General features: G+C 36.1%; 2 protein-coding genes across 2 annotated transcripts; both read right to left on the bottom strand.

Moving 5' to 3' along the window:
• Positions 1–13,644: 13,644 nt before the first annotated feature.
• LOC105060399 (disease resistance protein RGA2) lies at positions 13,645–18,173 on the bottom strand. The gene is given in 5 exon segments (XM_073262069.1): positions 13,645–14,217; positions 14,220–15,392; positions 15,395–15,826; positions 15,829–17,367; positions 17,370–18,173. Coding segments are annotated over 5 exon segments (3,714 nt in total). The 5' UTR covers positions 17,818–18,173; the 3' UTR covers positions 13,645–14,095.
• Positions 18,174–29,724: 11,551 nt separating this feature from the next.
• LOC105060401 (pentatricopeptide repeat-containing protein At5g13270, chloroplastic) lies at positions 29,725–34,377 on the bottom strand. Its single transcript, XM_029260535.2, is given in 4 exon segments — positions 29,725–30,419; positions 30,503–30,673; positions 31,792–34,262; positions 34,265–34,377. Coding segments are annotated over 2 exon segments (2,313 nt in total). The 5' UTR covers positions 34,359–34,377; the 3' UTR covers positions 29,725–30,419; positions 30,503–30,673; positions 31,792–32,043.
• Between the last annotated feature and the right edge of the window lie 28,941 nt (positions 34,378–63,318).

Raw genomic sequence — 63,318 nt, 5'->3', positions numbered from 1 at the left:
AGTCGGCTCATCCAAACTCTTAATCGACTAATCTTAAATGCTGAGTTGGCTAAGTAAAACTCTGAAATGGCTCAGAAATATATATAATTTTTTTTATATTTTATCTATTCTATCTGTCTGAGGCTAGATCGACTTATATATTTTTTTAGTTGGCTAATTTGATGATTTGATCGACTAACTAATTTTTTAGATTGACTCAGAAAACTTGAAAACTTTTATTACTTTCTATATTCTTCTGCCTTTAAGACTGAGTCGACCTATCCCATTCTTATGAGTCGGCTAAGCTTTTATCTTGGTCGGCTATGTTGCTTTCATGGTCGGCTTAGGATAATCTCTAAATCTTCAATCTTCTATCTTCACTCTGAGTTTGAGATTGAGTGGGCTATCATATAGGTAAGTTAGCTATGATCCTATCTCAATCAACTTAGATAAAAATTTGATTGACTAAGAAAAATTATCTGAATTTCATATATTTCTATTTTTTCTCTTGAACTGAGATTGGACTGGATAAACTTCTTTTTTGATCAACTCAAAGGTGTGCCATGTGGGAAAATTCAGTGCAGGGGTAAAATGGTGATTTTAAAACTTTTTCAAAATTATTATTTTATAGCAAAAATTATTAATTAATCTAATTAATTAATATGAATTTATCCTACACTAGGATCTAAATATGATATATAGCATGCATTCATTTAAATTTGAATTTCAAATTTGAATAGTAAATACTTTACTGTAATGTGTTTAGAACACAATACCTTTGTGTGGGTAGTAGATCGCCGCAATCTGATCACCGTCGGAAGAGTCTGATCATCGTGATATAGCCACATAGTGTGTCTGGCCTCTGCAGATCGTCCACACGAAGCTCTCAGTCTGATCGACTCCTCACGAGTACTAGCTCGTTGTGGAGCCCTTTTGACGGTCGATGCTGATCGAACTCTTTCGATCGATGTCTGTCGATTCTTTGGATACTTCGAATCATCAACAGACATGCTTGAGAGGATGTTGAAGATCTCTCTGAGATTTTGTAGGCTCACGACACTCGTAGCTCACCTTCTCATTTCCCGAACCTCAGGCTAAAACTCTAGGAAACTCACCGGAAACCTTGCATCCACTTTTCTTTCTTTTCTTTCTTTTTCTCTTGGAAGGATATGGACTTTCTTCTCACACACAAGACTTCCTCACGCCCCAAAATTTTTCTCCAAAAATTTCTTCTTCCACACCCCACTCTTCTCCTCCTTTTATAACAACGTCAAACGTCTTATCCAAAAGAAAGGATAAAGATGAGTAATTACACATTTGAATTCAAATCAAATTTTGAATTCAAATGGACACCAACTCATCTCTTATCCACTAAAGGTGTGAGGCATGGCTTAAATTGTGCATGGAGTGAATTCATGAGAAATATTTTTCTCATGTAATAAATGGGGCGTTAAAAAAGGGATAAGGCGCAAAGATTGATTGCCCATTCAAATTCAAATTTTATTTTGAATTTGAATGGCCAACCAATCATCCTTATCCATTCATTTGGTACATTAAAGTGGGGCATGGAGAGGGCTTGGCGTGAAGAAAAAATTTATTAGAAGTTTCTTCTCATGAATTCAAATGGGTGCAATGGAAGTGAGGTGGCGCATGGAGATTGGGTCAAGGTGGTTTCATTATTTAAACCAACCTAATTGAACCAAATAAGTTAGGTCCAATTAGACTAATTTAAATCCAACTTAATTAGGCTTAATTAGGCTCAATAAAATCCTAATCAAATCAGAAATTGACTAAGCCCAACCCCTGATCAAATTAGAGACCAAACCATCTCGACGATTAGGTCAACTCTTAACTTAATCGGGTCAAACCCAACTAAATCCAATTCAATTGGCCTTGATCTAAAAATAATTACTCAATCAAATTGAGTTAATTAGTGATCAAATCACTAATAAAATTTTTCATAAATATTGAGTCCAAATCCGATGGGTAATCGGGTATCAGAATTCATCGATATGTAACCTTGATCGAAAAGTCCCAACCAGTGGGACTCTTGACCCTGGTACCCATAATGTGTGGAACTCATGATCAGAGAATCCTGATTCTCGATCATTAAGTTTCAAACATATAGGATTTTATACCAGCCATCAGATCAGATAGGAACCTCTAATGTGTGTGACCCCACAGGTTCGAACCTAAGCCGGTAGCACAGGAATAAATTTCTGTACTAATCGAAGTGACCATCTAGTAATGGTACCCGACGTCTGGATAGGTCAAAGAGTCGCAATCACAACACTCAGAACCTACATGAATATGGTTACTGTATAATTTATCTTTTTGACCCCTGTGTTTAGGACGACTCAGGGTTAAACTGTCAACCCTGATCAGATCATCCGAATCGTGCTCAACTCAAATAGTCCTGTGACTCCTCACAAGGACTACCCTGACCAAGATTTTGCTAAATTGAAATACGACTGTACACATCTCCTAAACTGGAGTGGTCAATCCCATCTTGACACACGCACCGACAAGTCAAGTACTTGACTACACCCAGTAGCCTTCCGTCACTGAATTAGAAATTCAGGTAGTCCAGTGCCTAAGTGCAGTGAGTTGCTTGCAAGTCACCGTGGCGGTCTCAGGTCGGAGGGATATTTATACCCATATTCCATCGGAGCAAATCTTGACAGTAGAAATAGCTCCGGAGTCAGTCACATTCAATGCAGATGTACCCTTACATCTCACCTGTATGCCATACCAGTGTCTCCACACTCATTGGTTAAGAGGACAACCAACCTATATGGCACACAACGATCTATGCTTGATAAACGTTGTTATCCTTGGTAACAACGTATCATTTGGTCGTAAACAGATTTAAGGACTAAACGATAAATCCTCCTTTGTCGAGTCTAAATAGTCCTAAGGACTTCACCACAACATAGGAGTTCATTAGAAGATGAAATATTTTGTGATGAAAAAATATCAAAATAATTTTTATTAATTCATAATTCATGTACATATACAAAAATGAGCACAACCATCAACAGACTGATGATTGGCTTTGGGACACTATTCCCAACATACCATGCATATAAAAAATAATCTTTTCTATTTTTAAGTATCTTTCTTTGTTCAAATATATTCTAGACCAGACTTGCCATCTCAAACTTTACTTTTGAATAGATAGACTTGTTGAGAAGTCTTTCTAAGTTAGATTTTTTTTATTAAATTTCTTTTATGCTGAACTCAATATCTTTACTTTCAAAATTTTAAACTTTGAATTTAGGAATATAAAATCACTTAAATTTGAAAAGACTTTTTCTTGGATAAAATCAACCATTGAGTATTATAAAAAATTCTATAATCACTCTCAAAAGCATCATTAATAACCATAATTTATACTCAAACCATTTTGACATCATCAAAATTAATTTCAAGGCTAACAATCTCCCCCTTTGATAAGTTGCTTCTAATTTTTTAATTCAAAAGACATAATCTTATAACAATATAAACCTTTGTCAGTTATAAATGATATTTTTCCTTATCTTTAGGATGCATTCATATCTAATTAATTATAACCTGAGAGTGCATCTTTAAAGCTTAGGAGCTGATGTCCTGAGGTAGCGTCGATAAGCTAATAAATCCTCGACAATAGAAAGCTATCTTTCGAACAAGATTTGTTTAGACAAGTGAAGTTAATACAAATTCTCCAATGGCCAAGATTTCTTGATGAGGACAACATTCACCAACCAATCAGGATAGTTAGCTTCTTTAATAAAATTACCATGTAGGAGCTTATCTAGTTCTTCATCAATTATTTACTATCTTTCAAAAGCAAAACTTCTCTTCTTCTATCTCATAAGTTGGTAGATCAACACTTAGTTTGTGAATAATTATAGTAGGATCTATTTCTGACATATTCGAGACTGACCAGTAAAAATATTAAAATTTTTTTGGAGAAAATAAATAAGCTCTCTTTTAATTGATTCATTCAAGTATGAACCAATTTGAATAGTTCGATATTAGCTATCATCCTTCAATAAAATTAAAGTATGTTTTTCAGCTGATTCTCCTTATTATTCTTTCTGCTCATCCCAAACATCTAATCCTTCAATTAGTAGTCTCAATTGGCTTAGATCTTCTCTTAAGAGTAGCCGTATAGCATTATCGAGTTGTCATTTGCTTACCCCAACCTTCCCCAACACCATTGTTTGCAGAGAACCACATATAGGATGATAAGTTCATACAATAATTTAAATTGCATTCAAATCAAGCTAACCTAAGATGGCATTATATGTTGATGAAACTTTAATCATTAGAAAATCTAATATTATCATTACTTGATGAGGCTCATGCCCAACAAGAACCAGTAGAGATATTATCTGATACCGACTTTCCTAAAAAATCGATCAGTAGCACATTTATTCTTCTTAATCGATCTTCTAGAATATTCATTTTATTAAACGCATCATGAAAAATGATACAATCTGAACTTTCATTGGCTATCAATATTTTTTTCGCATCATAATTTGTCATAGTAAAAGATATTACAACCATATCTTTGTTTGAAGTATGTACTCCCTCTAAGTCATCATCGAAGAAAGCTATAACTTTCTTAATTTTTAATTTTTTAGGGCACAGTCTTTCTTGCTCAGATTGTTTGAGCATAAGCTTTTTTTGCTGATGAAGTTGACCTCTCAGTTGTAGGACCTCTTGATATAGTATTAGTTACTCCAGTAGTAGGTTGGTTATCATTTTGGTGCTCAGATACCTTTCGATCTTGGTGATCATTTTTTTTACCTCATTGGTCATATACATCCCGACAAAGATGTCCTTACCAAATAAGGACTTCAATCTCATTTTTTAACTATAAATATTCCTCAGTATCATGATCATAATTTTCATTAAATTTATAATGTTTATTTAGTTCTCTTCCACTTACTAGAGCTTTCATCTTTTGTGGCCATTTTAAATATTCTTTGCCTTTTATTTCCATCAAGATTTGTGCTCCAGAGGTATTCAGAGGAGATATACCTTTCAAATTTATGAGACGGACTTCTTTATTACCAAAAATATATATCCTTCATTTGGTCTTTGTTTTCTTTGGAGTTCTCTTTTTTCTTCTTGAGACCTCTTTCTTTTTTCAAATTTATCTTTGTTTGCCTCTCAACAAGCTCCCATTGCTTTCTCAACATTGACATATTTATTAGCTTGAAAAATGAGTTGGGCCAAATCTTTTGAAATTTTTTTTCTAAAGAAAAGAGAAATTGAGAAAATTTGAGGTCATTATTCAATATAGTCATTAAAATTGAATGATTAAGTTATGAATATCCAGCATCACTATATCGAATCTACAGATATACTCTCTAAGAGATTCTTTCATTTTTTTTTTAAACTACAAATAAATTTTTTGACCATCTTCTTTGCTTTCTATTGCTAACAAAATGAGCTACAGGTTATTGACTGAATTGTTAAAAGAAATGAATCGAACCTAGTCAGAGATTAGAATACCACAGCCAAGTTAATCTTCTTAAGATCGCAGAAAATGCTTAGCATAATATAGCATCAATCATTCCTTGAAGCATCACAAGTGCTTTAAAGCTTTCCAAATGATACAGAGAATCTGAGCTTACATCATATGTTTCTAACTATGGTATCTTTAATTTTTAGTGAAGCTCTTCCTCCATATTTTTTTGAAATGAATGGAGGCTCATTGGTAATATTGAGATCATCCCCAATCGACTTTCAATTTTTTGCTTCTCAAAGCTTCAATTCTTTGATTCATTTCTTTAAATTTTTGATCATGGTCAACTTCTTTTCAAGAAATTTGTTAAGATCATCCTTGAGATGATTCTCTTAAGGTTGAACCTTCTTTAGAGCAAGACTTCAAGTGATCATATCTTAAATTTTCTCATAAATTTTGGAAACATGGATGATGACTTTGTTAAGCTATACCTTCTTGATGATTTAGTTCGTTCTCTTGCTCTTGATTAGTCTGTTGAAAATTTTTGATGGCATTTTCTAAGAGCCTTAACCTATTGAATGAGTAAATTAAATTGCTCAAGATCTAAAGTAGATACTGGTTGAGCATTTTGTATCCATAGAATTTTTTATGAATTTTGTCGGAATACATCAAATTCTGGACAACCTTCTTGATGTACATTGGTATTAGCATCCTATAAGGTCTTTCGCAATTTCATGATCATTCACTCTTTCTCTTTCTAAAATCTCCAATAGAAGGTTGGCCCTTTCTCCAGTACTAATTTATCATCGTTAATATTTAAATTGATTCAAGCAATGACGGGAGACACTTGGATTAGCCTTAATGAATTTGTAGAGAACTTTGAGATAGATTATCATAAACTTGATCTGATAGCATCCGCTCTTCCTACAATAGGAAAAAAATCTACTTACCAGAGAATATTTGATGAAGGATCATCCAATGCTTATATCAAATAGAGATCTTAAGAATCAAAAGGAATCTAAAAGAGATAAAAGTGAACAAGAGAGGAGATAGTTTGAGTATTTATCCCTATTCTTTGGCTTACCCCTCACAGACTACTAGAGTGGTCATATTTATTGACAAAGTTTGATAGAAGCTATAATGGATTGCTGACTTTCTATTTCATCAATTGCAAGATGATTTCTTTCTATTAATTAGGTCAAAATATATCGACTTTCTATTAGGTCAATTAGAAGATGCCAACTTTCAGTTAAGTCAGTTGGAGTATAATAGGTTCCAGCTATATTTATCATATTTCTAGAAGAAGTAAAGTATATGATAATTCTATGATCTAATATGGCCAGAGATTATCTGATGGACATGCGGTATATTTTTTATTAGTCAATTCTAGTTAGGTCATAAAAAGTATATTTTTTTTTCTAACTTTTGTATTGTTTTGTGCTTTGCATGTGCTTCGCATATGATTCATAATTAATTTTTATATTTTATTCTATTTCAATAATACTTTTAGTATTAAATTTTGTCTTTGAGTTTTGGTGGAGAGGTAATCTTGGAATTATGGTTATTTTGATTTCAGACCTTGTACATCTCTCTATTTTACTAGGTAGACCAAGCAATTTATCATGAGATTGATTGGATCAATTATTTGATTGGATACTTGGATGATTAAAAACTAGATTATTATGATTTATTCATATTATAGAATATATTAAAATATTATTATTTTTGTTCTATATTTTTGTGGTTATACATATGAGATAATGATCATAGATAAGTAAGACCTGTGAGGTATAAGCTCAGAGCTCTACTTGGTAGTTAATTATTTCATTATTTTTTTTATCAAATCTAACATGGCTTTTTTGCACATTCATTTATCTATTTTTTGAATTATACGTTAATGCTGTTGATCTATAGTTGTTAGAGGTTAAAATGACATGATCCTCTAATTCTTTAGCTTTCGATTATTTTTTTAATCTATTCCAAAGCTATTATATATGACAGTTTTAATTGGATAATGATTTCGATCCAACTCTTCTATAAATATTAAATTTTTATTAGAAAATTATACTTGAATTTGATTATTGTCTTTTGAAGTTTTATTGAATATTTTCTTTTGATATTAATACATTTGATTTAATCCATCTGAAATTAGTATATAATCTCTATCTGAAGGGGTTGATAGAGAAAAGTCAAGTCCAATTGTATAGAATGATAATTCAAGGATATCTAATATCAAAAGAAAAAGAAAGTTGGCCTTAAGGGTTGACGTTGCTTGAAGCAATATTTCAGTTGTTAGATTTCTTTTGGTCCGATCGTGTAAACAATGAATATATGACACTTATCTCCATAAACTTATTTATGCAAGCATGGACTTTCTTGTTTTAGCTTACTCAAACTTGCATGCATTTGACATCAATGGAGTTATATAATAATCTAATTACTCTTCTTCTACGTGTTGGTAAATTTATATAAATTTTATTGGATTAATATAATTTTGTTCTTCACGTTGTCATTTGAACTTATGGTGCAATATATTTGCCATACACGAACAAAGTATAAAGAATCTATGTACAAATAAATTTTGTTTCCTAACATATGTTTGTGCCATCAAGCTATATATTAATTTCTTGTATAATATTATCAAAACATGGATTAGAGTCCTCCATGTGCATGGTACCTGAATTCTCCCAATATTATTGTTTAAATACTTCATATCCTTATAATAGAAAATTACTATCATTGAGAACATGGCGATTATTTATCGGTTGAGAATAATTATGGGACCTCATCCAATTCAACCTACTCCGATTCAAAGAAAAAAAGTTCAGCAAGTAGTGCTTGGGTCGACTGTAGAGTTGTCGTTGAAGGTAAGCTCCACCATTGGATTTTTCCTATGGTTAGCAGGATAGGAGCATAAGATTATAGTTTTTAATAAAGCTGGAATTGGATCAGATACGAATAGGATCAGTATATTTATATTCATGTTTATTTTATTTGATGAATATATATGCAGATATATATATTAATCAGATATAATAATTCATATCCATATTTATTTTAAATTGATATAGATACAAATTGGATATTGAAAATATAGATATTAATATAGATCTAAGTTAGATAAAATCAAAGATATTTCTAAGAGGATAGTAAATTAAGTTAATAGCATGTTAACATTTATATATTTTTTTAAAAATTTATGGGTATTATGTAAAATATAAATAGAGTTATAAACAGAATTAGATATTTGAATATCGATTAGATAATTATCTATCTATATCTATGTCTATTTTTATCTAACAGAAATGGATATAGATATTAGTTAAAACTCAAATTTCTATCCATATACAGATAGATTTTGATACAAAAATGGATTCAAATGATCGGTCCACTTTCATGCCTACTTTTTAGAGCTCCATATCACTATTAATACATATATATCAAAATGATGCCCAAGCACACCTTTTTGCTCCATTTCTAGTGCCTCTTAGAATTTCCAACAAGGACTACTTATAACTTTATCTCTTAGAGCAGAGGAACATAAAATCATTAATAAATTTTATGCTAAGAGATTATGTAGGTTGTTAGTCTTTATGCTTGATAATCCTAAGGGCGTAGAAAGTTTTCAATCATCTCTTTGTTTTATTTCATAAAAATAAAAATATTTATCATTGATTTCATGAAAAATATACTTTATGTTTTAAAATTTTTGTCTATATTTTTCAACATATTTAAATGACAAGCTATAATGGATACATCTACATTAATTATAAGGTGCGTATTTTAGGAAAAATACTTTCTAAACTCACTTTTGATGCTATCTACTCTCATGCCATGTTCATAACACACAGGTGGTTAGATGATATTGATAACATGGCTGCTTAATAAAAAACTAATACTTCCACTGAATGCCCTTTCTTCTAAATGCAAGAAAATCTAAATGCTATAAATTTGTCATTGCATTCAGCTTTAGCTAGTAATGATAGCCCTTCCATGAAATTCAATAAGGTTTTTATAATATAATGCTGGAAAGATGGTATATAGTACAAGGATGATGTAGCTCATCTCTAGATAGCATTGAAGGGCTATTTATGATATGTTCAGGAGGGAGCCAATCAGTTGACTGGATATGGTATGGATTTAGAGATTTGAGGTACATCTGGGAGTTAGCCTATTTGTATAGAAGGTAGCCTGGAGTCGCCTTCCAACTAGGGTGGTGTTGAGAGATAGCAACATGGACTTTTAGCCCACTGGCCCCTATTAAGGGATGGGTGATGAGATGGTGGGGTACATTTTATTCTGGTGCCTAGCTGTCATTTGCTTCTAATGGCTTATCGGATTTTATTCGATGGCTGCCCAGTCAGTGCATCTGATGTAGGGCTTCTTCGATACCCTAGGGCAAAGTGAGTATGGAGACTTCTAGAATGTTAGAGATCAAAACTATTTATATTGTCTACCACATTTGGCTCAGTGAGAACACTTTAATTTTTTTGAGTTGAAGACATAACTAGTGAGCTTCATTCTAGAGAAAGTCTTGAGATAGGTTGCTGAGATTATTCATCTATCATCGACTACATTGGCCTTGTCGGACTCGAATACTTGAGACTCCCTCTTTGCTCATGGAGCATCCTAATTGATCTTTATTACCTAGGAGTCCCCATCACCGAGTCTCTTTAAGGTGAACTTTGATGGCAGCATTTATGATTACAATAGTGGAGTTGGGTTTGTGATTCGAAAATTTAACTGCAAGTCAGTCGCTACTAGTAGCAGTCATCCTTTTGATACTACTTTTTTGAAGTTGAGTTACGCATAGATTGGGTGGGTAATTTGTATGCGAGGTGACTGCCTTATCATTGAGGAGGACTCAACCATAGTGGTAGTTTGGATCTAGGGCAAATGATAGCTGTTGCCACACACCCGCTCATCCACCACATTTGGAGACTACTACAAGGGTGTAATGCCTTCGATGTTGGGCATGTATATCATGAGCTAAATAGGGTAGTCGATTAAGTCACCTTCTATATTGCTAACCACCCTGAAGATGTACTATGGATCGATATGGGGGCGGCTCCGATGTCTTTTCGTGATATTTTGTTATTTGACCTTTTTGGTTGTAATTATGCTAGATATATATAAGTCCTCTATTTCATCAAAAAAAAAAAAAGATAACCCTTCAATATTTTTTGGAGATTAGCTATGCTGTCCTCATATTGTGTACCATCTTCCCCTCATTATATTGTAAAAGCCTTATTAAATTTCACAGCCTCACAAATTTAAAACTTTGAGTAGTTAATAAAGAAGTTCACGGGCCAAAAGTTTCGGTGCATTTGTCAATTTACATAAGCAATAAAAAAATAATCATCAATTGAAAGATTATAATGATCCATTTTTCTTCGCAATATCCATCGTTTAAGCCTACTAGTAGTGAAATTTCAACAAAATAGCCCCAAATTCATGATGCAGTGGCATTCAACAAAAATGTTGATGAAGCTTGAGTTAACATTATGAATTTGAAAATATGGAATTTTGACCCAATTAACCTTAAAAGTTAGTTGCCATGTTTCATTTTAATCTACTTTTATTTTTCGGTTAAACTTGGTAAATTTTGATCCTTGTCTTTGACATAGCACAAGCATCAATGTTGGAAAGGAGGGATAAAGTAGAGGAAATTTTTTGAAAAAGAAAATATGCTCTGGCATGCTAACTAAAATGTATTGCATTAAAGGCACCGACTTTTCCTATATTATAGATAGAAGAGGGTCACTGGATTTGTAGTTATCAGGACATAATTAAAAAAAATTAATAAAAACTATTTAAAAGTTTTAACCATATTATTTAAGTTTTATTAATTCAAAATTTTAGAATAGTTTGAGCAGAGAACTCCAAAGTTGATTGGGTTAGTTTTTTTTCTGATTCAAAAATTATTGACCATTAGGACTCTAGCATTTCAAATGGTTTAAAATGAAGAGTCTTTGGTCATCCCTTTTTGTAACTGAACCACCATTATAAAATGATAAATTCAAATTTAATTACCACCATTTTAGAATGACAACATTAAAATTTAATCCAAACTCTTCATCTTTATCGCTGGAGCTATATTCATATTTAAAATGATGTTTTGAATTAAGATTGTGACCCTCTTAAAACTAGAGAAATCTTGTTTATCTTATGTATTTTTAATTTTATTCACAAATGAATAAAGGGGGTATGAGAAGATCTCGCTAGAAATGTTTAGATCGACCGATTAATGGCATATGTGATTGTTCAAGTTGAAAATCTCAGACATTTATCTTCAGAAAAAGGATAAGGGAAAAAGGAGGCCAAGCTAGCTTCGCGTTCATGTTGACCTGTGCCATCAATTAAACCAAGGGGCAGAGATTATTGAGGGGATGGACGAACAATGTTTTGGCCCACCTTGAAAGTTGGTCCACAATGAATGTGCCTAAAGATGCCTTGCATCCAAGCCATTTTGAGAAATCATCACAGGATATTTAGAATTACAAATAACCACCAAGTCACAAACCTGCAATTTTTGCCAAACTTCTCTAAGCTTGTAGTAGCTCACCTATGCACCGAGAACCCAAGTATGTTGAAGTTTAGTATAGTTAATTTTGGGCCTCCGTTCTTCACAGTTGCTTTCCTTGGTTTATACATCAATATATGCTTGAACCTCTTTGGTTTTCTTTCATATCTTATGGCTCAAGTTTGTGATGCTTGGACTAGTCTGCCACCACGTCGCTAAGGATGGCATGTGGTTTTGCCATGCCTACCATTTTTAGCTGTAAGCGAAGCTTCTCCACAAGGCCAGAGGTCTGTTTCTAGGCGAGTTCTTTCTCGCACTTCATTTCAATATCTATATGATTTACAAGCATGGGTAGATGCAATATTTACTATAGAGCAAAGAGTAATTTATAGATTTCCATAATTTTTTTAACCTACGAGATGATAGAGAGGGATTTCACCCTTTTTTTTGTTTGCAAAATATTGGTTAATACTTGTAGTCCATTATTTTGTTTCCTGCTGCATAAAACGAAGAATGAGAATAACATTCTATAGTAGATTACAGAAAAACTTATTCAAGATATCATTTTCATAAGAACATTAGATGTGTCATTTTCATCTAAGTACACAGGTGACACTGCGAAGTGCTATACAACAGTGAATAACCACCATCAAGAGATGGATGGCTATCAAATAAGGAGCATATATTATGTCATACATGATGTGCGTTGCTTGATGATGGTCCATCTCCTGATGGTGGACATCCAAAGATGCACAACACTCTTTGGTGCATAGGCCATATAATCGATGATCCTGATTATTTTCATCCATGTTTTCTATATGTGTTTGTGGATATTTTGTTCTGTGTCTTATCATTCTACTGGATCAATACATGATATCTCTTGCATGGGCTCCTTGAATTGCTTGATTTTAGCTCCTTCATGAGTTGAGCAAGATGTTGAAGACCTCCATATGGTGTCTGCTGTCCACGACCTCTATGCCCACATTGACTCTAGAATTATGATTGGGGGAGATGATGAGAAGATATGGACGACGTCGCCCTTCTTTGTGTTGAGGTAGGTAAGACTAATGGTGAAATTGACAAAGCAAGATCGATAGAAGGTGAGAGAGTAAATTAATGAAGCCAACGATGGCGACATGGTCAGGATGGACAATATTGTTGTGGAAGAGGTTGACGACCATGGAGAGGTTTGGATTGGCAAGCAAGTTGATGAGTCAAGTGAAAAAAGTTGGGGTCATAGCATGACATGGTCATTGGTGGCCAGAGAGGAGAACAAAAAAAAAAATCTAAGTCGTTGTGTAAGGAACTCATCATATAAATATTATAAAATAATTATAATTTTGAAAGAAATATTTAAATTAAGATTATATTAAATCACGATCTAATTGGACATATTATTATTCGTGCCCAACTTGAATTCATTTTAGATATTTTTTTTAGAATCTGTATCTACCTCATATTCTAATCGAGCTGGATAAAACCATCCCCATTCGGATTGAGTTAGATAGGATATCCAACGGACCAGCCAAAATTATCATCTCCAAGTAAGAGGCCAAATTAATGGTTACTTGAACTATTGTTGTCGTTGTTTTTGGGAGAGAGGAGGGCTAAGCCTACCATGGATATTATTATGTTTATTAATATATACCACATGATAGATACAGTGCATGACAAGTATCAATTTCATCAATAAAAATGCATACTTTCTGGGATGATACATTCTCACACGCTCCTGCTGTAAGTCATCAGTCTACACATACATTTACACATCCACTGGAGTTCATCATAAATACAAACAATCATCATATATAAATATAAAAGAGTAATGGTCATCTGTTCGCACAAAAATATACTCCACGCACATATTCGGACAGATTGGTGCGATGCTGAGAATTAGTGCGAGGTAGCTGAATACTGTATGGCCAAGACTAAGAGGGGAGGAACTTTTGTGTCCATGGTGGACGGAGACCCTGAAACATTTCCCAGTAAATACCTTTTTTTAAAAAAAATACTTTCCAGTAAATAAAGGCATTCTCCAGTGCACTAAATAATGCAATTTTCCCTTGAAAAAAAAAAAAAAAAAGGAAATAGAACGGTAACAAGGGCGGTGTGATGGCTTGTACCTGTCAAGTAGGCTATGAAATCACATTGTGCGATTTTATCATCATTTCCTTGTGTTTTTGCAATTGCTCTGTCAACACCGGATGACAATTTCTGAAAACTAAATCTGTTAGGGACGAAGGCAGGCCCTTCTCTGCAGCGAGCGGATCTTAGGGCAATTTGATATCGACAAAAATTGGAGGGTGGAAAGGCTATGCGACTCTGTTGGCAGGGACTGAAGATTGATGCAGTTTACAAGGTATAGTCGTCTGAGAGATTTGAGGCTATGCAACCACAGTTGCTCCTCTCCAGTGAAGAATGTGAGTTTCGGGGACCTATTGATACTGAGTCGTTCAAGAGAGGGCAGGGTAATTGTGGAGAACAACACTTTGACCAGGGCCGTTTCGTCGATGCATAGGAAGCGAAGATGTGCCAAACCCTCGCCCTGCTCTTCCTCATTTGCCGAAACCGTGAGCCGAGGACATCCACTTATGTTCAAATGTTTAAGAGATTTGAGAGATCGTAAGTCCCCTACTGACCTCAGTTCTCTGCAGTCCGAAATAGTCAAAGTACTGAGAGCTATCATGTGACCGAGCACTTCTCCTGGAAGAGATGTTATGTGTGGGCAGCTGACCAAATGCAAGCTGGTTAGAGAGGTGAGGTTATGCAGGCAGCCGGGTAGTGACTCATCTAGATGACCGCATGAAGAAGCCAGTTTAAGATATCGGAAAGAAGAGGGAAGGATCAGTGGCACTGGGGATGGGAGCAAGGGACAGTTTGTGATGTCCAAGAACTCGAGGGAGAGGAAGTCTTTAAACCTTTCCATTGGCAACCGCACAACCTTTTCACAGCCAACGATTCTCAATCTCTTGATAGCCGGAAGGTGGTGCAACGACAGCCACTGTTCCAGATTTCCCACGTTTGGACACCTGATGATATGCATTACAGAAATTGAAGAGGTCCTGCTGCTGCTTCTGCTTCTGCTGTGCTGTTTCATCCTGCTATCATTAGTAGAACCATGGTCTCCATCCCATGATTCTGGGAGCATATTTATTCCCACATTCTTTAGGTGCAATTCTGTAAGCGAGGGAGGGAGGTTGGCTAAACCCTTTAGCTTGGGGCAATCCTTGATATGGAGCTTAAGCAGGTGAGGAAACAGTTGGATACCTTCTATTCTGAACCATTCTTCCCATTCCAGCATGTTTGAAATCTTCAGCTCTTCCAGCAATGGGAATACTTTGACCTCTGTAGAGCCATAGAATTCATGACCAACTCGTTTCACCGCATGCATATTTTTGATGTGTAGAATCTTGAGGAATGGAAATCGTCCAGAGAGGGAAGTTGCTCCCAGCTTTGGATATTTTCTAGCCAAATTTCTTTCAAACTTCTAAGCGATTGTGTCTCCAGCCAACTTGGAAATCTGACACCACCATAGTTTCTGATTTCCAGCCTTCGGAGATTGGAATGTGGTTTGAGGCCTTCGAGTACGTCATCATCGTTCCCTGAGCTCTTCCATTCCAACTCCAATTCATCAAGGTAGTGTTTGTTGTTCAGCTTAGCCTCACTGGCCTCTTCCTTGCTCTCAATGTTCTCAAGATTTTTAATGCAAAGTTTTCCACGAAGCTGCATCATGTCTTTTAATTCTTCAATCTTGTGTCCTCTTTGCTTTAGAACTTTAAAAACCGGCAACCCTTGGAGAGATGTTAGCTTCCTGATACTGGCCAACTTACAAATTGTCTCCTCATCTGCTTTAAGCTGCCTCAAGTTATTAAGCTGGTAATGCATGTAGGGAAATTCTCAATCGGGCAGGAGGATATGTTTAACACCTGAAGATTGTAAAGGTTACACAGTGACTCAGGCAAACCTCGAATACCGCTGAAAGAGACATCAAGGTACCGGAGATGTTTTAAGTTGCCAATACTTTCAGGCAACTCTTTGATCCCACAGTTCCTTAATTGCAACACACGGATCTTTGTTGACACTGAGAACAAGCAATTAAGCACAGAATCAAAGTTTGTATCATACAAATTGGTGAAGAACACAAGGGTGCGTAGATTTTTATAATTGCCAAAGTCCATTAGCTTACTCAGCTGCAGATTCTTAGTATCTATTGACAGGTGTCTGAGCCTACTGGGAATTTCCTGCCACTTGCCATCTGCTATTCTTAGATGTTCGTCAGCTGAGATAGATTGTACCAGATCGTGTATCAAATCATGCATCACATATATATCCTCCAATAAATAATGCTGAAAGAAAGATCTGCTAAGTAAATCATGGAAGTACCCACTCCCTACCTCTTCAATCCGCATATTTCCTTGAGGTACAATGAAGCCTTGTGCCATCCAGAGTTGGACTAGCACATCCTTTTTGTACAAGTAACCTTTAGGAAATATAGAACAATATGTAATACACTGCTTCAGGTATGCAGGCAGGTACTGATAGCTCAAGTGCAGGACTGGTATGATATCATCTTCACGTTGTTTTAGTTCCCATATCTCACTGTTCATGATGGTTCTCCAGTGCCTCTCATCCAAGTCCAAATTCAATAGGTCTCCTAACGTCTTTGCTGCAAGTGGCGATCCCTTCAGCCTGTCAGCGATCTTCTTGCCAATAGCTTCCAACTCAGGATGTTCTTTGGGGTTGTGAGAACCAAATGCATGTCTACTGAAAAATTCCCAACAGGGATCATTTGCTAAACCCTCTAAGAAGACCGCCTCCAATGTGCCCGTCATCTCTGCAACCTTGTGAGATCTAGTTGTTACCAAGATCTTACTTCCCTCCAGCCCGGACCTTAATGGCGCACAGAGGCAATCCCATTTGTTGCTGTCATCGTTCCAAATGTCATCAAGGATGAGCAGGAATCTCTTTGACATTATGTTCTCCTTGAGGATCTCTTGAAGACAATTCAAATTTTGGTCATCACACGGTATATCCCTGCTAACAGACTTTATTATCTCTTTAGTTAGCCTTTTCACATCATAATTATCAGACACGCAAACCCAAATCTTGGAATCAAAATGACCATGCACCTTCGGATCATTGTAAATGAGCTGAGCAAGAGTAGTTTTTCCGATCCCTCCCATACCGACCACTGGCAAAACAGAAATACCATCTTTCTTTAGTCTCTTCGAACCAACACGGACAAGATCATCGCTGAGTTCGGTTGCATCACTCGACTTCAACAGCAGTTTAATCACCCTTTCTTTTTCTTTTTCTCGACCAATCACTTCGGGTTCAGTTAAGAATGAGCTCGTCTCACGTCTCACCGAGCTCTCATATTTCCCCCCTTCATCATCTAAATCGAGAGTCTAATGACTCTTTCCATATCATCAGCAATGCTATCTAACCTCCCCCTAACCTCGCTCACTCTATCCACAGTATCACCATCACGATTGAACAAAGTTCTGGCAAGAGCAAGAGAAGAAGAGAGGACGTTACCTTCCCGATTCTTTCGGCTTTCATGAACCTTTTGCTGCAGGACTTGGTATTTGAATTCATCCAGCAAGACTTCGGCATCGTAGGCGGCGTCTTTGAGTTCCGGGATGATCTGGGCAAGGTAGACGTCTTTGGTGCCCCTCTTCTCCGCTCTGGTAAGGATGAAGCGTGTCCGTAGCAGAGTAGTCTGTAGCCTCCTGAGCTCATCCTGAAGTCCCGAGTGCCGCCCGAACTGCTGGATGGCATCGGAGCTCACCTGGCCGACCAAGTTGTCCAGCACGGCGGAGGCGATGGATCCTCCAACTGATAGCAGCGCCTCCATATCGATCGGTGGACGTAAGCCCCTCCTACAGAAGATAGAGATGGATTCCCCTAGGGAATAGGCTTTCCAGGGATGGCTGGTGTGCTTGGTCTTACATTGAGTAATGGATATTTTATCTTCATTTGGTGAGGATGTCCGAAGGGAAGTAACCGGGAAAGCTCGCCATACAGAAATTCTATTATTAAAGGAAGCAGCTGGGAAGCCTCAGTGACAGAGATACAAGTTTCTGTAGCCATGTTGTTGTCCGTAAGGAAGTTCATATTATAAATTTTGCTTGCATCCAGTGGCAAATGACGACTTGCATTTTTGCTGCCCCCAGCGTCAACCGGCCACTTGGAGAAGTTACTCGAGAGCTTCCGGTAGGCTTCGCAACGGACAGATCGCTGATGACGGTTAATATACGCCTTTTGTCCTTCTTATTTGTCTATTTTCTCCTCCCTTATTCTCGTCTACACGTTCGGACCGGCCGTGATGGGCATTGGATCGGACCGTGCCAAGCACGACTCTATCCACACCCATCGGGTCTGAATAAATGAGCCATATCTGATATAGTTCGTTACTAAACGGGCCGTGCCCTTAGCATCAAGCACCAGCCGATATAGCCTAGACCTGATGGGTGGCGAGCCATGTCTGGCACGGAACGGCCATGCTAGGCACGATCTATTTCTAGCCATTATGGGCCATGCCAGGCATGACCTATTTCGGTCCGTTACCAATATGGGTGCGGACGCAGTGGTCAGAGGAGAGTGGAGGGGGTTCCAGGGGGAGGGAGGCGGCTTTGGTGCAAATGGATGCTGAAGCCCGAGGGGAAGGGAGGGAGGATGGTGGTTGTGCGGAGCCAGAGGTGGACGGCAGATGCGGTGCGGATGGCGGTGGGGCGGAGCCGCGGCGGATGCTGCACGGATAGCCACAGCGAGTGCCTTGCGAGGGGAGAGGGAGGGAAGGGTGGAAAGGGTTTCGAGGGGATAGTTTTGATGCGGACAAACACGAGGCCCGAGGGGAGGGGAGGGAGAGTGGTGGTCGCGTGGAGCCGGAGGCAGACGGCGGGGTGCGGTGCGGATGGCAGTGGAGTGGGGTCGCGACGGGTGCAGCACGGATGACCGCCCCCTCTGAACCCCCTCCGCCCTCCCCTGGCCTGCGCCTGCACCCCACGCTAGCACCCCACACCCCATGGCATGGCCCATTTCATGGGGTCATGCCAGCCCAGGCCCTTATAGGCCGTGTCTGGCTCATGGGTCGTGCCAGCCCAGGCCCTTATAGGCCGTGCCGAGCCTGGGCCACGGGCCAAAAAATTCCAGCTTAGCCCTGCCCCCTTCTTATGGGCCGTGCCAGGCACGGCACTGCACTGTAGCTGACGGGCCGTATTAGACACGGTCCATCTCGTGCCGTGCAAGGCCATGTCATGGGCGGCCCGTTGCCCGTCTCTACTTTATTTCAACTGCAATAAAATATAGGAAGTGAATATAATTTAACAATTGAGCATATTGGCTGATATAATATCAAAAAACCTCATGACAAAGTGATGGATAAATTAGCTGCAAGCATACAAAACAAGTCCCCGACCGGGATGGATCCAACGAAAATTCTCCGACGCTCCAGTCAGAAACCTGAAACAGATAGAAAAAAGTATGTATGAGAGTTTGTATATCTTGGGGGTCTCGTGATTACTTCCATTTATAGAGGCGAGAGCCGTGGGAGAGAGGAGTGGTCAAAGACTTTTAGTCATACTTTTGAAATTTTTATTCTAATTTCTATGGGTTTGGCAGGTGGCGCCACCTTATTTGGTACATGGCCAACTGCTTCCATTAATGACCACAATCAGAGCCACTGGGACATGATGGTTGATATGACTTTATCCTATCCATGGCCAGCCGTTTTCCTTGATGGCCATGATTTGAATACCTGGATTTGGAGATTTGATGTGAGCTTTCTCTGGGCATGACCAGCCACTTTCTTTAATAGCTTGATTTGAAAGAGCCATATGAGGGCTTCCTATTGATCTTGCTGGGCATGGCAACCGAAGATGAGAATGGCGGAAGTGTGGTATGGAGGCCCACCATATATGTTGTTGGGGATGAGAGTAGGAGGTGGATGATTAGGTCACAACCGCTGATGACGGTTAATATATGCCTTTTGTCCTTCTTATTTATCTATTTTCTCTCCCTTATTCTCGTCTACACGTTTAATTTAGTGACGGATATTGGACCAGACTGTGATGGGCATTGGATCGGACCGGGCCATGCCTGGTTCATGATGGGCATTGGACTGGGCCGTGCCAAGCACGGCCCTATCCAGACCCATCGGGTCTGAGTAAACGGGCCATATCTGATATAGTTCGTTACTAAACGGATCATGCCTGACATGGCACGATTAGCATCAGGCACCAGCCCGATATAGCCCTAGACCTGATGGGTGGCGGGCCGTGCCTGATATGGAATGGACCGTGCCAGGCATGATCTATTTCTAGTCGTTATGGGCCATGCAAGGCATGGCCCATTTCGGTTCGTTACGAACGTGGGGTGCGGACGCAGTGGCCAGGAGAGAGCGGAGGGGGTTCCGGGGGGAGGGGGGCGGCTTTGGCGCAGATGGATGCTGAAGCCCGAGGGGAAGGGAGGGAGGGTGGTGGTTGTGCGGAGCCAAAGGTGGATGGTAGATGCGGCGTGGATGGCGGTGGGGCGGGGCCGTGGCGGATGCGGCACGGATAGCCGCAGTGAGTGCCTTGCGAGGGGAGAGGGAGGGAAGGGTGGAGAGGGTTCCTACGGGGCAGCTTTGATGCGGACAAACACGAGGCCCGAGGGGAGGGGAGGGAGGGTGGTGGTTGCGTGGAGCCGGAGGCGGACGGCAGGGTGCGGTGCGGATGGCAGTGGATTGGGGCCGCAACGGATGCAGCATGGACGATCGCCCCCTCTGAACCCCCTCCGTCCTCCCTTGGCTTGCGCCTGCACCCCACACTAGCACCCCACACCCCATGGCATGGCCCATTTCATGGGGTCATGCCAGCCCAGGCCCTTATGGGTCGTGTCTGGCTCATGAGTCGTGCCAGCCTAGGCCCTTATGGGCCATGCCGAGCCTGAGCCGCACCCTTCTTATGGGCCGTGCCAGGCATAGTACTGTACTGTAGCTGACGGACCGTGTCTGACGGGCCGTGTCTGACATGGCCCGTCTCGTGCCGTACAAAGCCGTGTCATGGGCGGCCCAGCCCGTTGCCCGTCTCTACTTTAATTTCAACTGCAATAAAATATAGGAAGTGAATATAATTTAACAATTGAGCATATTGGCTGATATAATATCAAAAAACCTCGTGACAAAGTGGTGGATAAATTAGCTGCAAGTATACAAAACAAGTCCCGACCGGGATGGGTCCAACGAAAATTCTCCGACGCTCCAGACAGAAATCTGAAACAGATAGAAAAAAGTATGCTTGAGAGTTTGTATATCTTGGGGGTCTCGTGATTACTTCCATTTATAGAGACGAGAGCTGTGGGAGAGAGGAGTGGTCAAAGACTTTTTAGTCATACTTTTGAAATTTTTATTCTAATTTCTATGGGTTTGGCAGGTGGTGTCACCTTATCTGGTACATGGCCAACTGCTTCCATTAATGACCACAATCAGAGCTGCTGGGAGATGATGGTTGATATGACTTTATCCTATCCATGGCCAGTCGTTTTCCTTGATGGCCATGATTTGAATACCTGGGTTTGGAGATTTGATGTGAGCTTTCTCTGGGCATGACCAGCCACTTTCTTTAATAGCTTGATTTGAAAGGGCCATATGAGGGCTTCCTATTGATCTTGCTGGGCATGGCAACCGAAGATGAGAGTGGCGGAAGTGTGGTATGGAGGCTCACCATATATGTTGTTGGGGATGAGAGTAGGAGGTGGATGATTAGTCACAACCGACGTGGGGGTCGGCACCCTCTATGGATTGGTGCTTGACATCCAGATGTTGTATTGATGATACATGCAATGGCAGCCATGTAGATTGGCAGTCTGATGCGTCTGAAAAGAGGTCAGCTACCAAAGTTAGGGTCTGTGGCCCAAGTGAGGGATGATGGCCGATGTATAGGTCGGCCACGATCAAGGCTCGATCATGTCTTTAGGTCAGATGCCAGGGGTCTACCCATAACAACCTTCTTATGCTTGCAACACCACAGCACAAATCCCCCTACCACCACACCACCACCAAAGTCCATGCCAGCAACTTGAAGTTGGAGGGGCTAGGTCGAGAAGTGGGCATCTTTGTACGTGGGCCTTTGGTTTCCTACATTTGCTAAGATGAGAAAGCCTTTGCGCACCACATGCAGTGTAATAAAATTAACATGGAGTACACTACCTAATCACATTGGAGCACGTAGCTATTGCTTTCCAACGTACATTTAATATCTGTAGTTCTATTTTTTCATTTGAAATTTTGAATGACAAAAATACCCTTTATATTTTGAAAAAATTACGATATTTTGTGGTTATATTATGATATGCTGTAGTGAAATAATTCCTACACATAGGATGTCATAATTTTTCTTTCAGAAGTCATAAAGAGGAAGAATATTTTTATTATTAAAAGTTTATAAAATTTTTAAATAACAAAAATGCCCCTCCCTTCCTTATGACATCTTATGGTCAAATTATGAATAAGAAGTCATAATTTGACCGTAGGATGTTATAATATGGCCATAGAATGATATAATTTTTTAAAAGAAGAGGAGTATTTTTATTATTTAAAATTTTAAATAAAAAAATGAAACTACAGACATTAAATATGTATTGAAAATGATGGATATATGGCCCAATCAGATGGAGCGGTATAATTTTTTTTTTACACCAAATATTGTGTATAAAGAATTACTTTTATTAGGATATGTTAGACATCCAGTACTTTTTAATTTGTCTTCTATCATAGAAGGTTGCATCTTTGCTTGTGGGCCTTTGGTTTGCTTTTGAGGTTGAGTGATACCGATACCACCTTTAAGAAAGTGAGATACTTTATGTTTTCTTATCATGAAATATATAAATTTTATTCTAGATATGAAAAGTGAGATTGCATCTCTTCTCATTTTGGCATCATCTATTTCCAAGTGATTGACAAGGTGTAATGTTCCTACTAGCTGTATAGACTAAATAGAGCCATAATCACCATGATAGTGAAGTCCACATCTAAGTTTGCAGGATATTAGATTGTGTTTGGTAGCTGGTAATCTATCCAGATTGCTGGCGATTTAAAAGAGCTCTACTAGATTATCATGTTTGGTATGCTTTTTGGGTTGGTAATTCAGATTACCAAATAATCTAGATTACCTCGTATGAGGTAATCTGGATTACCAAAAGAAGAAGTGACTATCCAGATTACCTTCCATGAGATAATCTTATAATAAATTTTTTTGACGAAACTGTCTTCCTCCCCTCTCCCCCTCCTCGTGCGATGCCACCTCTGCCTCCCCCCAACCCCCCAACTCCTTCTCCGACGGTCGCTGCCGCCTTCGTGGCCCTTGTCAAAAGCAGCGCGACGGACGGCTGAGGGGCAGTGGCCAAGGTTAGTGGGGGCGGCCGGAGAGTGATGGCAGGGGGTGCGGGCGGTCGGAGGGCTGAGAAGGGGTGATAGTGCGACGGGCGGCTGGGGGGTTGGGTTGTGGTGGCCAAGGTAGCGTGGGCGACTGGGGAGTCGAGGAGGGATGGCAGTGCGAGGGGCGGCTAGGGGGCCAAGGTGCGGTGGCCAGGGTAGCACGGGCTGTTGAGGTGCGATGCCGGAGGCACGACGGTCGGGGGGGCAGGGGGAAGGGTGGTTAGGGCGTGGGGTGCGAGGGAAGGAGAAGGAAAAAGAATAAAAAAAATTAAAAATAATAATTTTTATAAAATAATCATAATAAGTATTTAAAAATAATAATTTTTTTCATATAATAATTTTTATCATTAAAAAATTAAATAAATAGTTTAAAAATGTTAAACTAATAATTTAATTTAAGGATATTTTGAAATTTGATGTTAAATTATCAGTAATATGAATGTCATATCAAACATGTCAATCAAAATTTTCAATAATTTTTCTACAACATTATTTGTGTGTACCAAATATAGTAATCAACATTACTGACAATCTATCCAGATTGCAGATAATTCAGATTATTAGATAATCCAAATTATTACTACTTGGCCATGCACCAAATGCAACTTTTAAGGCTATGCATACCTTGCAATCTTAAAGATGATAATGGGATTTAGATTTGTATGTCAGCTCTTCCCCGGGAACCTATGTGCGATAAATATTATTAGGATATATTAACAAGCAGAACCTGTGTTCTGCAAAGTTGAACCCTCAAACTTTATACTAATGCTGGAATCCTCAAAGTTGATGTTTCCTTCCAAGTATCCTGTCTAGCACGATTAATTGACGGTGTCTTATCTTGGAATTTCACCAAGTCGATCTGCATTCTAGACTTCCTATACTTTTTCGGATAAAGGCCTTTTAGGGAACTCCTTCAGATAATGACAGATAAGAAATAGTGTTAGGGAATTAGGTCACTTTCAGAATGCTATCTTATGTTCTTAGTCTGATACAAGCTAAAGGCACTTCTGATGTAAATGAGATAATTTCTGATGTCTCTTCTGGTTTGAATGTTCAGCCAAGCAATGGAATGGAATGGCCTCACATGTGTAGGACCAGGGTTTGCAGGAAAAAAATAAAAAAAAAAAAAAAAAATAAAAATATATATATATATATATATATATATATATATATATATATATATATATATGGGCATTTCATGGATCCAATCAAATGGGACTGTGGTTCTTATAAGCTAGGAAAGATGACGCATCCTGAACTGAAATGCATCTTCAGTCTAGACATCATTGGAACAAAGGAAAATCCAAATGATCCAATGCACACATTTCTCTGTGTCACGGCAAAAGGAACTATCGTTAAGGTAATTCAGTGAATAGATCTTGTTTGTTGGTTGTCTTTCTAGGTAGGATACAACTAGTGGTCTGAGCTTCATGGGGATATTTACCCATAAAAACGGTACATTCAGCAAGATTTAGGCCTCCACCCTGCTCGATTAGATAGTCCAAGAATCTAGAAAAATGAGATATGAGTTTGATTTAGATGATTTGCAAGAATCTTAAGACATTGGATCTCATTCTTATGATAAGACATAATGATGAAATTACGCCGATAAATAGAATACTTGGAACCTTGAAAAATGAGATCAAAATAGTGAAACCCTAAAGTTTGAAAATCTTTGATAAGAAAATTAAAAGATAATTTTCTTTTTAGGGGAAAGAATGTAATACTCCATTCTTGTGGGGCTAACAGAGAACTCGGTCTGATCCATTTGACCACACTAGATAGCTGAGCTAAAAAAAAAAAAGTGCCTCACATTTTCTTCTTCATTCTTCTCTTGAACATAGTCCAACATCATCATAGTTTTTGCTGGAATCAATTGCCAGAGCATTGTCAGAAAAAGGTAGGGAGCCTCACATTTTCTAATATATCTTTCTCCCCATCTTCTTAGCCTAAGATCTTGGAATCCGATTGGATGAATCACCGAAATTTATCAGGAAAAGAATGCTCTACTGCTTTCCCCACTTCGTGGATTGCTGGCCTTATTTATTCTACGTTCCTTTTGCTGGACGTCTTTGCTGTTCGTGTTTGTTATCGAGAGGTCGTCGAGAGCCTAAGTCTATCCTCTACATTGACCACTAGTCGAAGCTAGAGCCCCAGCCGCTAGCAAGTGGACTGGGATTTAGCCTTGGTCAAACAAAGGGCCCCTTGTTTGGTACTATTTTTGGATTGTTTCTTATGCCTTTTCCTGTTGGTGGCCATCATCATCACCATCATTCATAGTAGGCCAATCATCGGTCCTCTAATCGATGGTCACTGTTGGGCCTATGAGGTCTCCCCTATTTTAGAAAAGGGTGAGCTTAAGCTCCCTTATTTCGCCAAGAAAACAAGGGGAAAAAAAAAGAATAAATGAAAAAAAATGGAAGAAAAAGAAGAAAGAAAGAGGGAAAAGAAAAAAGATTAGGAAAGTTTGGAAAGTTTTTTCCTCTCTCTTCTCATCTTCTCTTTTTTCTCTATCTTTCCCTACTTCCTCTCTCTAGTCTCTTTGTAATTTTATCTATACAAAATTTCTCTCTCTAGTTTGTTTCTCTCCCTATTGTCTCTAGTATTTGTTGAATCTAGCAAAGAGCTCTCCTTAATGATCTTGGTCGACTTTAGTTAATGGTCCTGACATATAGTCATCAAGCAGGATGCCATTCCTCCACCCTGTCCCTTGCCAAACTATTAGATTTTGGCCATCCTGGATTGCTATAGAGCTACTTGTACTAATGAAGTTGTTTTGATTGGACTAATTTGGGCTATTGGACACTGTCGCTTGGTCAGCCCTACTTTACGCTCTTAGTTTCTCTCTCTTCTTCTCTATCATTCTCTCTACTTGATCTATAAACCTAGTTAAGGGTTCTGAGCCTTACTGCTTTGAATCTAAGTTAATCTTAATAGAGGGACTTTAAACCATCATATTGGTCGGACAGCATCTCCACACCATCTGAGTCTTTAACAAGTATCTCAAGATCTAGTCTTTATTAATCTTTATCAAGTTCTTATATCTTAAGTAATTCTAATTAGATGAAGTTACTTGATCAAATTGACCTCTGATTGTCGAAAGGTATGTTAACCTCTACTTTAGCTCTTATCAAACAATATTAGATTTGGTCACTCACGATTGCTATAGAGCTAGTTGTACTCTAATTTTATTTTGATCAAATAAAGTTATAATGGTTAGACCCATCTAGACCATTGAATGTGACTAGCTATTGACCTTGTCTTTCTATAGTTATCCGTATCCTTTCTAATTACTAGACTCGATATATATGGTGGTATAATAATCTTGATGAGAAGATATACAACAGTGGGATAATACGATACAATCTATTAATTAAAGATTTTGAAAAAAATTAAAATTATTTGGATATTATTGGAGTACATATGAAGTAAGTAGTATTTCATTTTTTCTAGATTTATCGTTACATTATATAATTATTATATTAATATATTTTGAATCGTATAATTCATGATTTATGAAATTGATGAAAGGTGTATGATTATTAAATATATTTTATTTTTGAAATATTATAATGATGCATGATGATAAATACCGATATAGTTTGATTTGATTTTCATACATCATGATTATATGTATTTTTATCAAATTAAGATATAAAACTGCATGATGATTTGAACTCCCAATCTGACTATATGATGGACCCCACTAATGGGAGTTAATATGATAATACTTGATTAGTCGCAAATGTTTATATCGCAAGAAGATACATGATATAGTACAAATAAATATACAGTCCTGAAAGATTTTGCTATAAGATGATGCATAACACATCAGAAGAAGACATGTAGTATCATGACCTTTCCATAGGAATAATATGGTCATAGGTCACGATTAATGAGATGAATTTGATGTTTTGAAAAAAATTGGATTCATTAATAAAATTTGAATTTTAAGAAAGATTGAATTTGGCATGCATAATGCTTTAATAATATTGCAAATTGAGATTTGATTTCGAATTCACAAATTCTATATACTTATTTTTTATAATTAATTATTAAATTTATTTCTTCATCAATTCATCTAAGTGTTCACTGCTTACTGAGGTGTCTTAATATTTTTACATATCTTGGAAGCTAAAGTAATATTAGAATATATTTCACGAACTGAAGGATTAAAAGCAGGACTTCAATAGCTTATTTTAGATTGCAAATTTTATTGAAATTTGATGTAAAATTTCTAAATATAGGTGGATTTTGTGAGATGCTCGAATTTAGATCTTAGTTAGCTACATTTAGATTTTATTTGTTGATTAGTTATTTCGTTATTTCCTTTATGATATCATGATAAGTTACCTTATATATTTATAATGAGAGTTTTCATATGAGTATGTGATGGTTGTTGCAACCTGTAGCTCACGATCTTGGGTTGGGAATGTGAGACTTGGTACCATTCTATTTTTGCAATAAGAAGTTGCTAAAACGGATATCACTTCTTGCCCACATGTTTTCTCTCACATGTAATTTTTTCATTGTTGGCTATTAATAAGATTTCTCCAAGCATGCGTTACCCTGTTCTTGCAGCCTTACGAATAACAGGTAGAACATGTTTGCATTTCCTCCAAATACTACCACTTTTCCACCAAATGGTAATATATTATCCATTATATCTAGCATAGTACAATCTAGTGCTTCAATTGCAAGCTTTTTGACATGGTGCTTTGTCCCGTATAATCAACTTAACTACTTGTATCATGAGATATTTTAAATCTTAATGTTCCATGCGACCTCTAGGAAGTATGGCTGCTACAACACCACATGTTGCTGTGAAATTGCGATTGACGTATGAGCTCTGACAAGAGCAAGAAATGAACGATAAAGAAAAGTTTTGCCCAGACGCCGCTTAGTCCATCAATAACAAGTGGCAATTCTTTCCAGATTGTCCTGAAAACAACCTGTTGATCATTATCTAAAAGGTTGCATTCTTGAATGTCTTCGATTGATATCATAAAAACCATCTCATCAAGTATCACCTTAGATAAGCTAGATGCATTACTCTCCCGAACCAATAGTACAGGTAGGTCATAACTTGCCAAATCCTTTCCCATGCCATCAAGAAAATGCTCAATATCCATTAAGGTAGGAAGTCTGTTCTTCAGGGGTTAAAATTTCACACTTGGTAAAATCCTCAGGCATTGGATTTAAAAATTCTTCCCACAGGTTTTTAACATCAAGAAGTTCACAGTAAGTCAATGTACCACCAAAAATCTGGATAAAACAAATAGCCTTTTGATATGACACGGCTTCTTCGAGACCAAAAATCATTGCATTGTGATCACTTTCGAGCAATCCATGCTCCTGGGCATATTCAATACAGGATAATGAATATTATCAATGTTAATAAGTAGTCTAATGATGTTGGACCTTTGATATGATTAAGAAGCAACCTTAAGTAATATCTTTCACCTTGAGATGGATTCTCTTTCACCATCCTTTTCCTCTTTGTTATAATAAGCTTTACTCCACACATAATGTTCAGGAAACTGTTTTTAAAGATATTTTTGGGCATTAGCATCAATAACAATCATTCTTTTTTCGGTAACTATCAATTACATTCATTCCGAAGAACTTGGTTAACATAGTCCGAGTACGATGATCATCAGCCAAAAGCTGCTTCAAGTCCTTGTTTTTCCAATAAGTAACCAATTGTTTATTTGGCCAATGTGTTGCAAAGTCTTTACTGATGGACATATTTCATTCAAATTGAACTAATATACTCTTCACATGGCCTCTGGTGGGGACACCTATCTGGCATCTTGAGAATCTTTTACCTCATCAGTTTGTTGTGCGCCTACGTTCATAGTAAATACAAAGCAACTCCATCATGTCTTTTGTGTGTGTGTACTTGTTCAGCTACTTGACAGCTATTATACAGGAGAATATCTCCACGTTTATATGACAATTGTAATATTTAAGCAAGGGTTGTAAGGTACCACCTATTAATTATCCAAAAATTGTTTTTGTACTTCTACTTATCATGCATAATTATTTCTTCTACGGTAAATTGGACATGAATTGTTACCTTGCATGATTGTTCACAGTATGACTTGAGATAATGAAATTTATGATAATCTTTCACAATAGAAGGAGAAGTCATTAGCATGTTTCTGCATGGCCCGTGCATCATATTCTTAACAACAAGCCAATGAAGTATGGATCAACTTCAAGGTCTAGTATTTCAGCACATACAATGTCATCATAAGAGTCTGCGTAATTATTTGTCAGGATGATAAGAAAGCGGGCATATGGAAGTCCTCTCTTTTTCGAAAATTCAATCACATGAGCATGTGCTTAGACTTGTTCAAAAATTTGATCCTTGAAAAGTTTTTTATTTAAATCCTCAACTTTGCTTTGAACACAGCTGCTACTAGGTCTGACCTGTTAAATACTTTTTCCCAAAGTTTCAGATGGGATGTTATGTCCTCCCACACTCAGGGTTACATGTGATAGTTCGGAATATATCTGTTTTTCAAAATGGTGCAACAAAGCCATTGCTCAAACAACGTTGACACGCATCCCAAGGACCACCAAATTTTCTCACTGTTCTCACCAGCATTCACGCTATCCAAGTTTCCTTGATAAAGTTCTGCTAGAATTTTATCTTGGTTCAAGTAAAAGTAGTTTAGCCTTGCTGTCTCAATCTTAATATACACATCTATAATAAATTGTTGCAGTGATCTACCACTGCAACAACCTGTATCTTTGAGTTGTCTCGTATTTGTAGCATGTAATACATGTTACCTGTTTGCTTTTCAGATTGGGACTATGTACAAAAACAAATCATAATAAATTATTATATAAGAAAAATAAACATTATTAATTCTATATCACACAAATGAAAATATTACTGAAAATTAGTTTTGGCAGTATTATTTACCTTGCTCCATATGCAAAAGTGATCAAATTCTTCTTCATTATTGACATGTGAAATTTGATACAAAGATTACCCTTGAATCTTGGTATGTTCTTATGCCAACCATTTTCTCCTGGAGCAAATAATAATGCGCATTGAAATGGATCATAACAACCAAAAAACATTATTGCACTATGTATGTATGTTCTATTTTACCATGACGAATTATGCCGCATGAATATCTTCCTTCAAGATTATTGCCCTTAACCCATATTGCCGCAACTTGAGATGCTGTTCGAGAATTATATACTTGTTGTTCCAATCCACAATCTTTGTGAATTACATATTCGTTCCATGACAAGAAACTCCTTAAGTTCCTTAGAAATACTGCATATGGATTGAAGGAGAGTACAGTAATAAGATTCTTGATCATGGATTCAATGCGACACACTGGAGTTGACTTTTAACCTGATTTTCAGTATCATGCAATTGAAGAAATCTAGATTGATTATCAGTTGGGTATAAAGTTGGCATATAATGATGCACTTGTCCTTGAACCTTAAAGGTGTACATTCCATCATTCATGTTGCAGATTCTTATCCATGTTGGTGCCCATAGATGTAAATGCGAAGACGCTATTGTATCTGTGTATAGATTCATGAAATTCATTTGATTGCACCAAGTCAGTAGTGTACAAAATAAACAGCTATTCAGGCATAAGATTTATAGACAAAACTACCTCTCTGTTTAGCCTAAAAGGTCTAAGAAGATGTGAAGCATAATCCTAGATAAAACCTTAAGGGCAAAGTACAATCTACAAAGCTAACTCTAAAATGTTGGCAAGACTTGTTTATATTTTTGTTTATACACGGGGAATGGCTTGGATTGTAAAAGAAGACACGTCTCGATTAACATCCAACTACTGTTAATAGATAAATAATTCAGAATTCAGCAATTAAATAATATGAGATTAGTACTCAGCAACTACTGTTAATATAAATAGATATATATATTAACTACTGTTAATATATATATCTGATGATCCTCTAGAAATGCCTGCTTGTAATAATTGATTGAGTCCAAATAGCACACAGCACAACTTATTGAAGATAAAAACAGAAATTACAAGGAGCTTAATTGGCACTTATCCTTATTTAAATTATTAATCGCATCATATTATTTTCATTACATAATGAAATAGATTGGGCTCTGCCCAATTCTTTTCTCAAAACGGAAAAGAAAAAAAGAATCACATCATGTTATATTATAATGAGGACCAACAACATAGAACTCCCTGGGTGGAGCTTAAAATTTGACAAAAATTAATATGATCCATAAAAGATTTTTACAAAAAGAAATCACACAGTCAAAATGATCAATAGTTGAATATGATGTGTTGATGGACATAGACAAATATATGAACATATATGAGTAATGAAGTATACCTCCAATTGCATAATGGACAATACTCTGCTATGATTATATTTGATGAGCATCAAACTTACAGAAAGTTGTAGAGTACATGCACCACTCCCAATTTACTAGTAGTAGCACCAAAATAAGATCATAGGCATTCCAAAGTACCGTGATGAATTCTCTTGTGTAAATGTAAAGGAATCTGCATGGTGGCATAATATCACACTGAAGGAACTCAATCTTCCGAACTAAAGTAATAAATAAGTCCATAATTTTCATCCCAGAGTATGTAAATTCGAACCAGTGCTTTACAAGTATATGCTTTAAAATCTCCACTATGATCACCAATAATTGTTGCAAGAACACTCTCCATCTTTAAAATGATGGAATCGGCTAGAATCCCTCACAATAATGTCATGACCTGTAACTTTGGAAACTGATTTGGTAAAAGAGTGACAATCCTTACAAACACGAAGATTTTTGTAAATCAGGATAGGGCAATTGACAGGTATTGATATAAGCCCAAAGGCAATTGCTAGCCTTTCGCTGTGGTCAAGAAGCTGTTCCATTCGCTCCTTGTGGAAACTATTTGATCTCTCATCTACTGGAAGAGCTTGTTGAGAAAGCATTATTAAACTGTCCAATTCATCCAATTTGGAATAGATCTGTTCAGTTAAGGGATGATGTCTATCTCCCACAATGAATCTGTGTACCTTATCTTTAACTGTTATCCAACTGCAACTTACTTCCTTTTTGACACCTCTTCCATTCATCATCTTTCTAATAGATGCTGCCTCTGCCCATCTCCCTGCTGAAGCATACATATTAAATGTGAGAACATAAGCAGCATCATCCTCTGGTTCCATCTTAATATAATTCTCCCCGGCAATTTTTCCAAGATCTACATTTTGATGGGTGGTGCACCCACCCAACAAAATCTTCCAACTCATAGCATCAGGTTCAAAAGACCCAGAATCGATCAATTTAAATGCCTCTTCCAACTGGCCAGCACGACAGTAAACATCGACCGTGCAATTATAATGATCAACTGTAGGCTTGACCCCGTATAACCTACTCATCGAGTCCAAATATTGTCGAGCCTCCAAGATCAACCCTGAGTGGCTACAAGCATTTAGAATACCAATAAAGGTAATGGAATTCGGCTTAACACCATGACTTTGCATTCTATTAAAATGCTCCAAAGCTTCTGAAGCACATCCATGGTAAGCACAACCTGCAATAATAGCAGTCCAAGCAACAGTATCGGGTTCAGCTATCAATTCAAATGTCCTTCGAGCATAATCCAAGTTACCAGATCTGGAATACATCGTGACCAACGCACTCTCCCCATAAAGCTTAGATACAAGCCCTCTCTTAAGCGCATCAGCATGCAACTGGCTGCCAGAATTTGGATCAGCTAAAGCAGCACAAACTTGGAAAAGACTAGTATATATGAATGAATTCGATACCATATCTCTACTCCTTAAATATCTGAATATTTCAAAGCACTCTTCAAATCTATCCACCTGTGCATAACCAGTGATAATCGCACTCCATGAGACCTCATTGGGTTGAGAGATTCGATCAAAGGCATTGCAAGCATCACCTATACTTCCACACTTGACATAAAAGTCTACAATTGGAGTTCCTGCTGAAACATCAGAATCCATTCCCAATTTAATGATGCACCCATGAACTTGCCGTCCTGCTTCCCGATCCTCTAATGCCGAACATGCCTTGAGGACAATCGAGAATACAAAGTGATCCAATTCCACACCATGTTGCATCATGCGATCAAACAACATCAGTGCCTCCACTTGCCTCCCGGCCTGAGTATAGCCAACCATCAAATGAGTCCATGCCACAACATTGCTCTCCACCATGTGATCCAAAAGGAGTGCAGAACTCTCCAAGCAACCACATTTCACATACAAATTAACAAGCTCTGTACCGACGGAGACATCAGGAACGAACCCAGTTTTAGCTACATAAGAATGAATCTGCCTTCCAAGCTCAAGCTCCAAAGCAGTCGAGCATGCCCGCAGCAAACATGTGATAATCGTTGGCTCCAGCCTAAATCCCTCTGATCTCATCTCGTAAAATAAAGCGATGGCTTCATGGAAGAGTCCATTCTCAGCATAACCTGATATCATGATGCCCCAATGATTTAACGTCTTATCGCGCATTTCTTCGAACAACTTACGGGCATCATCAAATCCTGCACAATCAAAATACATCCCCAAAAGACAGTCCCCGAGAACTCCATAAGAATCCGTTCTTCCTAGATTCTTTAACATGTGCTGGTGGAAGAACCTTCCATCATGGAGAGACCTCTGGGCTCTGCAAGACTCGAAAAGGATTTTGTAGAAATCTGTCCCAATCAGAATCCCAGAGGAGTCCATAAAGCTGAGGAATTGGCGAGCTTCATGGAACCTACCCTGTTTGGAGAGGGAGAGTAAGTGGAGGTTTTCAAGGAAGCCCTTTTGGCTCTCGTTGGTCCGAATGGAAGGTAAGGGGGAGGAGGAGGAGGCGGAGGAACTGAGGGAGATCCAAGAAGGATTTTAGTGAAGAAAGGAGGGATTTTTTTGAGAGCTTTCGATCTCTCTGAGTCGGACGAAGAGGGGTTTGGGAGTGGCAGTGGGGAAAGGGATGCCATGGATGAGCGGTCGAAAAAAGCAGAGAGGAAGTAAAAGAGGAGAAATTGTTGATCAGAACTCTTCTATCCCGTGATTTTGAGCCATACAATAAAAAATTGAAACACCATCTGAAAATAATAATAATAATAATAATAATAATTATTATTATTATTATATTATTATTATTATTAACTAATAGTTAAAATGATCTTCTCCATTCAAAACTTTCAATCTAGCTTGCTAATAGTGTTTTTTTTAAAATAATAAATAATATTCTAATTTTTTATTGGACGATCCAAAATGCATACGGCAGAACGATTCCAACCAATAATTTTTTTTATTAAAAAGACTATATCTTATTGACTTGACCGTTTAATTTAAATGGGCGGCAGAACCAAAGCTCAACTGTAATGGACCAGAGCGGGATCCCGGTCCAAGATTTTGAACTGAACCGGTTATAGTTAACGTGAAATTGGCATGTCAGGAAGCCAATTTTATTTGAAGTTGGCAGATACTATGAGACTTGGTCAAGTGAAAACATTATGTTAACTCAATGGTCCCCGTAGTCTTCATGTAAAATCAAACTTCTCACTAATCTTGGCTCTCACTGGACCCACTTTTTAAGCATTTTGATACCATTTCAATTCTGAAAATAAAATGCATGATTGGTCAGACTAAATTTTTGTTTACCAATGATGGGTCAACTTACTTCGTATCCTTTTCCAATCAATACCTCTCTCAATCCTTGATTCCAATGTTTCTACCATACCGATTAGCCTACCCTCTTTTTTCTTAAGGAAAATTAACCATATAAATTATTAGATGTCGCTAATGTTGAAGCGAAAAGAGGGAGGAAATGGAAAAGTTGAGAAAAGGATGGCTTTAAGGCATATTGCACTGCTAATTTCCTTAAGGCTTTATTTATCCCCCGTATGAGATATTTCAGAAAGTCGTTTTATGTAAAACTCAAACTCACACCTTTTTGGAAAAGCATTAGCCAACCAACCACCACAATAGTTAGCTAGTTGTATTTTAAAACAAAATATTATCCCTTTTATTATTCTGAAAAAAATCTAACAATCACCCATCATTTTCCAAAAATGTTAAATTTATTAGATCAATAGTAATTCTGAAATTTTATGCATAAATAATGATATCTTACAATTTGAATCTTCACATAATAAGGATTAACTAAAGCTAGTCAAAATAATATGGTAGACTAGTATTTGAATCAATGATTTTACTTTAACTAGGTAAACATATCTTCATATATAAAATTTTATACTGATTAATGCTCGATATAGGGTGACATTTTTATGACCTTGTGTTTGTATCATTTTCATGAGTGCTTTAAGCCCTAAGTCTCTAGCTTTAGAAAGTGATCTCACTTCATACTCACATAACTAAACTCTATCAAAAGTGCCCCTATAACTAAAGCACTTCAACAAATTTCTGTTATAGGTCCATTTAGACCATTTAGCTCATCCTTTATATATTAAGCACTTTCATCTCGGGATGGCATGGAAATCAAATTATCATGCTTTCAATTATGCTAATGATATATTTTACCTTATGGAACTCAAAACTTGATGCTATATCATGTGTTGAGTTGACAATCGATTATTGGTGAAATATAGGCTTGAGTCCCATCCCTTTGATCTTTTGAATACCAAATCCATGGCAAGTTTCTTTATTAATGGATCTGTCGAGTTTGACTTCATCTTACAGAGTCAATAGCGATAACTCTATTTGTAATTAATTATCTTATATAGCTATGTCTTAGTCCAACATATCTAGACTTTTCGTTGTATATTTATTATATGTTTTTGATAATGTGGCCTCATTATCATAATATATTGATATAGCTAGCAATGGTTTAAGTCATAATGGAATCTTATATGAGAGATCTCAAACATTCTGCTTCTTTCCTTGTTGAAGCTAAAGCAATAAATTTGGTGCTAAAGCAATAAATTTTGCTTCTATAGCAAAATCTACTATGCATGCTTGCTTAATAGATCTCAAAAAAATAGCACCCCATCAAGTGTGAAGATCCATCCGTTGTTGAAGCATGATCTTTTTTATTTGTTTTTTAATTAGTATCCATATATCCCGCTAAAATAGAAGGATATCCACTATAATTAATACCATAGTTCATATTTTTTTAAAATATCTTACAACTCTACATATACTATACCAACATAAATTAGTTGATTACTTATATATTTACTTAACTTTCAACTACAAAAGCAATATAAGATCTAGTAAAGTTATAGCATACATTAAGCATCCAGTAACTTTTGCACATTCTAATTATACAATATACTTACTAGTATTTAAAACTAATTTAAGATTATGATCAAAAGGTATAGATGTAGGATGAAAATCTAAATAATTAATTTTTTAAATACTTTTTGTATGTAGTGAGATTGAAATAAAATTAAGCTATCATTATTTTTAAAAATACTTATTCCTGATATAATATCAGCTATACCCATATCTCCATAGAAAAATTACAAGATAAAAGTCTTTTAGTATTCTCATCTTCTTCTAAGTCAGTACCTAATATTAGCATATCATTTATATATAAATAAATAATAACACCTTTTTCATTACTAGGTTTACTATATGCTCATTTATTAGATTCATTTATTCTATAGTGATTGGCAAGCATAATTTGATCAAATTTTTGAAATCATTTCTTAGGAACTTGTTTTAATCTATACAAAGACTAAACAAGTCTGCATATGTTATGTTCTAGACACAAACTCCTTGGTTTATTCCATATATACTTCTCATCTAATTCACTATTTAACAATATAGTTTCTACATCTATTTTTTGAATCTTCAATTTATAAATTGATGCAAGTGCAATTATAAATATAATGGTTGCAATCCTACCTACTAGTGTATATGCATAAAAAATAATTAATTTCTTACATTTGTGTAAAGCCTTTGACCACTAATCCTTCTTTGAATTTATCAATGGGCCCATCTACTTTTTTTTGTCTTCTTCAAAATCCATTTATTAGTTTAGAACCTGGTGGGAGGTCAACTAATTTTGATGTATTAATACCCATAATAAATTCCATTTCTTCATTAATAGCTTGTTTTCGAAAGGTAGCATCTTGAGATTTCACTATCTTTTAATAAGTTATAGGGTCAATTCTATATTAAAACAATATGATATATGCTTGACAAAGGATTCTCTATTCCCTTCAACTAGGAATATAAAGAAATTTGATCCAATTACTTTGCCTTTCTAACTCTTTTACTTCTTTTAGGCTCAAGGTCTTTTTCTGCCATTCTCTAATTGATCCTTTTCTAAAAGATGATTTTATTTTTGAAATATGTTTTTTGGGTCTAGAAATTAAATCAAATCAATTTTTACCAAATATGGCATCTTTGGACACAATCACTGCATGGACTATTAATGAGTCATTAAGTTCTGTTGCTGCTTAAAACCCAGCCTGATAAGGATGGACAACTGAGCTATTTTACTCAATAAAGGGAGGAAGCTTGGTTTGGTATTATAGTGGATCTACAACCATAGAAAATAGTCAGAGATTCATAGAAGGTATCTAGTAGGGATCCTCTAGTACTTAGGTTGAGTTTCGAGAGAAAATAGGAGATATAAGAGAGAGGTATATATGTGGCATTTCTTTTATCATACCTTAGGGTTCTTTGTGTCTGGTATTTCTAGAGGTGAGTATAAAGATCTCTGTGACTTAGATTAATCACAAGATTATTAGATGAGTAGTTGAGCTTTTCCCTTATCTATTGATCAGAATGGTATAGATATATCTTATCATGCATGCTATGATTTGAACATTTGCTTTATTTACTAATGAATGATGATATATACTTTTTAAGTGAAATTGAGATCACACTAGACTATAACCATTTGCTGATTATTCAGAGATTTGATTAACCATTGATTCTATTAGCCATGTGTCATCACCCAGTTTGATAAGCCAAGCTATCAAATGAGAATTTTGGGATGGTGAATCCTAGCTACATTGCTTGCCCCCCATTTCTGAGCCTGAGCTGCACGTACTCAGCTTGGGTGAAGAAAGTAGTCATATCAATTGTTGCATGATAGAGTCAAGCTAAATTTGAGAAGACTAGATGAGCTCCAGATCCTTCCAAATACTATATTTAATAATGGGTACAATTTTTGCAAACTTAGTTTCACTTTTGAAGCATCATACATATGGATAAGATTTTCATGGCGGCCATCATTCCTTCTCATAGTTTGGAGAAGAATCAATCTGCAGAAGCATACAGCCACCAAATTTTAAGCTTACACATGATAATTGATAGGTAGGTGAATGAAAATATGATGAAATTAGTACCGTTCAAGATTTTATATAATGGGACAAATATAATAATAGGTTGGTTGCTTTTTTTCTTCTCCATTTTTTCTTGCTTACTTCTATAGCTGCTTCTTTTGAGAGTGAACACTAGACCAGCCAGTCAAGCCGGTTGGCTTCCTTTCACTACTGTAATGTCTTTGATTATACTAACTAGAGAAATGTGGTCCCTGAATGGAGGAGTGCATGTAGGACCGAGATGATCTAGATTGGTTTCACCAGGGTTATATTGTTCCTCCTAGTTTTTCTTTTAGGTTATCTGAGAGTGAAGAGAGGACTAATACCTACTATTTGGCCCAAGTTAGCCTTTCTAGGAAGACTCTCAAGGCTAGACTAAGGTTCCTTCTTCCCACTTTTGTTATTCTCCTTTTGAATAGCTTCCAATTGGTGTCTACTTAGTTGGTTCCTAATGCATGGAGAACCATTATTGATTTTTCATCTCTCTGATTTTCGCATGACATACAACCTGTAATCAAGCTATTTCATATCTACTATATGCTAGAGTAGCATCCTTCCAAGCAGGACTTATGATGTATTTTAGCTTGCAAGGGGTTCTCATTGATCCAAGGTGGTCCTTTTTTAGAAGGGCCACTTCTATTTTATCTTATCTGAGCAACTTTCAAATTTGAATATCTGCTCGGGTACCCCCAATAAAAGACTGAACCAAGTACCTGCTCTTTTCAATGCCAAGTAGCAAATTTTGGAGTCCTTATGCAATATGAAGCCCCCGCTATTTGAGAGTACTTGACCGAGCATACCTTGCTTAATGCTGTGCTGAGCCCTACTTGGCTCCAAGGTAAGCATTCTTCTAATTTTTTCTATTTCTTGGGTTGCTATTGACTTTTTCTGACTTCATTTTTATTTTTGCAAACCTGTATGTGACATTGGTGAGAAAGATAGCCATCACCAAGCATAAGAAGATAGTGGGGGACCTCCCATAGCCCGATGTCAAGAGGCCATGTGAGGCCTCACTCTATTGTTTTATTCTAGTTGTGGTTATGATCAACTTGACCTATTGTCCATCTGACCTCCTGTAGCCCAACAAGCGGACCTAGAGGTGGAGATCTTGCTAGCCCCTCGACATGCTCCAACTGAATTGTCAATGCCTCCCCCGCATTTTGCTCCCCCCACATTCTATCCCCAGGGAGGAGGTTTATTGGCCCAACTGAGCCATTGAGTCTTTTTCCTCAACTTTATCGGACCTAAAGGTGGCTTGAGATCTAGTGAGGAGCATCATCCTCCCTATCGATTGAGAGAAATTTGAAGATGGAAGCATGGGGACTCTTTTCGATAAGATTTATTGGGCTGCTATTAAGGTAGGTAACATCTTGTCTTATAGGTCTTCATTATAGTGATCCATCGCTGATGGTTGGTCTTTCTTTTTTAGGGCATTGCCTCTATTCACAAGTAATATCACCAACTATGGTAGCATGTTCGGAATATAAAGTAGGAGTTGGAGGAGGTGAGGAAGAAGTCCAAAAAACTAGGGGCCAAGATGAAGTCTACCATTGTAGAGTTGAAGAGCTTAAAAGCTCAATACAAGGTGGCTCAGCTTCAGACTACCAAGGCCGAGGGGGAGAAGGTGATGGCCAAGGAGCAAGTAGCTCCAACCAAGGAGAAGGTCCTCCAAGTTGTAGAGGTTTTTACAAGACTTTTGTAGCATATCAAAATGATCTTTCCTCTATAGCCACTAATTCCTACCTTACCAATTTCTATGACTACTAGTTTCAATCACAAAGGTACTTCCCCAAGTTTGATGTCACTTGCCTTGCCTTATGCAAAGGCGATGCTGAGGAGGTGGTAGATGAGGATGAGGACAAGGAGCTGGAGAAGCTTACTCTTAAGCAGGTGTGACTGGATGGTGATGTCCATGGTCCTTCTGGATCTGCTCTTGATCTTCCCCCAGCTACTAAGAATCCTCCACCAATTCTTGATTAGTAGGACTTAGAGTATATCTTCTTCTTTCTCTTCTAATTAGCTCTACCATGGAGGTGAGCTTGATCTTTTTCTTTCTGATAGCCAGCCTTATAGGATCTAGTGTAATCAAATCTTCTTTCTGCTTGTATTGCATGATTGTCGAGCTATTTTTATCTTGTACTTTTCAAATATTATTAATGAAGGCATCTTTTGTTTGTACCTTTGTTTGTGTCACAATGCTACAACTCGTTCTTTATATGTTTGAGTAGACTGAGCTCTTATTAGCTGACTTGGCAACTTATATATTCGAGCCAATGTAGGAACCATTTGTGCAGCGTAGGGACCATGATCCCATTTTCATTGTTGCTCCACTAAGGTTGTGGACTTTGGTTCATTCTAAGCACATTAGCCATAGTGGGATGCCAAAGTTCTCATAACTAATGAGGTCAGTGAAGAAATTTTTCTTATTTTCACATGCATGTTTTAATTAATCTTGTTAATTAAAAGCTTCATGCATTAATAACTAGGGTTTGAAAATAAAGAAAGATAGATCTAATCTATTTCATAACAAAAAGCATAGTAGAAAACATAAAAGCTCCCAAAACCCTTTTGTGAAAAAACACTCTAAGATCTCATCTCCAGAGTTTATTAGAGAAAAAATCATCCCGAGATCCCAAGGTACGATAAAGGAAATGATTCATGAATCTAATAAAGAAAAATACTTTTTTTTTCATACCTTTGCGTGGGTAGATGAACTCCACAATTAATGATCATGGAAAGGTTCTTCTTCCTTCTAGCCATGCAAATGCTTAGCCTCTTTGAGTATTCATATAGAGGATGAGAACAGATCAGCAACTTTTTGATTCTCTAGGATGCTAGTGAAAGATTTTGGTTAGATTTTTCATATATGTTTGAATTAATCATATTAATTAAAGAGACTTCACATGTTTTAATTAATCATATTAATTAATCAGAGTTGGGATAAGAGAAAAAGATCTAATCTATTTCATCATAAAATATAGTGGAAATAATATTAACTACCCAACCCTTCATGTGAAAGAGAAAGTATATTCCCAAGATTCTAGTGAGCAGAGGAGAAAAGGAATTGAAGAATAAGAAAAGCAACTTTTTCTTTTACCTGTGCAGGTAGATGAACTCTGCAACTGTAGAATGTAGATTGGTTGGTTCCTTTCCTTGTAGCCATGCAAGTGTCTGGCTTCTATAGATATCCACACAGAGATAAAGATTAGATCAGCAATTTTTTGGTTCTCTGAGGTGCTAATTCCCTTGCAGAACCTTTGCTTGATGGAGAATGTTCTTAATGCCTTGAGAATAGTAGCAAGACGACAGCTTCTTCAAGGCCCTTCTTGCTGAAATTTAAATTTTAGTAAGACAAAGAAGAGGACAGAGAAGCTCTGAGGCATGGAGGAGAGGGGAGAGAGGCTTAAGCGGTAGCTTTGGAGCTAGAGGAGAGGATCTTTGGGGTGTAGGATTGCTTTAGACCCTTAGGGCATGGCCACCCTTTTCCAGGCTCCAAACCTTAGGGTGCCACCCCACCTTTTATAAAAAAAATTTCTTTCCCAAAGAGAATGATGGCTAGGGTTATTGGGAGAGAAACTCTCAGTGTTGCCACCCCACATAATTCAGCCAACAAATTTTTTTATTTGGCTTAGGTGGCTAGGGTTTCAAAAATCCTAGTGGTGCCACCCCATACCTTCCCAATTTGGTCCCCAAATGGTGCCTAGGGTTTCATTCAAGAAATCCTAGGTTGTGAACCTAGTTGACTGGTCAAGGATCAAGTCAAAATAGATTATTTAGGCTAGACTTAGGTGTCATATACCTAATGTATCCAAACTCATTTCGGTGTATGTGACCTAAGCCCAAATTGAACCCAAATTCAATTAAACCAAATTCCTATTTGATTCAACTTGAATTTAGCCATAATTAATTTGATCCAATTAAATTAAGACATGCAACATTTGCATATTAGTCCTCCTCAGACTTACTAACCTTTAGCAATTAAATCCTTGCTACTTATAACAATTACAAATTAATCCAATTATCAATCACATTGATAATTTGGATTCCAACCATCTGATTAGTTTCAATCTTTTTATGTGTGTGATCTCATAGATTCTATTATATCTGATAGTGAGTCATATTATGATCTCATCACAATATTATTGAAACTCTTTCAATAGATTGAAACATTTTCAATTCTTTCCAACAAAAATTATTTGATCATCTATTTGATTCTCTGTGGATCCCACAATCTACCAGTAACACCTAGCAGTATATGTGGCAAGCTAGTAGAATAAAATGGATAAACCTCTAGGTATAGTTATCGTGTGATACAGTCTTTCTATCTTAGATCCTGATAAGATGGAAGTTATGGATTACTCGTTAAACCACAATATCTATCATATATAAGATTTAGTCGACTTGAGTTCTTAATATAAAATATATGAAAATTCTTTTCATTATTCACACTATCTTGATCAAGGTCTTCTAAACTCAGTCTTATAAATTATATAGGACCATCTTCCTAATCTACCAAGAATGATAGATCCATCTTGATGTGTATCCTATTTTACAATTAATCTACTACGACCAACATGTATCGTAATGATCTATATGGCTAGAGATCAAATGTATGTACAGTCAAGCTAGAGCAATCTCACCGTGAACAGTCGAGGCACCTCAGATCAAAGGGCTAGTCACACTGCTGTAGCATCGAGCAAATCACTAATGAGTGGATAGCTATCCAAGTGACTTCTTGTAATGGTCATACTTGATATCTTTGTTCTCTAACAAATACCTGCATTTTTACTCCAGTATCCTCACACTGTAGACTCGAGACTCATCTACCCTAATGAAAAGCGACTTATGCACCGATCGGATCAATCACCATCCTCGTGATTATCCATTGATCAGAAGTAATTTAAAAATTAATCATCAATAATACATGCCTAAAATTTTTAATATTTGAGAATATATATTATCATCTTGTTAATCTCTTGGACGATTCATGGACACATAACATGATATGAATAAAAAAATAACCTATTTTTATTGATTTTAATAATTTAAATATAAAATTATGCTCTTAGAAAGTTTATATGTATCAATCTACTTGATTTCTAGGTATACATCTAACAATCTCCCACTTGCACTAAAGTCAATTGGTCATGTACCTAAGATCTATTTTTTTAAGGTAGGCTTCAGTCTTTTGCTGGTACATGGCTTAGTCAGTAGGTCTACCACATTATCCATAGAGTCTACTCTCTATATCTTGATGTATTTTCTTTTGAGGTACTCATGAATCAGGTAGAATCATTGCTCTATGTACTTGAACTTCTGGTGAGACTTGAATTCTTTAGCCAGAGCTATGGTATCGTTGTTGTCACAGTAGAATGGTATGGCAATTGATGGCATCACATCCAACTACATAATAAATTTTTTGAACCAGAAGGCTTCCTTAGTAGCCCTAGAAGTGGCAATGTACTCAACCTCTATGATGGAATCTGCATTGATCGATTGTTTGGAACTCTTTCAATTTACTGCACTACCATTGCAAAGGAATACATATGCTGATGAAGATTTTCTATCATCAATATTAGATATAAAGTCTGAATCTATGTATCTCTGTACCCTCAATGCTCCTCCTTCAATAACCAAGAATATATTTTTAGTCCTTCTTAAGTATTTAAAGATATTCTTTATAGCTCTTCAGTACTCCATGTCTGGATTCGACTGATATTTGTTTGTGACACTCACAACATGAGCTATATCAGATCGTAAATATAGTATGACATACATGAGAATTCTATAGCTGAAGCATAAGGGATTTTGCTTATGCATTGTATCTCTTCAGATGTGTTGGGGCACATCTTCTTGGAGAGATGCCATACCTGAAGGATAAAAGTCTCCTCTTGGAGTTTTTCATGTTGAATCTTTTCAGCATCTTTTCTATGTATATCTTCTATGATAGGCTTAGCTTTCTTTTAGATCTATCGCTATAGATATTTATCCTCAAAATGTAGGATGCTTCTCTAAGTTCTTTCATGAAGAACTCTTTTCATAACTATACCTTAACCGAAGTCATCATGAAAATATCATTTTCAATTAGAAAGATATCATCTATGCATAATACGAAGAATGTAATAGCACTCCTATTGATCTTTTTGAAAACACATGGTTCTTCCTTATTTTTGATGAAATTGAATGATTTGATCACATCATTAAAACAGATGTTCCAACTCTGAGATGCTTGCTTGAGTTCATATATGAATCTTTACAGCTTGCAGACCTTGTGATCTCCATCACTGAAAATAAAATCCAGAAGCTACTTTACATATATATGTTCCTCAAATATCTATTCAAAAAAATAATTTTTACATCTATCTGCCATATCTCATAATCATGAGATACTACAATTGCAAGCAATATTCGAATAGACTTCAACATAGCCACTGACAAAAAGGTATCTTGATAGTTAATACCTTTATGTTGACTATAACCTTTGGCCATAAGTTTTACTTTAAAGATCTCTATCTTTTCATCTGAACCTATCTTTCTTTTATAGATTCATTTACATCTAATAGGTACTATACCTTTTGGTGGATCTACTAAAGTTCAGACTTGGTTGGAGTGCACTAAGTCAATTTCTGACTTTATGGCTTCCAACCATATTTTAAAATTAAAAGTCTAACATCACCTCATCGTAGGTTCTGGGATCATCTCCATATTTTTTATTTTTCATGAAGAACATTTTCTTTACTTTCTCTAAAATAATACCTAAGTATCTTTCAAGAGGATGGAAAATCGTACTTGATCTTTGAGGTGGAGGAGGAGCTACGTGTACTGGCTCAGTTTGAATAGGTTCAATGGGTTCCATGACTTGTTGCTCTTTAGAGTCTCTCTTTGAGCCCAAATTGCCTCCCACTACTTTCATCTTGGATAAACTATTTTTTTAAGAAGATAGTATGTCGGCTCATAATCACATTGTGATCTTCTGGTAAATAAAAATAATATTCTAAAGATTCTTTTGGATATTCTATGAAACGAACTCTCTTAGACCTTGCCTCTAACTTGTTCGCCTGCATTCATTTGACATGGGTTGGACATCCGCAAATTCTGAGATGATCAAGACTTGGTTTCTTACCATGCCACATTTCATATGGTACGGCAGGAACAAACTTAGAGGAACCCTATTCACTAAATAACTAGCAGTAAGCAAAGCATATCTCCAAAGAAATAAAGAAAGATTAGTGAAGCTCATCATGGATCGAACCATATCCAATAGGATCCGATTTCTTCATTTTAAAATTTTGTTGAGTTGAGATATTTTAGATGGAGTCCATTATAAGACTATGCCATTTTTTTTAAGATAATCCAAAAATTTTCTACTTAGGTATTCATCTCTTCAATCTGATCGAAGTATCTTTAAAATTTTTTTGGTCTGCTTCTCCACTTCATATATGAATTTCTTAAATTTTTTAAAGATTTTAGATTTGTATCTCATAAAATACACATATCCATATCATGAGTAATCATAAAAGTGGTGAAGTAGAGATAACCTCCTCTGGCTAGCACATCGAATAGACCGTACACATAGTGTACCATGGCAAGTATCTCAGTAGTCCTTTTTTTTAATCCCACAAAGGGTAGTTTGATCATTTTTTTTTGAAGATAAGATTTACAGACTGGAAATGACTTAATAGTTAGTGAGCCTAAGAGCCCATCTTTCTTTAGTCTATTAATGCTTTCTTCTTCTATCTGACCTAGCCTAAGGTGCCACATATATTTAAGATTCATTTTATCTCTAGGTCTCTTAAATCCAATGATATTCACTACCTGCTCAGACACTTTCACAGATATATCTACATGTAAGTGATAAAGACTATCAATCATAAGACCATGCTCAATCATTTTACCAAAATAAATGGTACATTAATCTTTATTGAAATTGAATATGTAATTGTCCTGTGCTAAAGTTGAAATAGAAATCAAATTCTGCAGCAGGTTCAAAGTAACAGTCCCTAAGTAATAAACTATGCCCACATGATAGTTGCAGAGAATATGACCTATGGCATAGTAGCAACTCTTACTTTGTTTCTGACTCTCAGAGTTATTTCACCTTCCCTCAACCTTCTATTTTTCTCAAATCTTGCATAAAAGTACACAAATAAGTGCTAGAACCAGAGTATATGACCCAAATGGAAGTAGAAGAAATCCTAAGGTTAGTTTCAATTATTAGCAGGTCCAACATATCTTCTGAAGGTGCATTGACTTTCTTGTTCTTCAATTTTTTCAGGTAGACAGGATAATTTTCTTCCAATGGCCATCAGAGTTATAGTGAAAAATATTTTTTCTTGTCTGCAGCCTTCTTCTTAGGAGCTTCCTTTTTGGCCTATTTCCAGTCTTTTACTTCTTGGCGGACTTCTTTTTCTTCCAAGTAGACTTTCTCTTGGATGATGAAGTCTGCTTCATAATAAGAACAGTACTTCTTGAACTCTTCAAGGTCCCTTCGATGGTTACTAATATATTCAATAGTTCAGTATTGATGCGATCAATTTTATTTATATGGTAGTGTTGACCCTATGATTGATTTTGATGATTACCAAATTTTGAGTAATTATGATTCTAATTATGTGTTTTAAGATTAGATGTAAGATTTTTTAAGTATCCAAAATAAAAAATTTATCTTAAGAACAAATCTTCTCAAGAAGCCAAGTCAAAGTACTTAAAAAAATAAGTTCTCATAAGTTTGGATAGCTCATTATGAAGATAAATAAAATTAGAAGAAGTAAATATAATTTAAAAGAGATTGGGGTCAAGAAATTTAAGTTTGAAAGGATAAAATATGAAGAAAAATGAAGTTAGAAGGTTTGGAGCCGATTTTGGAAGGTTTTGAGTCGACTCTGGCACGTTGGAAAAAGACGAGCACAGGCCCGAGTTGACTCGATTTTGATCCGAACTGACTCTCTCAGAGAAGATAGAAAATTATATTTTCAAAATTTCTGCTCGAGTCAGCTCGATTTCAATCCGAACTGACTCACCTGTAAACTGAGCCGACTCACCTGCAAATAGAGCCAACTCCATTCACGAAGACAGCGATAACGATTAGTTTTTTATATTTTTTTAATATCTAGTTTTGCTTCTAACGACTATTTCAGCCCTTCCAACGGTCAAAACTCATTCTTAAGCCAATTTTAAGCTTACAAAAGGCTAGATAATCAATTGAAAAGAGAGCCAAGTGGATTAAAAAGAGAAAAACTTTTAATGAGTGAGGAACATTGAATGCCATTGAAAAGTATAGAAAAAAGAGGAATTAGTATACAAATTTGAGAGCTTTTAAAGAGTGATTTTTGCCAATATTTTTTATATTCTCTCAAGCATCAAAAAGAAGAAGTCAAGCATTAAAAAAGTAACTCTTCATCATCTTTGTTCATGCTTAAAAGAGTTTATTTTTTATTTTTTTTTATGCTAAATTTTTGTTTATTATATTTTATTTTTTTATCAGTTTCTTTAGGGGAAAGAAACTTGGCATAAAGGTACATCCAAGCTTGAAATTAGATTTTGTAGATTTTGGTTGTGAGCTTGTAAAATCAACTGGGTTGATTGTGAATTCAAAAATAATTAGTGTACAATTTTAGTTGATGATCTCAAAAAATTAACTGAACTTGTTTGTGAGCTCAGATAAAATAAACACACTATAATCAATAGAATTATAATAAAATTCTCAAGGATTCTTGGAGAGTGGATGTAAATGTGGGATTACACCGAATCACTATAAATTATTATATTTATCTTGTGCCTTTTGCTCTTTTACTTTGCATATTTTGTATCATTTTAATTCTTACATAGTTTTACTTATTCCATTGCTACACATTGTTGACTCTTCACAAACACTCAAATAAGTTTAATTTGACGCACATACTTGCTTAGATTGTTAATTTGATTAAAATTTTTAAAATCCATTCACCCCTCCTTCATGGGTTGTTACTTTTTTGGTAACAATTGGTATTAAAATAGGTACTTTATTATTTGTTGTTGACCTAATGATCTAGAGCGAAAGATCATGGCAACCCTGATTGGTTCCTCATTTGTCAAAGATCAGTCTACATCTAGACTACCATTATTCAATGACACTAAATATATATTTTGGAAAGCTAGAAAAAGAATTTTAATGCAAGCTTAGATTATGACATGCGGAGAGTCATAACTAGAGGACTACATACATTCACAATTAAAATTAATAGAGTATCTCATCCCAATCTGGAAAAGGATTCGGATGAATATGATAAAAAGATGGCTCAATTGAATGCCAAAGTAATTAATATTTTATATTATTCTTTGGATATACAAAATTTAATAGAATATCAACTTATACATCAGCTAAAAAATTTGAGACAAATTAAAATAACTCATGAAGGAACAAGCCAAGTTAAAAAATCTAAAATTAATTTGCTTGTTCATAATTATGAATTATTCAAGATGGAACAACATGAGTCTATTCCTGATATATTTTTAGATTTACTGATATCATTAATATATTAAATGGTCTTGGTAAAATATATACTAATCATGAACTCGTTTGCAAGGTTTTAAGATGTTTGCCAAAGACATGGAAAGCTAAAGTGACAGCAATACAAGAAGCAAAGGATCTCACGAGGCTATCCATGGAGGAGTTAATTGGTTCACTCATGACACTGTAAGAGTTGGTGTGGTACTCCTAAGCCTTAGGAGGCCACAAGAGGAGTTTGGATGTTGGCTCCGAAAGACTAGGTATGAAGATAGCAAGGATAGAAGCTGCTTCAGTAGGTTAGTCAGCTCAATCTGAGACTGGATCGACTAAGTTTCAAGGTGAGTCGACTCAGTCTCAAATGAGAAGATTATGTCTCAGAAAAAATGGCCAGACAAAAATATGGATTTCAAAAATCTATGACCGACATGTAGGTGAGTCATTCAGTCTCAGTTTGAGTCGACTCAGTCCTAGTCTGAGTAGACTCAGTTTTCAATAGAAGCTGCACAGAATTTTTGTTTGGGTCTAGGATCGGATTTGATCCTAGGTATCTTAAGACCTGATTTGAGAGATCTTAAGGAGGCTAACTCAGGATTTGGACTGAGATTAAGTCCATGAATGAGAGCATACAAGATTGAGCTTGGGTGAGTGCTTTCATGTATGTGTTAGTCTAGAGAGTTTTTTGGGTGGGATTATTTAATCCATTGTAATTGATTTATATACAAGTCTTATAATACCAAGAAAAAGGAGGATGAATATAGAGCTTTTTCTCTAAAACCCTAGCCATCTCTCTCTCTTTCTCTCACATCCCTAGTGAAGAAAAAATTTATCCGATCTGATCAGATCGTTAGGGTGCATCTGAAAAATTTTTTTATTCTAAAGATTACATAATAATTATGGATTACCTTATTTACTGTGGAATAGGGATCAAAATCTTTAAGAGAATTTGAATTCGATGCCTCATAAGGTCTGAATACACAGATCCTCTACTTCACGCGTATGCCAGACTCCGTAAAAAAGAGAGATGATTTTTTTTGCATCAATCTTTAGAAGAAAAGTAAGGAGTGGCTGAGATCTCATCTCACGACTGAAAGAAACCTAGGACAAGAACCTTCATGCCAAAAATAAAGATGCCTAAGGTGTCTCCACACCCAAAAGAAAATAGCGTTCGCTACTCCTTATTTTTCTCATGGTGGTCTCTCATGTTTTGTCGCACAAAACTTAAGACACCTTCGCCATGGATTAGGTCCCTTCCCATCTTATAATTGATGCCACAATCTGATTAAGAGATCCAATTAATTTAGGACTTTGGTTCAAATCTAATTTGAACCAGATTGGATCTCATCCAATCACCTAAGAAATCAAAAGAGGAAAGAAGAGCACCAATACTAATGCATGAACTTCCTTCATGCACACTCACAACAGATGGGCAGAACATATTCAGTGCTCCTCCTCTCTTTGGTTGGCTCCTCAAGAGAGAGAGTCTCAGTACTTGGGACTATGAATTCTATCCAATCTGAGTTCAATTCAAACTTGATTCGACCCGAATTTGACCCAAACTCGAAGAGATTGTCAATTCCAATCTAATTGAGATTCTTTTCAAGTCTAACTTAGATTTTTAATTTAATTAAGTCTTAATTAAATCAGATCTAATATAAAATTAATTAGGACATAAATTCAATCTCTCATGAATCTCTTGGATCATTGATCAAATCATTATCATCTCTAAAATTAAATCTGTACCTTATATCTAATGCTAGCAAGATATAGACAACTCTTTAATCCCGTATGACCTCTAACTTAATTCTCAATTAAGCTAATCTATTCTTTCAATTAAATCATGTATTTTAAATTGAATATATAAGCATGGGTCAATTCTTTTCTACTTTGTCTGACTTTATGCATGACTTCATAGGTTCGAACACTAAGCCGATAGCATAGAAACTATTTCTTATACTAATCGAAGTTACCATCTAGCAATAATTCTTAATATCTGGATAGATCGAATGTTTGCAAGGCAACACTCAAGAATCTAGGAATATGGTTACTGTAAATTCATCTCTTTGATCTTGAATGCTCAGGATGACCAAGAGTTTAACTATCAACCCGAATTAGTCATCCATATTATATTTCAATCTTTTTTAAATCTTATGACATATCACATGGATTACTCCAATCGAGGTCTTACTTAATTGAAGTATAGTAATGCATCAACTCCTAAAATCTAGAGGGATCAATCCCATCTTGATCCACACATCGACTACCATAAGTACTTGACTGTATTAGAAACCTTCCATCACTGAATTAGAAATTCAGATAGTCTGTCATCAAAGTACAGTGAGTTACTTACAAGTCACCATGGTGATCTCAGATCTGAGGGATACTTATGCCTATATTCTTCACGAACAGCCCTTGACAGCAGAGCACTCCACAGATAAGTCACTTGTTCAATAACGATGTACTTCTACATCTCACCTGCATGCCATATCTTATCTCCAACTCTTTGGTTACGAGGAAACCAACCTATATGCATACAATGACCTACACTGATAAATGTCATCATCCTTTAATGACGTATCATTTGGTCGTGAACATATTTAAAAACTATTCGATAAATCTTCTTTATCGATTGTCATATAGTTCTAAGGACTTCATCATAACATTAGAGTCAAGAAAAATGTACACCTTGTGATAAATAATATCAAATAATTTTTATTAATTTATAATTTATATATAAATTATAAAGAGCATAATCATCCAACAATCGATTTTATGATATATTTTCTAACAACTCTCACTTGGACTAAAGTCAATCGGTACAATATCTAATATCCATCTTCTAATTGAGTTCGTCGAACTCTTTCATTATGAGGGCTTTAGTAAATAGGTCGGCTAAGTTCTTCTCTTCTTTCTATCGATCTTCTAAAGATCGATGTCATCTCGATTCATGACTTCTCATACAAGGTGATAGCGATATAGAGTGTGTTTGATTCTCTGACGGGACTACTATTCATTAGCCTGAGCTATGGCTCCAGTGCTGTCAATACAGCATGACTGAACCATCGATGGAGGGTGCCACTCCATGCTCATTGATGAACTTTCACAATCAGACTGCTATCTTAGCAGCATCAGATGCTGCAATATACTCCACCTCACATCAGCTACGGTATGCTGCTTGAAATTTTTCCAGCAGATCGCTTTTTTATTTAGGATAAACACATAACCCGACACACCTTTGTCGTCATCATGATCTGACGAAAACTGAAATCAATATATCCATAAGTTTCAAATCAGTGTCTTCATAGATTAGTCATTGATCTTAGTATTTTTCAAATACTTAAGGAGGATTCTTAGAACCTACCAATGGATCTCTCTCAGATCAGACTGGTACCTACTCACTACCCCTAGTGAGTGTGCCACATTCATCTTGTATATGTCATGACATGTATGATAGATCCCACTATCGAAGTATATAGGATTCTACTCATATGCTCTCTCTTGTAGAGTTATCGGATAATCTTTCTTAGAGAGAATAATTTCATGATCTATCGAGAGATAGCCTTTCTTAGAATTCTCCATGTGAACTGTTTCAGCATGATATCTATGTACGTAGATTGAAACAATCTAAGTAGCCTCTTAGATCTATCCCTATAAATCTTCATCCTTAGGATGTAGGATGTTTCTCTCAAATCTTTTATGGAGAACTATGATGATAGCCATAGCTTTATACTTTATAAAGCAGGAATGTCATTTTCTATCAACAGTATATCATCCACATACAGTACAAGGAAGATGACTATAGAACTATTAGCCTGTTTATGTATGTAGGGTTCTTCTTCATTCTTAATGAAGTTATATGTTTTGATCTTATCAAAATGCATGTTCCAACTCTGAGAGAATTACCACAAGAGAAAAATCTTATCATAGTTATTACCATAACACTGACGATACCCTTTGGCAACCAAATAGACTTTATAGGTCTTCATCTTTCCGTCTGTGCCTCTTTTTCTTTTTGAAAATCTATTTACACCCTATGAGTCTTACCTCTTCAGGTGGATCAACTAATGTCCATACATCATTGATCTCCATGTACTTCATCTCGAATTTTGTAGCATCAAGCCATTTGTCAGAGTCGGAGCTCTACATGACATCCATGTAGGTAATCAGATCCTCATCATTTTCATCAAGTTCGACAGGATCACCATTTCGGACCAAAAAACTATAGTATCTATCTGCCTGATGTGGTACTCTATCGGATCTCCTCAAAGATGCCTCTATAATGGCTTCGAGTTTGATCTAATCAATTCTGATTATGTATTTTCACTTATCTATATCAGTTCTTCTATTTGTCAAACTTTGTCAAGCTCAATCTTAGTGGCATCAGTTTTTCTCCAAAAGACTTTTTTTCAAAAAAGAATGCCTTATTGTTGATGAACACCTTTTGTTCTTCAGCATGGTAGAAGTAGTATGCCCCAGACTCCTTAGGATACCCTATAAATAAGTACTTATTAGATTGAGGTCCAAGCTTATCGATCTATAAATATTTTACATAAACTGAATAACCCCAAACCCCAAGATAAGAGGGTATCGATCTACGCCCAATTCATATCTCATATAGAGTTTTTGTGATCGATTTACTCGAAACATTATTTAGAACATAGTACACAGTCTCAAGAGCATAATCCCAAAAAGTGATTGGTAGACTCACAAACCACATCATAGATCGAACCTTATCTAACAGGTTTGATTTCTCCTTTCAGACATCCCATTATGTTGTGATGTCCTAGGAGTGCTCTATTATGAGATAATCACATTCTCTCTTAGATATGTTAAAAATTTATTGAAAAGATATTCACCTTCTCAGTCTGATCAAAAGTTCTAATACTTTTTTTGTTTATTTTTCTACTTTACTATAGAATCGTTTGAATATTTTAAATGATTCAGACTTGTACTTCATAAGGTAGACATACCCATACCTCGATAGGTCGTCAATAAATATAATGAAGTAGTAATACCCTCCTCTGGCACCTATATTCAAAGGTCCACATACATCACTACGTATTAGACCTAGAATATTACTGGCTCATTCATCCTTTCTAATAAAGGGTGATCAGATTATTTTTTCAAGAAGACAGGACTCACAAGTTAGCAATGATTCATAATCATTGATGTCAAGGATTCTTTTTAGTTAGTCTGTTTATTATATTCTTATTTATATGATCGAGCCTACAATACTAAAGGTAGGCATATGTAATATTATCTATTCTTGGATATTTATTTGACGTGTACATTATACTAACAGATTATGATAAAACGTAAATACCATCTTTTAATTATTCATGCGTAATCATGACACCACTCATAACGATATCATTGAAATTTTCTTTTATTGAAAAATTATAACCATCCTTGGTCAAAAAGTCTATGAAAATAATATTCATAAGAAAGATCGACAATAATGACAATCATTTAAAATAATGATATTTAAATTGAGAACAAGCTGAACTTTTTCTATAACTTGAATTGGAACAACTCTTCCATCTTCAACATTCCAAAATCGTTCACTCTTCTCAAATTTTCTTACTAACCTAAAGTCCCTGCAATGAATTATAGATATGAATCAGACTTTCGGTATCCAATACCTAGGTAGTAGTATCATAGATAGAAAAATTACAAGGTGTTATTATATAATTATCTTGTCCAGCAATCTTTTACTGATTTATCTTTTAGGCCTGTTCGGATCAAGGGAAGCTAGATGTAGAGGATAATTCCTCTTCCAGTATCCTAGCTTCTTACAAAAAAAGCATTTTACTAGATTCTGGTCTGCCTTAGATTGGTTAGTTCAATTGGACTTCGAAGCCCTAGCACGATACCATTGCACCATACTTATCTTTTCTCTCTTAGAGGATCAATTTTTTGTTGAGGATAGATCCTCAAGTGTGCCAAAAGACTTATTCAACACTTGAAGCATTTCTTTCGATAGAGCATCATCGAATTTATAACTGAATTCATCACTCGTAGCAGTCTTTATTATGCAACGTACTATCATACAGTCATTGAGCCATTTCTGATAAGTGTCTCTAACCATCACATCTATATTGGGAGTTAGTACTTCAGATACTGGATCCATAATCATCTATAAGATCTTCTCGTACTTGAGAACTATTCTCAATTTCGATATCAATTATCAAAATTTGATTTATAAGCTTGTCGCTGTCTAACAATGAGTAGAGCGACAAATTACTAGCCATCACTAAAAGAAAAATATTAAGACCTATTAGTATATAAATTATTTAATCCTAAAGATTTAAATTTTAGTCTAAAGGTCTTTCCATAATTTTATACGAATTGGTAGACTCTACCTCTAATTCAAAAAATTATCTTAATTTTTTAACGGGTACTAGAATCCACACAGACTACATACGAGCCGACTATGGCCAGCCAACTCATGTGCATCTATGGATAGGTTCTTAATTTATTATTTTTTAAAATAATTTTTAGTAATTAATTTTGCTCCAAACTTCATTTCAGTAGGCTAGGACCTCCACTGAAAGTCCTGGTTAGGTTCAACCATTAACATGATCATATTCAGCCCATTTAATCAACAAATGATCAGGCCCAATTTTGGTCGGCCAACTTGACCACCCATCAGAGAGACATGACTGAGTTATCATATAATGAATCATAATTCCAATATCTAAATAAACACCAAGCTTATGGGTCTGCAATACTTACCTAGACTATTGGACCCATTATCATCCACCTTAATGGGAGGCTATGATCTAGTTATCTCCATAACTATCTCATTTTAAGGATCTAAAAATTTAAAAGATTTGATTTAATAATTTGAGAAGGTATTGATCGATGAGTCTTAAGTCCTCCTACTAACTTTATCAAGTTATGAAAAAGACTAGATAAGCTAGTCTATTGGACTGACAAGTCTAAATCCTACTACTGACTTTATCAAGTCATGAAGAGGACTAGAGATAAACTGGTCTAAGGGCACCTAAATCAGTCGAACTGATTTAATAATTTGAGAATGAGAGAAGAGATCGACCTGCAAGTCATATATCTTTCCACTGACTTCATCAAGTCATGAAAAGGACCATAGACAAATTGGTCTAGAGATATCTAAATCAGTCATACTGATTTATCTTAATGCATGGGTCAACTCAAATCAATCAATGATCTAATCAAAATATAATCTAGCAAATTGGTCAGGTAAGTAAGATTGGTGGAAGGATCTATCTCAGCTTGCCTTAGACATCATCGAAATGATCAAATAATAGATTGTCAATTAAAAATCATCGGTCATATTGTCAAGCAATATTACTAGACTTATCTTAGACATCAATTGATTGATTAGTTTTAATTTGATCAACTAAAAGATCAGACTAAACCATTGAGCCACAAACAGGTCAATTTGGTGTGGTCAAAAATATAGACTTGATCAAGCTATAACTATTGAGGTTGATCTTAAAAAATTCTGACCAAATCTAACTCAACTCTTGATTAGATTTAATCTATTTCTTTAATTAGTTCATATTTATTTTTAACCCTAGGTCTAACCCAATTAGAAGATATGATTTGTGCTAATCTATTTTTTATCGATTTATGAAGTGTCTTAAGAACTTCAATTCTCAAATCTAGATTATTTAATTTCAAATTAAGTGTGTGAAATATGTATTTCAATTTGTAGAACTATTCTACTAGGATTTTAAGTGAAACATACATCATATATCATATAATTTTTAGATCCTAAAATTTAATTTTCAGATCTATGTTTAATAATTAAACATGAATAAATTTGATTTAAATATCATATATATATCACATATCATGATCACTTTTAGATCACTACTGATTACATCATATGCAACCTATAATTCAGATCTTAAAATAATTTTTATATTTAAATTTATTTTATTAAAATTATAATTAATTATAAATTATTTTATATCTAATCTAAATATATTCATGATCAAAATAATTTTAAATTTTTTTTCACTATTCTTCTTTATGAGACTTGATTACAGTGGCACTCCTACACGTCATAAGAGAACTTATCGAATGGATTAGAGAGGGATTCAATCCTTGCCTTCTCTTATGATTGGATGGCTTGATGATTATCTCAATTCAAGTACTAAGCTACTAAGATTAGAAATCCAATTTTTAAAATTAATTACATCTACATGTACATTATCTAACAATCTCTATGTGTGATATGCAAAAAAATTTAGGTATACACTTACAAACATGATTATATTATTGATATTTTGCATCTAATCTAATTAGATCAATGTATCATATATATTATTTTAGATCTGAAACTAAATTTATATAGCATATAAAATATTTAATTCAGATCAAAAATTATATAGAAAAATAATTCAAATATACACATGAATATATGAAAATAAAATTCTGGTTAGACCTGATTTGATGTTGTGCAGAATTTTACTTAAAATCATATCTGAAAATCTATCAAAACAGATTCAATTTAAATCTTGATTAAGTCTAACTTTCAACTCAAAATAATATCATAAAAATTTTATTAAAATAAATTTAAAATAAATTTTAATTTGATTATTATTTCAATAAAAATTTACATCAAAAAAATTTTGTTATAACAGATTTATAACAAACCATCATCAATTGTTGATTAGATTCTTGAAATCTGATCGAAATCACGTCATAAATTTTATATTAATAGATCTAAATTAGATTTATTATCTATCATAAAAATCTAATTGTATATCTTATATAAAAATATCAAAAAAATTAATCTATGCATTCATATATTAGTTTGGCTCTGATACCATTTAAAGAAAAAATTTGTCCGATCTAATCGGATTGTCAAGGTGTATCTAAAATAATTTTTATTTTAAAAATTATATAATAATTATGGATTACCTTATTCATAGCAGAATAGGGATCAAAATCTTTAAAACAACTTGAATATGATGCCTAGCGTGGTCTGAATGCACAGACCCTCTCCTTTGCACGCATGCCAGGCTCTGTAAGGAAGAGGGATGATTTTCTTTGCATCAATCTTTAGAAAAAAAATGAGTGGATGAGATCTCATCTCACAGCTGAAAGAAACCTAGGACAAGAACCTTCATGCCAAAAAGAAAGATGCCTAAGGTGTCTCCATGCCCAAATGAAAATAGCATCTACTACTGCTTATTTTTCCTCATGGTGGTCTCTTATGTTTTGTCGCACAAAACTTAAGACCTCTTTGCCATGGATTAGGTCCCTTTCCATCTTATAATTGATGCCATAATGTGATTAAGAGACCTAGTTAATTTAGGACTTTGGTTCAAATCTAATTTGAACCAGATTGGATCTCATCCAATCACCTAAGAAACCAAAAGAGAAAAGAAGAGCACCAATACTAATGCGTGAACTTCCTTCACGCGTGCTCACAAGAGATGGGTAGAATATATTCAGTGCTCCTCTTCTCTTTGGTCAACTCCTCAAGAAAGAGAGTCCTAGGTACTTGGGACTTTATGAATTCTATCCAATCTGGGTCCAATCTGAGTCCAATTCAAATCTAATTCGAATCGAATTCAACCCAAACTCGAAGGGGCTGTTAATCTCAATCTAATTGAGATTCTGATCTAAGTCTAACTTAAATTTTATCCTAATTAAGTCTTACTTAAATCAGATTTAATATGAAATTAATTAGAATATAAATTCAATCTCTCATGAATCTCTTGGATCATTGATCAGATCATTATCATCCCTAGAATTAAATCTGTGTCTCATGTCCAGTGCTAGCGAGACATAGACAACTCTTTAATCCCATATGATTTTCAACTTAATTCTCAATTAAGCTAATCTATTTATTCAATTAAGTCACATACTTTCAAATTGAACACATAGATATGGATCAATTTTTTTCTACTTTGCCTAACTTTGTACGTGACTCCATAGGTTTGAATCCTAAGCCGGTAGCACAAAAACTATTTTCTGTACTAATCGAAGTTATCATCTAGCAATAATTTTTGATATTCGAATAGGTCAAATATTTGCAAGGCAACACTTAAGAACCTCGGAATATGGTTACTGTATAATTTATCCCTTTGACCCTGAATGCTTAGGATGACCTAGAGTTTTACTGTCAATCCTAGATTAGTCATCCATATTATATTTCAATCTTTTTCAAATTCTGTGACACATTACTCAATTGAAATATAGTAATGCATCAACTCTTGAAATTTGAAGCAGTCAATCCCATCTTGATCCACACACCGACTATCATAAGTACTTGACTGTGTCTAGAAATCTTCCATTATTGAATTAAAAATTCAAGTAGTCCAGCACCAAAGCACAGTGAGTTGGTTGTAAGTCACTGTGGTGATATTAGATTTGAGGGACACTTATGTCTATATTCTTCACGAGAACTCTTGACAGCAGAGCGCTTCGTAGGTGAGTCACTTATTCAGTGACGATGTACTCCTATATTTCACCTATATGTCATACCAGTGTCTCCACACTCTTTGGTTATGAGAACAATCAATCTATATGGCATACAACAATCGATACTCAATAAACATTATCGTCTTTTAATGATGTATCATTTGATCGTGAACATGTTTAAGAACTATTTGATAAATCTTCTTTTATCGATTGTTATATAGTTCTAAGGACTTCATCACAACATTAGAGTTCAATCAAGGAAGATGTACACCTTGTGATGAATAATGCCAAATAAATTTTATTAATTCATAATTCATATATAAATTATAAAGAGTACAATCATCCAATGATCAGCTTTAAGACATATTTTCTAACACTTAGTCTTTACCTACGGTGCATGCCAAGGAAGAAGGCAACCTTATTGCTCCCATCTACCATCCAATCAGGCTTTCGTGCTTCTACTTGTCTCTTCTCTGATTTGCTAGATTAATATTTAGGTTCTCACATAAGAGATCGATCCATGGATGGTCTCAAAGCGGTATCAAATTTTTATAACAATTGGTATCAGAGCCAGATTGAGTGTGGAGGAAGAAGAAGAGAAGATCAAGAAATTTTCTACAGTAGAGGATCAGCAACAAGGTTTCAGATCTAGATTTTCTCTAGATTTTGTGAGAAAGGAAGAGATCTGGGGGCTCCTGTCCACCATCCCTTATTTGGTATTTTCGGATCTGCCTTTGTGCTGTTTTGTGATTTGGATTGATTATAGAAAGCAATGAGGTGAAGGTTGGGTTTGATAAGTTTGATGGAAAGGAGAGTTTCAACATATGGGAGGTTAGGTTAGAGGATTTGCTAGTTCAGATAGGATTGGATTTGGCCTTGAAGGATAGGTCGGAGGGGATGACTGATAAGTAGTATGTGTCCTTGGAGAAAAGAGCATGTATCATGATTAGGGCTTATCTGGTGGATGAGATGTTGTATGGTATGTTGGAGGAGAGATCACCTAGGGGTTTATGGTTGAGGTTGCACATATTGTATATGGAGAAGAACATGTGTAATAAGTTAATACTGAAGAAGCAACTTTACAGCCTTCGGATGTAGGAGGGCGAGGATGTTGTGGGGCATATTCAGCGATTCAACTGGATAAGCATGGATTTGCTCAATATTGGGGTGGAGCTTGAAGAGGAGGATAAAAGTTTGCTGCTATTATGTTTGCTACCCAGGAGCATCGATCCGTTGGTTATGATGCTATAGTACGGTAAGGAGACACTGGTGTACGAGGAGATCATGTCAGTACTCAGGTTCAACGAGTAGTGGGAATGGATGATGAAGAGGGAGATTTTCTAGGAGGATCTTACTGTTTCAGAGAAGCCCAGAAAATGAAAGAAAAAGAGCGAGCAGATGGGGTGGAGATAGTCTCAGAAAGACAGTAAGGAGGCTAGATGCTATAAGTGTAGTGAAGCAGGGCATTTTAAGCAGGAGTGTCCACTTTGGAAGAAGTATAAATGAGGTGAAAGAAAAGACTCAGATTTTTTAGGTTCAATCATTGAGTCTGAAGAGTCGAATGAGCTCTTTTTAATTTCAGAGGAGCCCACGAGGTACGGAGGGTCTAAAATGGCTTTGGAGGGATCCATAAAGTGTGGAGGGTCCGAAGGAGTAGTGATGGTGATCGAGATGCAGCTGTAGGTCTAGTAGGGCCGTGATGGATGGCTACCTCAGGTACAGAATTGACTTCTATAGCATCAGATCGACTTCGGATTCAGGTGGAGCACCGAGCAGGGGTGGCTTCATAAGTGGAGGGAGTTTTGGCATGCATTCAGAGTAGAGAATGCAAGAGGAAGAGCAATATCCCAGCACCAGTGCTAGAGTTGCATAGAGCCAGATGGAGCAGAGTGTGCAGATGGAGAAGTGTGGCTCTGAGGAGATCATATCATATGAAGCATCAGTTGTAGCGAGTGCTGGCATAGGAATACTATGATCTCTCCAAAAAAGTCCAAGGCAACAAGTGGTGTAGCTATCAAGCAGAAGGGTGCCTATAACAAGTTCCAAGGTGGTGCCAAAGAGCAAGCAAACATCTTCAGCTATAGAGGTAGTCATCCTAATTGTCTCCAAGAGAGCTCAAAAGCTGAAGAAAGTTGACGGTGGTAAGGATGTTTGCATAAGAGACTATCAGGGTATACAGTGATAGCAGGATCGCATAAGTGGATATTGTCAGATGTGTCAAGGCTTGGAGACACCAAGGTAGAGATTGTAAGAGTTGGTGTGGTGCTCTCAAGCCTTGAGAGTCCACGAGAGGAGTCAGGATGTGGGCTCTGGGAGGCTAGAAATGAAGACAGCAAGGATGGAAGCTGCTTCAATAGGTTATTCAGCTCAATCTGAGACTGGGTCGACTAAGTTCCAAGGTGAGTCAACTTAATCTCAGATGAGTCGACTATATCTAAGAAAAAAATGGTTAGACAAAAATATGAATTTCAAAAATTTGTGACCGACATGCAGATGAGTCGACTTAGTTCCAGTTTGAGTAGACTCAGTTTTCGGACATAAGCTGCATGGAATTGCTATTTTGGTCTAGGGTCGGGTTTGATCTTAGGTGACTTAGGTCTGGTTTGAAAGATCTTAAGGGGCCTAACTCAAGGTTTAGACTAAGATTAAGTATATGAGATGAGAGCATACAAGACTTGAGCTTGGGTGAGTACTTTCATGTATGGGTTAGTCTAAAAACTTTTTTGAGCTTGAGTTATTTAACCCATTATAATTGGTATATATACAAGTCTTGTAATATCAAGAAAAGGAGAGATGAATACAGAGTTTTTTCTTATGAAATCCTAGCTGCCTCTCTCTCCCTCTCACATCCCTAGTCTCCACCTAAGGTTGCATGCCAAGGAAGAAGGCAGCCTTGCTGCTTCCATCCACCATCCAATCAGGCTTGTGTGCTTCTCTTTGTCTCTTCTCCGATTTGTTGGATTAACATTCAAGTTTTCATGCAAGAGATCGGTCCATGGTTGGTATCGAAGTGGTACCAAATTTTCACAATAGACACATGAGTTGAACATGCATCAAAAGGGGGAAGAAGAAGAGTTAAAAAAGCAGAAGACCATTGCATTCAAAGATAGCGATGAGTCAAAAGATGAGTCGGAAGATGAAGATGGTGATGAGTTGGAAGATAGAGATGAATAAGAGAGTGAAGATGAAGATAAGGGCTTGGGACTACTCACTTCGAAATTCAAAATATTTCTCAAAAAGAAATGGTTAAAGAAGAAGGAAGACAATGAAGAAAAAGAAAGAATGAATGTCATTTGCTACAAGTATAATAAGCCAAAACACTGCAAGTCGGATTATCCTCTAGTCTAAAAGTATCTCAAGAAGAGTAAAAAGAGTGCAATATTAGGCATTTGGAGAGATAATGATATCTCTAGTTTGGATGAGGAAGAGGATGCTGCAAATTTGTATCTCATGGCCATTGATGGTGGGGTATATCATAAAAATTCTTCTGAATTTATATTTGATGAGTTAGTTTAAGCTTTTAATAATTTAATGGATAAATATAAAAAGTTAGGATAGAAAAATAAAGAACTCAAAAAGTCTAATATATTTTTGGTTGAAGAAAAGAATAAAATATTGATAAAAAAGGAAGAACTTTTGAAGGAAAAGAAAGTATTAGTTGAAGAAAAAGAAATTCTTTTGAAATCTAAAAAATCTCTTATGCAAGAAAATAATAATCTTAGAAAAGAGATTGAAACATTAAAG

This window comes from Elaeis guineensis, chromosome 1 (assembly GCF_000442705.2).
Source record: "Elaeis guineensis isolate ETL-2024a chromosome 1, EG11, whole genome shotgun sequence".
Taxonomy (NCBI): Eukaryota; Viridiplantae; Streptophyta; class Magnoliopsida; order Arecales; family Arecaceae; genus Elaeis; species Elaeis guineensis.
The sequence above is the reverse complement of the archived record's forward strand: the minus strand, read 5'-3'. Positions and strand labels throughout refer to the sequence as shown.